The 72,089-nt window shown below is 33.3% G+C and overlaps 2 protein-coding genes and 3 long non-coding RNA genes across 7 annotated transcripts; 4 read left to right on the top strand and 1 right to left on the bottom strand.

The window, feature by feature from the left end:
* Positions 1 to 3,466: 3,466 nt before the first annotated feature.
* Positions 3,467 to 5,763, top strand: LOC103489572 (protein RADIALIS-like 3). The gene is made up of 2 exons (XM_008448801.3): positions 3,467 to 3,869; positions 5,549 to 5,763. Exons 1-2 carry the CDS (start codon positions 3,607 to 3,609, stop codon positions 5,574 to 5,576), a joined length of 291 nt encoding a protein of 96 aa, XP_008447023.1. The 5' UTR covers positions 3,467 to 3,606; the 3' UTR covers positions 5,577 to 5,763.
* Positions 5,764 to 37,432: 31,669 nt separating this feature from the next.
* On the top strand, positions 37,433 to 39,403 carry LOC127149943 (uncharacterized). Of its 2 annotated transcripts, none has more exons than XR_007821819.1 (5): positions 37,433 to 37,721; positions 38,009 to 38,115; positions 38,875 to 38,940; positions 39,078 to 39,128; positions 39,232 to 39,403. It is a non-coding gene; the product is annotated as an uncharacterized LOC127149943 (long non-coding RNA). The 2 variants fall into 2 exon arrangements; XR_007821823.1 differs by having other exon boundaries at positions 38,875 to 38,948.
* A 2,076-nt stretch (positions 39,404 to 41,479) lies between these two features.
* LOC127149873 (uncharacterized) lies at positions 41,480 to 57,364 on the bottom strand. 2 transcript variants are annotated; one of them, XR_007821695.1, is made up of 3 exons: positions 57,334 to 57,364; positions 57,048 to 57,113; positions 41,480 to 41,618 (listed from the first exon to the last, which is right to left on the bottom strand). It is a non-coding gene; the product is annotated as an uncharacterized LOC127149873 (long non-coding RNA). The 2 variants fall into 2 exon arrangements; XR_007821694.1 differs by lacking the exon at positions 41,480 to 41,618 and adding an exon at positions 56,194 to 56,332.
* LOC127149871 (BAG family molecular chaperone regulator 4-like) lies at positions 45,717 to 47,135 on the top strand. Its single transcript, XM_051086189.1, has 3 exons — positions 45,717 to 46,135; positions 46,238 to 46,845; positions 46,952 to 47,135. Exons 2-3 carry the CDS (start codon positions 46,459 to 46,461, stop codon positions 47,108 to 47,110), a joined length of 546 nt encoding a protein of 181 aa, XP_050942146.1. The 5' UTR covers positions 45,717 to 46,135; positions 46,238 to 46,458; the 3' UTR covers positions 47,111 to 47,135.
* On the top strand, positions 47,537 to 48,246 carry LOC127149872 (uncharacterized). The gene is made up of 3 exons (XR_007821693.1): positions 47,537 to 47,693; positions 47,811 to 47,849; positions 48,076 to 48,246. It is a non-coding gene; the product is annotated as an uncharacterized LOC127149872 (long non-coding RNA).
* Positions 57,365 to 72,089: the final 14,725 nt, after the last annotated feature.

Here is a 72,089-nt window from a genome sequence, read left to right as displayed (position 1 = left end):
AAGTTAATGATTTTGGCTGTTAATTCCTCCCTTTTCAAGGGACCCTTTCTTTCTTCTGTGAGTCCCCTCAGACTATAGAACTGCTTACTACTATGCTTGACATGTTTGTTTGTAATAATGGAGATGATAGAAATCATAAGTTATCAGATTAAATGGTTTATTTTGATATTGCTTGTAGAATGATTGAAGTCATCAGATTGAAAGCTAAGCGATTGTGTACATAGCCAGGCAATCGTTAAAGGTTAAAGACTGAGAAGACGTTTAGGATTTCTTATTTAAGTCTTGTATTAGGATCTTGTTTCATGTATTATTGTAGAATGTATATATAAACACAATATTAAGTTTTCATTTGTGTATACAAATTTAAAAGATAAATATTATAGTTTCTAAAATAATATTAATTTTATTAATTTGTTGGAGCGAGAAAAAAATATTTATCTATATGGATTCAATGTTGGTTTATAAAAAATGGACAATAATACAACAATTAAATAAATATAAATTTCTAAAAATGGACAAAAACAAGCCTTTAATGTCGGTTTTAAGCTGACATTATTGACCTCTTTAATGTCAGTTTTAAAACGACATCATAGCCCAGTCGAAATTAAAGGGCTTCAATAACACTATCAAAGATGTCGGTTGAGAACTGACATTAAAGGCCTTTAATGTCGTTTTTAAACCGACATTAAAGAGGCCTTTAATGTCGTTTTTAAACCGACATTAAAGCCCAACCGACATTAAAGGCCTTTAATAACGCTCGCAAAGATGTCGATTGTCAAATGACATTAAAGCCCTTTAATGTCGGTTTTAAACCGTCATTAAAGGTCAGATTTGTTGTAGTGGAACTGAATTTAAGAGACCGCATGTAATTATGATTATGTATTGATGGTAGCTAAAATGCATAACTTGATGTTATTGATAATGATTGTCATTGTATTTATGATTGATGTTGATGACTAATGTTATGTTAATGACCGGTAGTATGTTGTTGACGACTGTTGATGTTTATGTTGATGCATGATATATTAATCACATGATTAAGGATGTTAAGATTAATATTCATGCCATGTTATCATGTTTATGATGATGTTACATGCTTGGATTGTGGTGTGTCTGTTAACTTTGTCTATTAAGCTTTTTACCCACCTGTATTGTGGTTCTATCTATGGGGTCACTCGCACGACTAGGGATATTCCTACGGAATCACTCGCACGATTTAGGAGTGTACCTACGGATCACATGCATGGTTAGAGGACAGTTATATTGTGTATACGGGGTCACTCGCACGACTAGGGGTATTCCGACGGGATCACTCGCACGATTAGGGGTGTACCTACGTATTACATATATGTTCATGGAGTGTATACGAGATCACTCGCATGACTAGGGGTGTTCCGACGGAATCACTCGCACGATTAGGGGTGTACCTACGTATTACATATATGTTTATAAAGTGTGTACCTGCGATCACTCGCACGACTAGGGGTGTTCCTCCGGGATGATTCGCACGATTTAGGGGTGTTCGTAAGGTCTCACTCACTCAGGTGTGCTCCACTGGACACACAACGTTATGATTATGTTTCTAACGAAAAGTTAATAGATCACCTAGCGGGACTAGTAGTGGGTCCCTTACTGAGTATATTTATATACTCACTCTTTCCTATGTTTAATATTTCAGGCTAAGGTAAAGAACTTAAGAAGCTGGCAAGCGACAGCGAGGGATCCGTGGCATGCCATATAGAAATACAGTTTAGCTTCCGCACTCATTTATATGTCTTTTAGTAATTTTAAATTTTAACCACTTTACTTAAAGATTTTATTCTATTTATTTGTTTTAGTTCTTTAAAATTGTTAGAACCCACGGGTCACGTTTTCAAATTATTTTTGTTAATTTTGAAAATCTTATGTTTGTCGTGAACATTTTGATATTAATTTTATAAAGATTTTAGTTATCCTCTTTTCAAAAGGTGTCTTTTGATGTTTTGTTTTTTTAGTAATGACCTTAACTTAGTTTAAAAGTTGGGTCGTTACAGGAGGTCTGCTAGTTGAGTTTCCCTCTCGGATACCGTCCATCAGGGATCAAATACTGAACTCTGCTCTGATACCAATTGAAATATGAACGGTTGTTGAGATATGCAACAAATGTAGTTTCAGTTATGTTAAGAGTAGAGTGCAAAGGAGATAGATATGCAATATAACACAACGAGGTTTGTTAACCCAGTTCGATGAATTTGCATCTACATCTGGGGGGCAGTTTTCCCGGGATAGAGATTTGTATTAATAACAACTACAACGACAGTTGAATGCATAGTTATGTCTGGAGAAACAACACTATAATCCTTTGCTTATGTGTTGTTTTTCGGATTGTCCAATACATAATTAAATTATGAAATATCACAATGATCATAACTATATAATAAACGACATAAAGCTCTCCCTCAATGGTGGCACTGGTTGAGGGTGTTTTCAACGTCGACTTTGTAGAGCTTCTCTATCCCCGTTTCTTTGTTTTCAGAGTTCAACAAAAAAACACGCACGGAAGCTTGGTAAACTTCACTATTTGTACTTGATGATAGTTCCTTAAGAAATAACTAATTTGTAAATAATCTTAACCACTTGGGTCCACTTTATCAGTTCAACAAAATCCTATTTTTAAGGGAAGAATCTTAAGCTGGTTGTTAAGAGAAATAATCACGTGGGACCAGTTTGCTTAACAATATCAATTAAGGATGCAAAAGTTTCTGTAGTTTGCCTTGCGTTTGTAGACCATATTTGTCAACTTTGGCCAATACATCTTCTGTGCTAGCCAAGTTTCTTAAAGGAAATAGATGCCCAAGATCCACCGTCAAATTTAAATCTCTCTTTCTTTTCCTTGGTGTTGAAGGATGGCAATTGATTTCCACTGAAACAAGCAGGTTTCTTCTAACTCTGTAATATTTCTATTGGAAGGATTAATTATGAGGGGTATCTTTTTTGACAGCAACTCCTTCTTCAGTGGCCGTTATTTCCTCAGATTTGCTACTTCTTGAAAATTTTTAGAAACCTAAACATTTTCTAAAGGGTTATCGATTGACATTCAATTTCAAGGTTAAAATTTATGGACTAAACTTGAACCACTAAATTAAAATTCAATGCTAGAAAATATCTATGTTTCTATAAAATATTGTTAAATGACATAATATAATATTAAACTTACCTTCATTTATTAGCATAAACATTTTTTTATGTTATTGATTTAAAAAAAAAAAACATATATATTTTTAAATATATAATTTCTCTTTTATAAAGAAGATGAATGAAAATGGGTGGAATCTTAGTATTAAGAAACCTGCTATTAAGGACCTTAACGAAGCAATCCTATCAAGAGAAAAGGTAATAGAAAAGAAAAATCAAACACCCTTTTCAACTTTAACAATGATTCTTCACTTTATATCTCCACACTTGTGGCTGAAAGGGAAACCAATCGCATTCATATCCTCCTCTCTCTTTCTTCTTTCGCCGACACACATATTCTTCCAACTTGCTTCCTATATTTCATATATAGATCTCTCTCATTTCTTCTTTACATCTCCCAAAAAATAAAAAAAAAAAATCCCTTTTTATCCAATGGCTTCGAGCTCTTTGAAGCAGCAACGACCGGAGACGACGTGGACACCAAAGCAAAACAAGCTGTTCGAGAAAGCATTGGCATTGTACGACAAAGATACGCCTGAGAGATGGCAAAATATTGCCACCGCGGTCGGTGGGAAGTCGGCCGATGAAGTTCAAAGACACTATGAGATACTCTTGGAAGATCTCCGGCAGATCGAGTCCGGTCGTGTTCCTATTCCCAATTACCGAGGCACTAGCAATCGAGATGAAGAGTTGAGGTTAGTGAAGATGATGAATAATAAGAAACATATTTGAACTCAAAAGATGATGTTCTTTTCTTCTTTTCTTTTTCGATTACTGGATGGTGATTCGAAATATATACGTCATTTAATAATTATTAAATACAATTAAGTAAGTTTTCTTTAAACTACGTGTTGAGGAAGTCTCTTTCAATGAAAATATATACTTTAATCAAGTTATTTCATTTTGATACTCTATAGTAATTTGGGCTTGCATGATATTAATTTTTAAACTATATATATATCTCAACCATAGTTTTTAATATTTTAAACTATTGTAGCTGAAGATAGGCATCATAATTTGGTTTTTGGGCACTAGTTCCTTGCTATCTTGTTGAATATTCTTTGGTTGGATTTGGAGATTTTTGTATTTTGGAACCAGTTTAGGTGAGTTTTATGTGCTTGGTTTTGTAGTTTTGTGATTAGGGTTTAGATTTTCTTTATATGGTTAGTGAATATTTGTGAGACTTTGACTAATAATTTGTTGGTTGAGTTTATTGAAATTTATTGGCTAGCTAGTTTGGTGGTCAGAATTAATCTTGTAAGTATATAATTATTAATTAGTTTTGAGTAAGTATAAATTATTTAAGTTTTAAGTTTTTAAATAGATAGAAATTACATGCCTGTGTTTGGAGTACAATTTCAAATGTTTAATTTTCAAATAAGTTATTTTTTAAGAAAATTCCAATTGGATAATAAATTTTACAAAAAAAATTAATAAAACAAGTTTTTTGAAAAAAAAAATTAAGTCAACCCAAATGAACTTGAAGTTTAGATAAAATTTATTCAAGAATAATTAACCCAATTACTTACATTTTCCTATAATTTTCAATCCAACAAAATTAAACATTTTAACTTGATCAACATATAAGTTAATAAACAAACAAGAGTTCAACAATTTTGTTGTTTTTTCTAAATATATTCACAAAACAAGAGAGATGAAGAGATAATCGATGCAATGGAACATCTTGGCGAGATTGACAGCCTCCTAATATCTTTAATAGTTCAACATAACTTGGGGATGGTTATCTTTAACCAACAAAAATTGAAATATATATATAACCCAAAAAATGCATAACCTTATGGGAAAATTCCAACCAAAAAGAAAAAGATAAACATTTAATTATCATACAAAAACGTTAGAGCACTAAATAAATTAAAGATCAAAATATAATCTACTTTCAATTCTAGAATTACAAAAGAAATAAAAGTTCATAATCGTGATAAATTTAATTACATTAACTCCATATAATGCTGAATTAACACAAAATTTATGACTTATTATAATAAAAGTATGTTTAGTTTAATAGTAATTAACACGATTCCTTCCTCTAAACTACTGAATTAAAATGAAAGACATGAAACTAAACTATATAAAGGTTTAAAAAACAGAAGAGCATCGGTTGGAACACATGCAACATCCAACTATGTTTCAATGATTTAACCGTCACTTGCTTTAAGCTTTTTTCCCCATTACTTTAGGTTGTAGGACTAATAATTTGAAGAAAACTACATTTAAATTTGATGAGTTAAATATCTCAAATAGGACAATGAAAGAAAAATCAACATTCAATTTTCTTGAATAAGTCGAAAGTTTTTATGTTGAGATGTGTTCTTCACTTTGCCATGATTGATATCTTTTTTTTTTTTTTTGTTAGGCTGTTAAAGTATCTGAAGCTTCAATGAAGAACTTGCCTACCACTACCACTATTCTCTTTCAATCTCTCATCAAACACAAGTGGCTCACTTGGCCTAGGTGTATTCATAGACATTCTAATGTACAAGTTTTATATCTTTTAAATGAACTTTCTCTCAATAAAAAGTGTACAACCAACAATCTATTTTAATATAATTTCATTTGCATTTAACATAATTTGTTTTGTACAATACGGATTTAAGTATTTGAACTATCACATATACTTCTTTTTTCTTTTTTCTTTTTGTTGAAAAAAGATATGGGTCGATCAGTTGGATGCACCCAGACATCTCCCTTTCATTAATAAAAACAGATAATATTATAGGAAGCCAAGAGCGTAAGGGGTGCTAGAGATAAACCCATAAGAAGTTATACAAAAATGTTAATATTTAAAGCAATCGAGCTAGCACTATAATCGGAAAAAATATTTGATATGCTAGTCCATAAACCCGCGAGAGCGCAAATATCATCCCAAATATTAGTATCATTTATGTCAAGGCTTTTGAAGATCCTATTGCTTCTTTCGAGCCATATGATCCACAAAGTTGTAGCAATAGTGTTGAACTTTATGGTCCCTCTTCGGCTCTCCACATTTAAACTCCACATATTTTTATAGAACAACTTAACGTATGTGAGGGAAGGCTCTAGTTTAGCACAGCACATACCCTGTTCCAGGTCTTCTGAATGTGTTTTGCATAAGTAATACCAACTTGGATTGAGACAGCAATTTGGGAATCTTTTTTGGATCCTCTCAGCAGTATTGAGACAATTTTGTAGAAGTTGCGACTAGATGAAGAACTTGCATTTTTTTCGGAATGCTAGATTGCCAAAGGTTCTTGAAAATAATCTAACTGAAATTTGTTTCATCACTTGGTCTTGCAAATAAGTTTGTCGATTGATCATCATTTGTGGAATTATATTGAAGTGCTTGAGTCTAAGAGAGGTGTATATAAATGAACTGAGATTACATCCAAATAAAAGAGATTTTAAGGATATGAAGTATGACTAAAAAAGACTTACAAAGACCGAAAGTTAGTACTATTACCGATTACAAAGTGCATTTTCTTTCTTTCAATCATAGGAATTTCATAGGGAAACAGGTTAGACATTATATTAAATTGGCTCCACCCATAAGCTTAAGCTAGCTTTTGGGTTGAATTGGTAATTTAAAAAACATACTCAATTTGGAACAATTATATTTTCGATGACCAACTGATCAGAATTTTACTTAAAAAAACATGTGAGTAAAGATAAAACATGAAAGGACTTGTGTTAATTTGTAGAGAATGTTATTCTAAGAGCAGTTTAAGACAATAGATGTCTAATCTAACTTTTCACTATATTTTGAAAAATTAGAAAGTATTATTCTCCAAAAATTCCTTATATGTTCCTTAAATTTAATTAAGAATCTAAAGACATAATTAGGAGAAAAAAAAAGGTTAAAACAACAAAATTTAGGTAATAGAACTTGTGAGGTAAATTTTAGATTCTTGTCGGGGAAAATCACATTAAGCGGAAATGATTTATTATATTTGAACCATATCAAATAAACATCTCAACTCATGATTCTTAAATCACTATGATTTCATTACTTAAAACTCTTAATTATTAAGAGAGATAATATACAATTCTCTTCTAGGGAGAATTTGCAAGAGTTAAATGTAGATTTATAGTATGAAATTCAATTGATCAAATATTAAACCCATTAAGTTATAAAATAAAAAAAAAAAGACAGAAATTAAGAAACAAAGAAAAGAAAATGATTGAACAATATTAATTGTTCGACCTTTCGATAGCTTAACTTTGAGGGCATCTAGTACACATATATTCTTGGTTTACTTTATTCCATTTTTCCCCTTGTTCCAATGTTAAGCTAAATAAAGAGATTTTTTTTTTCAAAAAGAGAAATACATACATATATATATATATATATATATATATTATTGGCGTTCTTTCAAAAATGTTTACATTGTATAAAACAATTGTAAAAACGAAAAAAACTCACAGGCCCACATAGAAAATATACAAAAAATTTCCTACTCAACATGTGATTAATTAATCACACACGCACGTGAGTAATCTTATTCTGAACTATTGTATACTACAGTCATGATATACGATTATGTAGTTCTTTTTTAACAATGGGGGAAAAGGGCATTAAATTTAACAATTGTGTTGACCATGACAAACGATCGTATTAATTATGGAAAACAATTGTGTTGATTATTGTAAGCGGTCGTGTAGTTCAATGTAAATTATCATTAAAAACTTCAAATCCAACGTTCATGTTGACCATGCAAAACAATCGTGTTGACTATGGTAAGCGATCGTTTACATCATATCAACACAATCGTGTAGTTCTTTTTAAACGATGGAAAATGAGATTCATATTTAAATGATCATGTTGACAATGGTAAAGAATCGTTTAGATCATGTCAAAATGATATTTAAACGATCTTGATATTTTTGTATATAATATGATAAAGATGAAGTAACTACAAAGAATCGTGTTGAAAATGGTGAAAGATGAAATATGAGATTTATATAGAAGAATAAATCGTTTGAAAATATAAGAAAGAAAGTCTAGAAGAGGAGATGAAAAAATCTGGAAAATAAGATGAATAAATCGCGAAGAAGGAAAGAGAAGTGGTGATGAATCGTCCACAATATTTAAGGGCAAACTATGAAATTATGAAAATATTTTACCGGCTTCATTGGCTTTTGCTACATTTATGCAAATTATCCTTGATTATTTTTTCGTCGTGGGCCTTAAACCACCAATTCACTTTAAAGTTTAAGCAAGTGTACAAAAGCAAATTTAATTGGGGATAGTTGCAAATATAAAAATTAGATTCAAAATATTAGAATATATAACATTTTAAAAAATTACAAATTTAATAAAGTCTATCAATGTCCTAAACAATAGAAGTCTATCAGTGATAGACTTTACTATATTTGCAATTTTTAAAAATGTTACTATACACTTAATTATTATTCCTAAACTTGGTACCTATTATAATTACTCATTTAAATATAGTTTAAGATAGTTGTAAATATAACAATTAGATTCAAAATACTTAAGTATATATCAAAAAATTTTTAAAAAAATGCAAATATAGCAAAATTTATCAAAGTCTATCAATGATAGGAGCCTCTTTGATAGACCATATAGCAAATATCGGTCTATCACCGATAAACCAAAAGAGTCTATCACCGACTGAAGTCTATCATTTATAGACTTTGCTATATTTGCATTTTTTTAAAAAATGTTGCTATATACTTAATAATTATCTCTAGAATTGTTGTCTATTATAATTGTCCTTATATATTACTAATATTTTCCCTCACTTGTGGGCTTGAAATTTATTTAAATGGCCCAACAAGTAGAATTTAAATTTAATTAGAATTTAAATTTAATTGGAGAGGAAACAATAATATAGAGAACAATTATTGTCTAGGGAACCTCCCTAGACCACATACTTTGATACCATCTGAAATCACTAATTCACCCCAAAAACTTAAGGTACCATTGGAAGACAAATTAAATTTATATATTGCTAACAAGGAATGTTTTTTTTACAAATGAACGGTTGGATTTTGGAAAGTAACACAACTACACTAAAAGTTAATTAGGGTAATTTTAAGAAACCATACCTTCATAGTTCCGTTCACTTGTAATCTTTCCCTCGATCTCAAATCAGACCATCACTAGAGCTGACTCACTATTCTCCACACTTAAAACGAAGTTATGGGACCCGATGGGGAAGGATTTGTCAGAGAGAGAGATGGAAATTTCGAAGAGAAGTAATCAAAATTACTTAAGAGGTGTGGTTTACAATTTCAAATTTTGGTGAAACTTTTAAGAAGTAATAAAAATGCGCCAAAAGTCTTTTTACATTTCAAAAGAAGCCTTTAAATAACCTAATTACATGGAAAAATGCATGTAATTAGTTCACCAAAACTAAACATCTCACATTCCACTAACCATTAGTGGAATTTAGTGGGCTAGTTGTTTATATCTCATGTAGCCATTAATTCCACTAAGAGTTAATGGGATTATCCAAGAAAATGGGATATTTCAATGGACAAAGTGGTCATTTCACCATTCAAGTCAAAAGTCAACATTTTGAATTTTTACCATTTTTCCCTCCTAAACTAATTTTGACCTCTCTAGCATGAATCCACATTATTTTTTTTTTAAATCAAGTCACATTTGAATATATTATCGGTCGGAGTTTGACTTTTCAAAGTCAAAAGTCAACTCATTAACTTTTCTCAACATAGACCATTTCCATAACTTTCAGGCTTTTGAATATGAATTTGTATTCATATAGCTCTATCTCAAAACTGATAACCAACAGTAATATCATATATACTTGTCGGTTCCTCTCTCCTTTGACTAATTTAAACAATTCGAACTAGTCCATCATACTATTATAAGTTTATTTCATATGAGCTAGCAGGGAAACCTAATGGACCTATACATCATGGGCACCAACGATCTGAGATTAACTAGCTAAATCTTTTTAGACCAAGCTAATCAATGTTCGTTAATTAACAATTCATTCTACTAAAGTTCTATAGTTGCACTACCCTCACTATAAATATATTTGTGTCCATCTAATATAATCATGATTAATAACTTAGTTCTTCATAGGTTGTTCGTAGCCTTGGTTAGGTTAAAATACCATTTTACCCTCAAGATTACATCTTGTTCTTTAAGGCCCACGGATCCACTATTGATCAATTTGGTTTAAGGTCCAACCTATAAATCGAATCCCTCTTGAACCAATAAGATGGTGGGGCCCCTTGTTGAAGAGTTGGATTGAGTCCTTAAAGAAACAACCTATGTACTAACCCTATGATGGGTAAGAGTAAATTTTGTCTTGCATCCTATGTCTCTAACTATCCACCTGGTCTTACCTCTGAAATTTGAGGCTTTATAATTGAACCAGAATTGTTGAGCTGCTCTTACCTATTCAGATCTAAGGATAATTTCGTGTGAATAGAAGTTTACAGTTAACTCAAGATTAAAACTAAGTTATCAAGATCATCAATAATCAAAATAGTCAGTTTTATACAATCGACGGTGTTATGACGTAAAAGTGACTATTTCATGATTCCAGTCTTATCTGAACTTTTTACATAGAATGTCCCTACTTTTACGTCTCCTAATAAACGATTTAGGATCACATTATTTGTACTAACTACAAAGCGAGTCACAATCATAATGTCCCTAGAATAAGGTGCCCAACCTTATTCATATACTATATATCATTTAGGTTATATACTCAAACTTAATCCACCTTTATGTATCTACATAAAGTTCAAGTTTTACTCAAGATAGTCTTAGAACCTTCGTTTATTAGATTCAAGATTATAGTATTCACCTTCACTAATAATTCCTCAATAATTACTTTATTTCTCAATAACCACTTTATTGAATAGAATATGATTTTGAACTACAAACTACAAGTTTTAGGACCCAAATTCCAACAAACTCTCACTTGGACTAAAACTCCTAGTGGGATAAAAGAACGTTGAATTTAACCATGAAAGAATAATATATATGAGTACAATAAAGATATGAATACAATAAACTAGGGCATCTACCTAAACATTACATTCTCCTACTTGATCTAGTTAACAAACTTTGTAGACGTAAACTCTTTAGGTGACCTTCAAACATTTTAATCGTGAGGGTCTTTGTAAAAGGATTAGCAATATTCTACTTAAAAGGTATCTGGGTTACTACAACATCATCACGATGTATAATTTCCCATATAAGATAGTACAATTTAACTTTACACTTATTCACACCACTACTCCTCCACAAGAGTGCATAATGATTCCAATGTAGACCTTCTAGCATCTTTATCAATATGGAAATCATATTAAGTGTATCTAGTAAGGATCAGATCCTTAGTACCATACATGAGCACGAAGTCTTTTGTTTTCCTAAAATAATTTAGGATATTCTTAATGGCAATCTATTTCCCTTCTAAGTAGCCAATATCAGGTCTAGTATGCAACATTACGTACATCAAACTCCCAACAGTGGAAATAAAAGTATTATGTCCAATATCCTTAAACTCTTGAGGTGTCTTAAGACATTATTCCTTTGACAATTAAATTTCATATCTTTAATGCAACAAACCCTTTTGGAATTCTGTATTTTATGTATAGACAACATTTTGTCTACATAAGATGCTTAAGACATAGCTAGTGTTCTATTCTTACAGTTTCGAACAATTTGGATTATGAGAACATATTGTGCATTTTCTAAATCTTTTATTTGAAATTGCCTAGCTAGCCATTTCTTGATGTCTGTTAGATAATCTACATCATTCATTGCCTGTTTGTAGGTCAATGGATCCTCTAAACCATCATCAAGTATGACGATTTGACTTTGGATAAAACCGGACAACGATTAGGCTGATGAACAACCTTCCTACTACGTCGAGATACTCTTAACTCTTGAGAAGGATGTGATTGACCAAATTCCCTAGTTTTATCAACTACTTTAGTGGATGATAGGTTTATCTATAGAGTCTTCAGAAATCTTACTCAATACTAAACTGATTCATAATGTGGACACCAAAAATCTTTCACTCTAAACTCTCAGCCAAAGTAGAGAAGAAAAGTATGGATGAAGTTGAACTTATTTTTTACTGGATTCTCACACTTGAACATGAAGGAGATGGATATGTATTTATAGGTGTGGGTCGATAGGACTTATCATGCTCTAAGGCACCACTGATTCTCTGACCTCTAAATCAATGTTGTATAGTGTCGAAGACATCCTTTAGTCCTTTAGCTGATAGTGTCACAAACCACTCTTGTCTTTTAATCATTAGCAACATTTTCTTTTGTTGCCTAGTTAGTTGACTCGAGTCTGGATCACTTGTTTGTTCTCCTTCATTACATCAATCTGCTTATTTTCACTAAAATCCAGCGTTAAAACAATAAAAACAGAGATAAACAAGCATTTTACCTGTTGCTGCTCGCATAACACATTTCAATGACATCCTTTCGTCCTTTAGCTAACAGTCTCATAAACCACTATTGTCTTTTAATCATTCATATCGCCTAGCATCATTTTCTTTCGTTGCTTGGTTGGTTGACTCAAGCCTGGATCACTTGTTTGTACTCCTTCATTTCGTTAATCTGCTTCTTTTCTCTAAAATCCAGCGTTAAAACAATAAAAACAAAGATAAACACGCATTTTACCTGTTGCTACTCACATAACACATCTTTTCTATTTCGACATATTGTGCTACTCGTTATCCTCCTTTACGTGGTATTATTAATGCTCTATTATTCTGCATAAAAGGTGATAATAACTTGTATTTCTACAACTATCACTTATCCTCTAGAATACATTTTGACTTTGTAAACAGATTTCTCATCAATGGTCTTAAGCCATTCAAAAGTGAGACTAGTTCCCCTAAGTTGTTCTTCTTCATCACTTCATCCATAGCACATTTACAATTATGTTTTTCATAGCTCCTTGAAAGTTCACAGGTTCTTGTTAAGTAAAAAAAAAAAAAGGTAAAATATGTTACATTGCTCTAGAACGACTTTATAAAATTCTTGAAACTTCTGGAAGTGTAAAACCTTGTCACCTCAACTTTTTTCTTCTTCAAAGCTTGAAGTCAAGAAGTTGGTCGGGCGGTGGTACTTCTTCTTGTTCTTTTATTATTTCTTTTCTTTATTATTATTATTATTATTATTTTGACAAGAAACTAATCGAAAGGATTTTGTCACCCAAATTTGGATCAAATATTCAACTAAATTTACACACAAAGAACTAGTACTACTGGCAAGCAGGGTCGAACTTAGGGAGCACGTTAGTTTCTCAAGTAAAATCGTTTCTAAACCCGAGGTAACCAGGGGGTTGAGTTTGTTTTAATTACAACGAAAGTAAACTGAAAAATAAACGTAAATTGAACTAAATCTAATGTCAAAAGAATCTACCTTGGGTCTAATAAAATTTCTTATTCAATGTATTCGATCATGCTTTTATCATCACTAAATTCTAAATTGCTTTCATCTAACCAAATCAACTAAAGAAATGCAATTAATATGTCTTAAGTAGTTAATTTATACAAATTGAATCGATGAAGAAAATACAAAATTTAAATTATTATTAATTTTCATGCATCTAGCTAATTATCCGATGGCTCAATTCTAAGTTGATTAAAACAAAGCTCATATAAATTTTCTAGAAAGCTAATCTAACCTATTGTTTCATACAATTATCATGATACACAAAGAAAATTTACATAACAATTAAGCAAACATCATGCAGTTAAAAGCGTCCACAATATGAATTATAATCATTATATTCAAAATTGAAAACCAAAAACCTAGAACCTTAGCTCAAAGATAAGAAATATATGGAATTAAAGCAAATCTTAAACAACCCAAGCTAGAAAAATGTACCTTATATAGTCCATTTACAAAAAATAGAGCAATAGAGAGATGATTAAGTCTATAAATAGAAAACAATAAAGGGGAGAAAACTTTATATAAAACAGTCTTAAGAACGGTTAGGATCGGAGATGATATAACCTACATTATGGAAAAAGGTTTATAAAAAATGTTATTATGTCTGACGCTAAGGACAACACCATGGTCGACACTGATAGACCATTGCGTGAGAACGAAGTTTAGAGTCTAGTCATTGCACTAAAGTAGTCAAGTGTCGCAACACCATGTGCTATTCGCAAAAACCCGTCATTTTGTCTTACAACATCGTGGAGCGTTGGAGCACTGGAAGACAGAAGCTAAATTAACTTATTTAGCCCTCATTTTTATGTTTCGGTTTATGTCGCATGACTTTTACTTTACCCAATTAAGCTTGAAATCAACATCAACTACGAGTTCTACCCTCCAATTGCTCAAAACCTAAAACATAACCAAATAAAATCGTAACATCATAGAACGAGTTCAAATTAAGTGGAGCTAAATAGTACTGTTGAATAATAAATTTTTGAACCAATCACAAATTGTCATGTCATTTAATAAAATAATTGCATCTGGGATTAACTAAAAATTGGCATGTGTCCGAAATTAAATTAAAGACAAATTGACTAATTTTAATAATGTCACATGTCTTTATTATGACAACTAGATCAAATTAATTATTTTGGTTCAATTAAATATTATTTACTTGGGCTAAGATTCAATTGAACAAAAAAAATAAGCTTAATTTAGCCCAAAGTTAAATATGACCCAAATCATGTGATTGAGCCCACAGGTCAGGTCCATGGACCAGGCCAAGCCTAGGTCCATAAAAGCCCACAAGGAAACTCTATAAATAGAGGAATTCTCTCCTAAAAGGTTTTTACTCTAAAAAGCCTAGAGAGAATTCTTCCTAGAGCTAGAAGACTCCCCAACTCCTAACGTCGACCACCCTCGAAGATTGAAGCTCTTTTGAAGATATAAACTTTCTTCCAGGACTCCAACTTTAGAACATCACGTGCTCCGCTTCCTAAAATCAAGTGTAAGCATCCAGCCGAGAGAGAATGAGAGGATTAAATTCTAGAAATCAAACCACATCGCATCAAATCAACATAAATACAATATCAACACAAGTTCAACTCCATAAACTAAATTTCTCCAAAAATCTCATGTGAACAAATTTGTATGCCCAATGGGACATCTCTACTTCTGTACTTCTCATCTCTCTCTCGTCATCCAAATCTACAAAAAATCAATGGTAACAAAGAAGATTGCATTCAAATCTTCTGTTGCAAGTGATGCTTACACAGGACCCATCATCCGCAGTCGTTCTAAGGGAATCACCCAGAAGTAAGATCAAGATTATGTCATCGTGTAAAGCATTCTTAAGCAATTGATGGAGTCTCCTAAAGTTGGGATTGTCATCAAAGACAATCCTTTGTATGATAATTCTGATTTTACCTCCAGCAAATCAAAGAAGAAAGCACACCCTGAGGTGATGTCTGTCCTGATGGCTAAAATAATGGCCGAGGCTACCATGGTAGAGATGGAGAGGAAAATTAACCACCTGATAAAGGTTGTGGAGGAACAAGACCACAAAGTCACAACTTTGAGAGAGTAGATGCGAACTCGTAAAATTGCTGAGTCGAGTCAAACTCTCGTTGTTAAAGCTAGAGATGAAGGGAAGAATATGATGCAAGAAAACTAATCACAACAACAATCTGCTTTTATTACTTATCTCTCAGTTCAGCAACTACAGGATATGATCGCGAATTCATTTAGAGCCCAGTATAGAGGACCGCCCCAAACTTCTTTCATGTACTCTACGCCATACACCAAGAAAATTGACAACTTGAGAATGCTACTTGGGTACCAACCTTTGAAATTCCAGCAGTTCGATGGAAAGGGCAACTCAAAGTAGCACATTGCCCACTTTGTCAAAACATGCGAGAATACAAGATTAAGAGGAAACCAGCTCGTCAGGCAGTTTGTTCGAAGCCTGAAAGAAAATGCTTTCGAATGTACACCGATCTGGAGCCAAAAGTTATTGACAGCTGAGAATAACTAGAAAAGGAGTTCCTCAACCATTTCTACAGAACCAGACGCATCGTAAGCATGATAGATTTTGAGGAGGTAGCTCAAACAAACCATGGTGCAGTGACGATAATGTTAGAGGCTCCTTCGTCAAGATTTATTTTTTAGCAAAGGGAAAGTTTAGTCCAGTTCCGGACCTTTGAGACTATAGTTGTCCAATTCTATAAGAAAGTTTCACCCGAGAATTCTCAAGGAAAAGAAAGATCGGACGAAGAAGAAAATGTAGGGTGAATCATTGTGACCCACCGAAAGAAAAAAAGTTGACTCTGACTCAAACAGAGTCTCGCTTCTACATAAATTATAAAAGAGGGAATAAAGCTTAAAAGAATAAGAAGAAGAAGATGACTCGAAAGCCTAAGCTCGAGCACGAGGAAGACAAGGATTTTTCTTGACCTCCACACTTAGTAACCTTAGCAGATCTCTCTCCAACAAGATTCCTTTGTGATCATCAGGATGAAAACCCAAAAGTCGTTGTGTGTCATGCTCCTAATGCAACAAAGGAAGAAAACATCCCACTAAGATGACTAGAGAAGGAGGGAGTGTCAAAAGACTTATCGAGGTTCAATGTGGATGATCTTTTATCACTTCCTCAAGAAACCAAAACCATCCTTATTAATGCATTGTTAAATTAAGGAGCATCAAGTTCGAGTGCTTTAACTGGGACATACGATAGTACTCCTTATTACATTTCTATAGACTTCTCAAATGAGGATTTACTATTGGGATCTAAACTTCATAATAGACCCTTGTATGTTTCTAGATATGTTTGAGAATAGAAAGTCGACCGAATTTTCATCAATAATGGATCACCTGTCAACATAATGTCGAAGTTGGCTTTGAAGCAATTAGGCATCTTGATGGACGAAATCTCAAACAGAAAGCTATTAATCTAAGGTTTCAACCAAGGCAGCCAAAGAATAATATAGGTATGATACACTTAGAACTCACAGATGGTGACCTAAAGGCTAGTGCATTGTTTCATTTTAGAGACTCAAGGGCCACTTATAAATTGTTACTTGGTCGTCTTTGGATTCATGGAAATTGATTAGTAACTTCGACACTGCATCAGTGCTTTAAATTTTATCAAGATGGCGTAAGAAAGGTTGAAACTGACTTTAACCCATTCTTAGAGGCTAAGTCTCACTTTGTAGATGCCAAGTTTTATTTAAAGAATGACAATAGCCCAGAATTCATGCCTGTAGAAATTCGTCTTGTAAACAGAGAAGATAATTTACATTTGAAATCACTTGCAAGCAGGGAACCACATAAAAGTACATAATTTACATTTGAAAACACTTACAACCTTTAACTCTGGAAAGGGTGAGGAATCCATGAGCATCACAAAAAGTATGAGCTTGATGGACGAAAAGACTCCAAACCCACTAATTTTGTGCTATGTCCCTCTGTCGAGATGCAAGAAAGGCAAGTCACCATTCGTAGAGTCCCCAAAAGGCTTAAAGGTTGGTGACATCGAAGTTTTAAAAGAAAGCTTCACTACATCGCTTACCAAAATAACAAAGCAAGAAATAAAGGTAGACCTGACAGAAGCAAACTTGCCCCAAAGACGAACGAAAGATGGATTCGACCCTCAGGCTTAAAAATTGATGGCAAAAGCAGATTATGACTTCACAGCTCACACTAAAAGCTTGAAAATAGACGAACAACCTGAGCTCTCCTCAACCCAAAAGAAGCTGTTACATAAAGGACATGTTATACCTGTATCAAGAAAAGAACTCGAATACAAGTTGCCAGAGCCAATCCATATACCTAGAAAAGGGAAGGAAAAAGTGGTTGATAGCAATCATATAACTATAGAGGACATTGATAGTATGGAAGAAAAAAGAAGGTGACAGTAAGAGAACCTCAACATTTGATCGAATTAGACCGCATGTTTCACATGTCCAAGTATTTGAAAGACTAAGCATGATAAAGACAAAAAGAAAATGTTACAAGTCAATATCTAGCTTTGACTAACAATCGGCCTTTCAAAGACTAACTACGACCTTTAGAAAAGAGAAAATCACATGTTAGGCTCAACGACTACAAGACCATCAGCCTTTGAAAGGCTAAACGTGGCTAAAATGAAAAATATCCAAACACCCTGTGCTCTAATTTTTAATCGTCTTAGGGATGGAAGCCCACATGTCAAGACTGGTTCTAGCATAGATACAAAGAAGAAGGAATCAACATCTCACGCGTTAGTTTGGAGTAAAATTAAGAATATAGATGTCGAGAAATACCATGATAAGGAGTTTCCTTGTGAGGCAAAGAGAGAGGGAGAAATTCGTAGCGATGTTCTTTTCCGAATGAAAAGAAAAACTTTTGTTACTGTTAATACAGGTCAAGGTTCATTGAAGGTAAAAAAGCATGATGTTATACTAACAAATCCTAAGAAGGAAGTCTTAGAACAAGGAGAAGGTGAACCCTCATGTCATCACATCACCGTTATCGAGAAATCGGAGATTATAACTCCTAAAGAAGACGCGAAAGATGACCCATAGAGTTTAGAAGATGGTGGCCAGTCTACCGTAGATGAGCTAAAAGAGGTAAACCTTGCTACAATTGAGGAACCACACCAAACTTTCATTAATGCATCTCTCTCTAATGAAGAGGAGGGTAAGTACATGAGTTTGCTCACAGAGTACAATGGACATTTTTGCTTGGTCATACAAGAAGATGCCAGGACTTGATCCAAAAGTAGCAGTCCATCATCTCGCAACCAAACCAGGGTATCGATCGATTAAGCAAGCGCAACGATGTTTTCAACGAAAGCTTATTCCCTAAATCGAGGTTAAAGTCAACAAGTTAATTGAATCAGGATTCATTCGCGAGGTCAAATATCCAACATGGATAGTAAATGTTGTCCCTGTTAGAAAAAGGAACAAGAAGCTTCGCATTTGTGTAGACTTTCGCGAGGTCATATATCCAACATTTTCGTTTGCCCATCACATAAATCATGGATGATGCAACTACTGAACATGAGGCGTTGTCCTTTATGGATGGGTCGTCTGGATATAACCAAATATGAATGGCCCTTTCAGATGAAGAAATGACAGCTTTAAAGACTCCAAAGGGAACATATTGTTACAAGGTGATACCCTTTGGATTGAAAAATATTGGTGCCACTTATCAACGTGTTATGCAAAAAGTGTTTGACGATATTATACATAAGTATATCGAATGCTATGTTGATGATCTTATGGTCAAATCCAAGAGTCGACAAGACCATTTGAAGGATCTAAAAGTTTTGTTCGACTGCTTGCAAAAATATTAGCTAAGGATGAACCTTCTCAAGTGCGCGTTCAGTGTGACTTCAAGAAAGTTTCTTGGTTTCATTGTAAGGCACCAAGGGATTGAGATAGACTAGTCCAATATTGATGTCATTTAGAAGATGCCAAGGCCAGAGAGTTGCATAACCTTAGAAGTCTTTAGGGATGATTGGCTTACATTTGAAGGTTCATCTCCAACTTGGTCGGTCGATGCCAACCTTTTCAAAAGTTGATGAGAATAGGAGAAAATTTTGTATGGGATGAGGCTTGTCCAAATGCTTTTGATAGCATAAAGAAATACTTATTTAATCCCCTAGTATTAGGAGCTTCAGTATCTGGCAAGCCATTAATATTGTACATTGCTGCACAGGAAAGGTCTCTAAGCACATTGTTGACGAAAGAAAAGGAGAAGGGAAATGAACGTGCTCTCTACTATCTAAGAAAACCCTTAGTGGGGGCTGAAGTTAACTTTTCTCTCATCGATAAAATGTGCCTTGCACTTTTTTTAGCCATCGATAAGTTGAGGCATTATATGCACAGGCCTTCACGGTTCATCTTGTAGCAAAGACGGACCCTATAAAGTATGTTTTATCTAGGTCGATTATCTCTAAACTCTTAGCCAAATGGGCGGTTGTACTCCAGATATATGACATTGTCTATATTCCCCAAAAGCTGATAAAAGGACAAGCATTGATAGACTTTCTAGCATACCACCCAATTCCTTCAAATTGAAAGTTATGCGAAAACTTGTCAAACAATGAAGTTTTCTTCACGGAATTTATGGGACCTTGGACTATGTATTTTGATGGCACAGCACGGAGAAGTGGTGTAGGGGCATGCATAATCCTCATTTCTCCTGAAAAAAAATATGTTGTCTTATAGCTTTGCGCTTGTTGAACTGTGCTCAAACAATGTGGCTAAATATCAGGCCTTGATGATTGGCCGTTAAATGGCATTAGAGATCGAAGTATCATTCATAGAAATTTACGGTGATTCAAAGTTGATAATCAATTAGCTCTCACTTTTGTATGATGTGAAACATGAAGACTTGGAGCCATACTTCGCATATGCTAAACAATTAATGGAAAAATTCGACAGTGTGATGTTGGAGCATGTCCCTAGAACAAAAAACAAAAGAGTAGACGCATTAGCAAATTTGATTCAAGATTCAATAAACTATGTATAAAAGTGTGAGGCTTGTTAATACCATGCAAACTTCATATATCAACCTCTACAGCCTCTACACTCAACTGTGGCTTCCTGGCCATTCGAGGATTTAGGACTTGATCTAGTTGGCCTTATTACACCAAAATCATCTGTAGGACATTCTTATATCCTTACAGCAACAGATTATTTCTCAAAGTGGCCTGAGTCCATTCCCTTGAGAGAGGTCAAGAAAGAGAACGTGGCGGACTTTATTTGTACCCTCATCATCTATTGATACGGTATTCCTCATCAGATCGTGACAGATAATGGAAGGCAATTCTCCAATAGCATGATAGACAAATTATATGAAAAATTCAAGTTCAAGCAATACAAGTCGTCCATGTACAATGCAGCTGCGAATGGTCTAGCAGAAGCATTCAATAAAACATTGTGCAATCTTCTGAAGAAAATTGTCTCCAAGTCGAAGAGGGATTGACAAGAAAGGATCGGTGAAGCATTGTAGGCTTATCAAACCACTCATCACACTCCTACAGTGGTTACACCATATTCGCTTGTTTATGGTGTAGAGGTTGTCTTTTCCCTCAAAAAAGAAATCTCATCACTAAGAATGGCAGTGCAAGAGGGCATGACTATTCAAAACAATGTCAAGTTACATCTTCAAGAGTCAGAAGCACTTAATGAAAAGCGATTAAAAGCTCAGCTAGCATTGTAATGTTACCAAGCGAGAATGTCTAAAGCTTTTAATAAGCACGTCAAACCTCGCTCCTTTCAAGTTCGTAATCTAGTGCTTGTTATAAGAAGACTGATCATCACAACAAGGCATACAAGAAATAAGTTCACACCTAAATAGGATGGACCCTACATTATCAAAGAAGTTTACACAAATGGGGCATACAAGATTGTTAATCGAGGTGGATTAAAAATTGGCCCAATCAACGACAAGTTTCTCAAGAAATTTTATGCTTAACGTCATTGTCCAGTAAAAAAAAATCAGTTGAACTACGTTATGACTTGATCCCTATATTATAAAGCGTACGTACGCTGCTTAAGAAAAACTTTAAGTTCAGTCCAGTAAAATAGAATCAATCGAGCCACGTTATGACTTGATTCCTATATTATAAAGGGTACATAGGCAGCTTAAGGGAAACTTTAAGTTCAGTCCAGTAAAAAAAAATCAGTTGAGAAGAATGGACAACAAGGGTAGTGTCATGATCACATAAAGCATGACACTAGCAATGGATGGTTTTCATTCTCATTAAAATATCAACTTAAAGTTAAAGATGCCCTGCTTGAGGCAATATAACAAATCAAAAAAGGTATTACACTAGGAGCAAGATGCTGCAAAGTTAGATGCTTATAAGGTGGCATCACTCCTCTAGAGTTCAACACTCCATCGTCAAGTTTAAAAGTTCTTGAGAATCAAATTCTGAGGCTTTGTTAATGTTTCTTAAAATTTAAGTTCACACAAGTTTAAAAGTTCCTCAAAATAAAATTCTGAGGCTTTGTTGATGTTTCTTCATATTCGAGTTCAAAATTTTCATGAAGGCTCATTCAAATGCAAGACTGAAGACTTCACGAATGCTCCACCAACTTTGAGGATTGCACTGTTACTTTTCCGTGTACAAGATCGAAGGTTTCATCGATGCATCCTCATATTCAAGCTCAAAGGCTTCATCAACACTTCCTCATATTCAAGCTTGAATATGCTTCATCGATGCCTTCTCATATTCAAGCTCGAAGGCTTCATCGACACTTTCTCATATTTAAATTCAAAAGTTTTGTCTTCTTCAAGCCAAAAAAAAAACTTTCATCGTTGCTTCTCAAGCAAATTTGAAGACTTTAGGCTTCATCGATACAGATGCGGCTCTGCCTTCTCTAAAAAAACGTCGATGCAAAAACAACTCTACCTCATCTCCAATATGTTGTAGCCTTGAGAGGACGACGATGGCGCAGTTCTGCCTTTGCCTCTCGAAGATGACGTCGAAGGTGCAACTTTCCCTCCCTCTCTACAAGATGACGATGATGGTGCAGGTTTGCCTCCCTTTCTCTAAGATGACGATGATACAACTTTGCCTCTATTTCTCCAAATGATGATGGCGATGCAGCTTTGCCTCTATTTCTCCAAATGATGATGACGATGCAGCTTTGCCTCTCTCTATCCAAGACGTCCGATTGTTCTACTAGAAAGTTGGATCCGACGGCAAATGCCCGATCATCCCCCAATAAAAGTTGGATCGCTGATAGTGAAGCACAACAAAGATGTTCGATCGCTCCTACTAGGGCGGTGGATCTGACGAAAAATACTTGATCGTCCCCCAATGGAAGTTGAATTCCTCACAGTGAAGCATGGGAAAGATGTCTAATCGCTCCTACTAGGATGGTGAATCTGACGGTAAATTCTCGATCATCCCCTAGTAAAAGTTGGATCACTGATGGTGAAGCAAGGCAAAGATGTCTGATCGCTCCTACCAAGGTGGTGGATCTAACCACAAATGTCCAACATTCCCTAGTAGAAGTTAGATCGTTGACGGCGAAGCATAATAAAAATGTTTGACCGTTCCTACTAGGACGGTGGATCTGATAGTAAACGCCCGATCATCCTTTAATAGTAGTTGGATCATTGACTGTAAATCACGACGAAGATGTCTGATCGCTCCTACTAGGGCGATGGATCTGATGGCAAATGCTTGATCGTCTTTCAGTCGAAGTTGAACTGCTGACAGTGAAGCACAACAAAGATGTCCAATCGCTTCTACTAAAACGGTGGATCTGACATCAATACTCGATTGTCCTCTAGTAGAAGTTGGATCATTGACGGTAAAGCACGACTTAGATGTCCGATCGCTCCTACTAGGGCGTGGATCTGACGGCAATATCTGATCATCCCTAAGTAGTAGTTGATCGCTAACGGCGATGCAGGACAAAGATGTTTGATCGCTCCTACTAGGGCGGTGGATCTGACAGCAAGTACTCGGTTGTCCTTAATAGAAGTTGAATTGCTTACGACGAAGCTCGACTTAGATGTTCCATCGCTCTTACCAGGGTGGTGGATCTGACGGCAAATGCTTGATCGTCCCCTAGTAGAAGTTGGATCACAAACATCGAACCACAACAAAGATGCCCGATTGCTCCTACTGGGGCGGTGGATCTGACAACAAATGCCCGATAGTCTTCGAGTAGAAGTTAGATCGTTAACGGCGGAGTCACATTTACAAACGATTGCGAAAAGAAAAAGAAGAAGACGAATAAAAATAAAAAGGAAGAAAAACACCTCACTTTTTAAAGACGCATTTCAAAGCAAAGAGAGGCACAATAACTTTAGTTCCTATAAAAAGAAAAAAATAGGACAGAAAGTTAAAAAAAAAAAAAAAAGTTTTTTCTCTCATACCTTTGTTTTGCTTGATGACGAAAGAATTATCAAGGTATGGGTCTATTTACAAGGCTACCATGTTCAATTCCTAATAGGGTTTGGAATGATATTAAAATTTTTAAATAATAAAATAAAATTAAAATTTAATTATCTTATGTTATTTTATTTTAGAATAAAATCTCAAATTCCACTTTTTGAGATAATTAAGCATATTTAAATATTTCAAAATTTAGATTTTACCCCAAATTAAAATTAAAATTTAGATTTTACCTCCATTTTTATCTCAAATTTAAATTGGAGCCATAAAATTTATCCCAAAATTAAGGTCTTGTATTTATCTCAGAATTAAATTTGGTCATTTTATCCTGAAATTAAAATTGGTTATTCCAAATTCTTGTGCATCCTTAAGACAAATTAGGGTATGGTAGAAACCTCATTCTTATCTCAAATTAAAATATGGTTTCAAATTTTATCCAAAAAAAATCATCAAATTTAAATTTTTATCCTCAAATCAAAGTAAATATTATTTACTTGGGATAAAATTCAATTGAACCAAAAAAAATAAGATTAATTTAACCCAAAGTTAAATATGACCCAAATCCATGTGATTGAGCACATGGGTCTGGTCCATGGACTAGACTAGACCCAAGTCCATAAAAGCTCACGAGGAAACTCTATAAATAGATGAGTTTATCTCCTGAAAAGTTTTTAGAAGACTTCCCAACTTCCCAAGTCAACTGCCCTCGAAGATTAAAGCTCTTTTGAAGATACAAGCTTTCTTCCAAGACTCCAACTTCAAGAACATCACGTGCTCTACTTCCTCAAATCAAGCATAAGCATCCAATCGTGAGAGAATTAGATGATCAAATTCTAAAGATCGAACCCCATCACATCAAATCAACATAAATACAACATCAACACAAGTTCAACTCCACAACCAAATTTCTCCAAAAATCTCGTGTGAACAAGTACATTTTTGGTGCTATAAAAAATTGATATTTATATTCAAGAGAACAAAAGAAAGACAACCTAAGGATAAGGGTCGAGATGACCCTCCATAAGAAAGACTAGTAAATAAAGATCTTCCAATTGATAAAAATCATAGAAATGCGGTAATAATTACAAAAATGTTTAGTATAATTGATGCTCTATTAGGAAGTTATGCATTGAACCACGGTCAAAGAATAGTGCCTAAGTGCATCAAATATATAACGTAAGCAATAAAGGATCAGTCTCATTCCCCACGTTGAAGGACAAAATTAATTCATATTACTCATTTTTCTATATATTTCATCTCACATACACAGTTTCAGGTTTTAGCAAAAATCTTAGAAGTACATTTGTCTCCCATCACAAAAGTTTAAAAAAATCATGGACTCCAAGCACTATAAAATAATCTTAGTTAGAAACACTTTAGGTTTATATGTGTTAGTTTTACTTATATTTTCTGTTGTACTGTATAATTTAAGAGGAGGAAGTTTTTAGTACTACAGTAATATGAAAAATTCTCATATATACTACAATCATTCATTGTTGTATGTGCAACCATAGAACTAGAAATTTTTCCAATTTAAGAATGGAAAAACTGGTGCGGCCGAGAATTATTCTATAATGATATATGAAAATTTTTCACCTCATGAATTTTTATTTTATCTGTCTGGTTTGTTGTGTTTCGGTCTTTTATTTGTTTTCTTTTAATTTCTACGTTTTATGTTTGTTCTCTTAAATTTCTAGAAATGGATTATTTTTGTGACAGGTAAATTTTATATAGCATGAGCCAATTAATTATAAAATTCACTCAAGCAAGTGTATTTTAAGCAAAGTGGGGACTATTTATTCTTAAGAATCAGACATGGGTATCAACAATTAGTTCTCCATGAGCATCAAACATATAGTAGTTGTTGAGTTGAGGAATGAGTTGAGGGGTGGGTTGTTTGTGTGTTTGGTGTGGAAGGTTAGATGACTGACAATGTAGTGAGGGACTTAATGAGTTAACCATTACTTGTCTTTTAGTTTCATATGATTTTTTATTTTTGTTTGGTCTTAAGCTAGTGCTTTTCTACTCGTCTTTTAGTCTTGATTGGGTTGTCCATATGTTTTGTTGAACTTTATTCATTTGATTTAAGTTTTTTCCTTTTTGTTGTGTATAGAGGTGTGAGTTTTATCTTTGTTTAACTTGTTTTAGAAAGTTGAATGAGGTTTTTATTTGTTTAGTTGGAATGTTAGACGTTTTCAATGTTATAACAATGTGCTTTATTTGATGTTATTGAAAGCAATAAACACGAAACCGGCTTACGTGGAAACCTGAGAACCAGGAGAAAAACCACGATGGTTTTAGTTTTATTATTTTCTTATGAATGAATACAATAGGTACAAAGGGAGAGAATAAATAGAGTACAATAGAAGTAAGAAAGAAAAAGATTTAGGAAAAATTTAGGAAATAAAATCGTTTATATTATTCTTTCCAAAAATAATTTAAGGGCAAAGCCCTACTAATTCTAACACTCCCCCTCAAGTTGGGACGTAAATATCAATGAGTCCCAACTTGCTAACACAAAGGTCGAAGTGTGGTCTGAGAAGCCCCTTGGTGAGAACATCAACAACCTGTTGGCTTGAAGGAATGTAGGGAATGCACATACTTCCACTGTCAAGTCTTTCTTTGATGAAATGCCTATCAATCTCAACATGTTTAGTTCTATCATGTTGAATGGGTTGTTAGCAATACTAATAGCGGCTTCATTGAAAAAAAAAAGCTTCAATGGTGTCTCACATTCCTGATGAAGGTCTGACAAGACTTTCTGGAGCCAAATTTCCTCTCATATTCCCAAACTCATAGCTCTGTATACAGCCTTTGCACTGCTCTTGGCCACACCGCTTTGCTTCTTACTCCATCAAATTACAATATTACCCCAAACAAAGGTACAATAACCAGAGGTATACTTTCTGTCAACAACAGATCCTGCCCAATCCGAGTCAGTATATGCCTCAATGGTCTTTTTATATGTTTTCCTAAACATCAACCCTTTGTCAGGGGTATTTTTCAAGTATCTCAAAATTCTATTAATAGCTTCCATATGTTTCTTATAGGGAGCCTGCATAAACTGGCTGACAACACTCACGGCAAAGGAAATATCATGACGAGTATGAGATAGGTAAATTAATTTACCTACAAGGCGCTGATATTGTTCTTTATCAACTAAAACTTGATCATCAGAGTTTCCTAGTTTACAGTTGAATTCAATAGGAGTATCAACAGGACGACATCCCAACATACCTGTCTCTGTTAGCAAATCAATGATGTATTTTCTCTGAGACACGGAGATACCTTCTTTAGATCTGAACACTTCCATTCCAAGGAAATATTTCAAATTTCCCAAATCCTTGATTTCATATTCATCACCCATTCTCTGCTTTAGTTGACTGATTTCTGTTTGATTGTCTCTAGTCAAAACAATGTCATCCACATAAACTATTAGAATAGCAATCTTCCTTGTATTGGAAACCTTTGTAAATAAAGTATGGTCAGAGTGCCCTTGACTGTACCCTTGGGACTTGACAAAGGTAGTGAATCTGTCAAACCATGCTCTCAGAGACTATTTCATATCATATAGGAATTTCTAGAGTTTACACATCTGCTGATCAAATTGGGCTTCAAATCCTGGCGGGGGGCTCATGTAGACTTCCTCCACAAGGTCTCCATTCAAAAAAGCATTTTTAATATCCAGGTGATATAGAGGCCAATCTTTGTTCACAGCAATAGATAGCAAGACTCTAACAGTATTCAACTTAGAAATTGGAGAGAAGGTTTCTGAATAGTCAATACCATAGGTCTGAGTAAATCCCTTTGCAACTAACCTTGCCTTGTGTCTATTTAGTGTACCATATGCTTTGTATTTGAGAGAGAACACCCATTTGTATCCTACAATTTTATGTCCCTTGGGTAGAGCACAGATCTCCCAAGTTCTATTCTTTTCAAGAGCCTTCATCTCTTCCATAACAGCATTTTTCCATTCATGACACTCTAGAGCAGTGTAGATATTTTTCGGTATTATGGTAGAGTCAAGGCTTGCTATAAACGCTCTAAACTGTGGAGAGAGATTATCATAAGACACATAGTTGCAAATGGAATGTTTAGTGCAGGATCTAGTACCTTTTCTCAAATCAATGGGAATTTCAAGAGAGGGATCATGCTCATTAAATTTTCTTGTATGACCCTGTTCAGCTTCATTGTTACTTATTTCTATTCTAACCTCAATTCATCACCACAGTTCTTTTCTTCCATATTTTCAAGAACAGCAACATCAGACCTGTCATTCTCACCCATCATATTATTAATACAAGGTTATATAGGGTTTTCCATACCTTGGTTTCGAGGAGGTTCGAAGTCTTGGACTGGAGCCGACGATTAGCTAGTATGGGACCCAACTTTCTTTCTGAGATTCCTCTTGTAATATGTTTTCCAGGGAACTTGGTTTGTGGGTAAGATAATGGAATGAGGATCAACGTCAGATACAATACTAGGAGTAGGTTCGATAAATTCAAAGGTGTTGTTAGACTCTTCACTCACACTCTCCCCCTGAAGATGGCTAACAAGAAGGTAGGGTCAGTTCTCACAGAAAGTAACATCCATAGTAACAAAGTATTTTCTAGATGGCGGGTGAAAACATTTATAACCGCGCTGTTGAAGGGGATACCTAACAAACACACAAGCCTGAGCCCGATGGGTAAATTTGGTATGATTAAGGCCAAAATTATGGACATAAGCGGTACATCCAAACACACGAAAAGGACCCTTAGAAACAAGACGAGTAGAGGGGTAAGACTCCTTAAGACAATCTAAGGGAGTCTGAAGGTGGAGGATACGAGAAGGATTTCTATTAATTAAATGAGTGGCTGTAAGAACAGCATCTTTCCATAGGTATGATGGAAGGAAAGTGAAAAGAATAAGGGAACGGGCTACTTCCACAAGGCGACGGTTTTTTCGTTCGGCTGCTCCATTTTATTGAGGAGTGTAGACACACAAGGTTTGATGAACAATCCCCTTGGAGGCTAGAAATTCACTAACGTTATGGTTTTGGAATTCCCGACTATTATCACTCTGAAGAATTGCAATTTTTGTATGGAATTGTGTTGTAATAGTATGATAGAAGATTTGGAAAATGGATGAAACCTCGGATTTATCTGTGATAAGGTAGACCCAGGTAAGACAAGTATGGTCATCGATGAAAGTTACAAACCACCGCTTTCCCGATAAGGCGATGACCTTGGAAGGACGTCAAACGTCACTATGGATAAGGGTAAACGGTTATGTGGGTTTATATGGTTGTGAGGAAAAAGAAACACAATGTTGTTTTGCCCAAATGCACACATCACAAGATAATGATGAGGAATCTAGTTTAGGAAAGAGATAGGAAAACAAATATTTTATATACGTAAAGTTCGGGTGACCTAACCGAAACTACTACAACATAAAGTCATGTTCAGAGGTGCTAAAATAGGAAGACAGTAAACTAGTCGTAGAGATACTACTACCGAAGGTATCATCATTAAGGATGTAAAGTCCCCCCCCCCCCCCGATGTCGGGCAGTGTCAATTGTCCTCCCCAAATTCAAGTCTTGAAAGCAAACAAACTCAGGTAAGAAAGTAGCTTTACAATGTAGCTCACGAGTGATCTTACTGATAGATAACAAGTTGTAAGAAAGCTTAGGGACATGCAAAACATTCTGGAGGGAGAAACCGTCAAAGAGGACTATTTGTCCTTTCCTAGCAATCAGGGCTAAAGAGCATTGGCTATCTGGATTTTGTCATTACTCGCACAGGGGGCATAAGAGATAAAGTGCTCCAAGAAACCTGTCAAGTGATATGTGGCCCCCGAGTCCAAAATCTAGGGATTCATCCCATCAACACTCATAAGACCAAGGGACTGAGACATACCTGATTGAGCAATGATGCATAGAGTAGAAGAGTTGGTCTGACTAGCAGTAGGGTCAATGGGCTGAGAGGTTCTGGTAGTCTCCCTAACATCGGTACACCCTGAGTTCTGTTGCTCCTTGGAGGAGCGCTTGTTACCTCTTAGGGGCCAACCGTGGAGTTTCCAACACTGATCCTTGGTATGGCGTTGTTTCTTGCAGTGCTCACAAACGAGTATTGTTTTCCCATTATCATGGGTCAAGGATCGAGCACTAAAGGCAACAGAGTTAGTTATATAATTTGAAGGCACGTTAGGAAGTGAAATTACCAGGTTCTTGAAATACATCAGTAGATCAGTCTGCGCCAAGGATGTACTAACTTCAAAAATAGCTCTCATGTAGGTTTGATTAATCCCGAGACCACGAACATATGGTTGTCCATAATCGAAGGGTGCCGATTACTTGCCCACTTCAATCCTCAATCTGTTATGGTATTGGTCAACCCCGTTCTATAGAAGAAAGGTTGCTGTAAAAGGTCGACGGACAGATTTGCACCGCTGTACAGATTTGATAGTTTTGAAGGTTGCTGTCTGACGACGATGGGCAGCGCGTGCGGCGGTGGATGACCGACCGGAAGGGTGAAACAATTGAACAAGCAACGATGCATAGAAGCAGATGGGATGGGCAGTGAGATTAACAGATGGCAGCCCGTGGGCCCATGCGTCAGATAGAGGTGGCGCGTGAAATGGTTTCGGGCCGAAAAGTTACGCGGACGGCGGCGAGGGTTGGCCCATTGGATAAATTGACAGCGTCTGAATCCGTTGGAGTAGTTTTTCCATGGTGGTGTCTACAACGGCGACGGCGGTAGTGGCAGCGGAGGCAATGACAGCTCTTTTGGTCCGGGTGATTCCTAAAATTTTTTTTAAGGTTTCGTTGTTGCTTCGCTCTGATACCATATTGAAAGCAATAAACACGAAACCGACTTACGTGGAAACCCGAGAACCAGGAGAAAAACCACGATGTTTTTAGTTTTATTATTTTCTTATGAAAGAATACAATAGGTACAAAGGGAGAGAATAAATAGAGTACAATAGGAGTAAGAAAGGGAAAGATTTAGGAAAGATTTAGAAAATAAAATCTTCTATATTATTCTTTCCAAAAATACTCTAAGGGCAAAGCCCTACTAATTCTAACAGATGCGATTATTGGTAAACTAGTACTATTGTTTGGAGATGACATTTGGAAATGGTTATTGGAGATATCATTCTTCTCTTATGTATATCTCTATTCAAAAGCACTTTGTATACCATTATGAAAACTTTTTTTTAGTTATGTTGTATACTTTTCATAACAAAATTAAATGTAAATCAACTTTGTTTATGAACTTTGCTATTTATGTGTTATCATTTTATTTGATTGATATTGTTCTAAATTTTAGGTTAGTCAAGTGAGTATTAAAAAATAATGATAAATAAATAACAAAAAGAATTTAAAGAAAAATATCTCAACATAACTCTTGACAGCTAATGCCCTCTGAAGATTGGTTAAGAAACGTTGTGATGCAAGGAACACCCAACGACTTTTGTAGGCCTTTGGGAGAGATTATATCCCAAAGACATATAAAGGTCGTCGGAAGTTTCTTCTACGAACGACTTCCTTTCACCCATTGGGAGATTCTTCTAACAGGCTTTTTCTGGCTAAACTACCAACGACCTATTATTCATTAAGAGTACATTCATCTCAAGACGCGTTTTCAATTATTTTCTGATGACTTTTTATTTTTCTAGATTACATTCACCTCCAAACCTGTTATTTATTTTTAGTTGTAAGACCCAAGTCTGGAATACAAGGGCTTTTATAAGAAAACATTTTTAAGAAGGTGTTTGGAAGGATAGATAGCGTTGAAGCTAAACGACGTGATGAAGGAAGTTGCTTTCAAGAGGAAGTAGGTGTTTTCATGTTGTAATGCAAGAAGAATAAGCGTTGAGAGTTAGGAAAGTTTGGAGAAAATTTCTAATCTTAATTAGACAATTGATGAAGTGTCGAGATTAAGTTAACCATGGTTAGAAAATCTAATAAGCCTACACGTGTAAAGTATCGAGTAGGAGCTAACGAGTTAAGGGAAGCTTAAATAGTGACTAATCCAACTTATAATTAGTATGAATAGGACTGAACGATTTGAAGAAAGTGTTGTTACCTTGGAATTTCTGAGAAAAGGTTTTTAAGTGTTGATTTGCTAAGGAAGTCATTAAGGTCAGTAGAAGAAGATCTGGAGTAAACGTTCAGAGGAAAGAACTTAATGTTTTGTAAGTGATTTTCTAAAAGAAAGAACAATGTTTTAAAGCATTTTTTATGAGTCTTGTGTTGTTTGTATATGTTTAATGCATGTTGTAGTGTTCTTGATGTTATCTGATAGCTTGTTTAATTGAAAAGAAAGTTTCTAAACTAAAGTTTCTATTTGATGATCGCATGTATGCGAGTAAGTCATTAGCTTTATTCCTATCATAAGCTAGCTATTATGTACACATAATGAATCAAGGAAACCATGGGATGAAAGAACCACATAGAAAAGCGTTGAAAGAAGTGTATTGAGTCAACAACCTGAGCAACGAAAAATAAACTAGGAAATTCTCCAGGAGATGTTGATGCGAGAAATCACAATAGTCTATGCGTGGGAATGATTCACGTTCTTGGCGAAATAAGTAGGTAGAGGCTAATGTGTGGTTTATATTTTGAATGAGGCATTGAAGCCTATTTATGAAAATGAATTTAATTGATTGTATTGTATGTCCTAAAAGGATTTATAAAACCTCACTCACTAAGTATTTGGCTTATGTTTAAGTTTTTCCTTCCCTAGGTAACAAGGCGTTGAGGCCAAGTTAGGAAGTATAAGGCGAGTAGTCAAGTGTTGAGGCACTAAGCTAGGCGTTAAAGGCCTCAAGTCTTTGTTTTAGTTGTTGTTTGTAAGGAAAGTTTTGTAGTTTGTATTCTTCGCATGACTAAGTTAATAAAAGGAGTTCTTTCAATTATCATGTATTATGAAAGTTGTTTATTGCCTAGTAGTTAAGCGTCAAGGACATGCTAAGCATTCAGCATTAAGACTAAGTATTTAAAGTTTATAGCTGAGCGTTCTGGCAATTCGCTTAAAGGCGTTACGGCTGTTTAAGTCGTATTTGCATTCCACAACGCAAGGGTCATGAGCGTTGTAGAGCAAGGCATGACAAGTGGGTATCAGAGCAATACGCTCCTCGAGAATGGAACTTTGCAAGTTTGCAGTAAGTTTGTCATTTTTAGAAAAGTTAAACTAACTTTTAAGTTTTCCTTGTAGAAAACATTGAACGACATCATACTAAGAGGAAGAGGACAAGGACGAGTGGATTAGATTGCATATCACAACTAAGCCCACTATGGACTCAAAAGCTCATTTGGCTAATCCAAGTGCTAGGGAGGGAGATGGAAGAAAACTTGTATGATAGAGATGCACGGAGATTGATAGATGGACTAACGATGGAATCGGGAAAAAAAATTTAGCAATGAAAGATTGAAGGCATTAGGTGCAACGACTTTCGATGGAAAAACCAACCTGGCTAATGCGTTAAAGTGGCTAATTTGGTACAAAAGTGTTTTGGGGTGATGGACTGCCCTAATGAATGAAGAGGTAAATTAGCAACATTTATGTTGCAATGAGGTGCTAAAGATTGGTGGATTCTCCATGCAGCAAGAGCGAGAGAAGTAGACTCTGTCCCATGGGAAGAATTTAGAAAAGTATTTTTAAATAAATTTTATCCTCGTTCGTTCTTTGACACAAAGAGGAATGAGTTTATGAGCTTAATACAAGGCAATATGACTATCACGGAGTACGAGAAGAAGTTTATTGAGTTGGCTAAGTATAATAGATGATACATACAAGTGAAAGCGTTTTGAGGATGGTATAAGGACAGAAATTCAATTTTTAGTAATGGTTAATGCCTATTGGTTAAATTATTCTAAAATATGATTGAATCAACTATGCGAGTTGAAAGGTGTTCGACTAAAGAAGATAAAAGTTTAGGAGGAAAGAGATTGAGCATATCTATATATATATATGGATAGTGGAGAAGAAGAAAAGAAGAGTATTGAAGGATCAAGTAGGCGAGCTAAGTCTAATTTTGTTTTAGTTATTGTTTGTAATGAAAGTTTTATAGTCTGTATTATTTGCATAACTAATTTAATAAAAGAAGTTGTTCCAATTATCATGCTTAGTGAAAGTTGTTTATCGCCTCATAGTTAATCTTCAAGGACAAGCTAATCATTAAGCATTAAGACCAAGTATTTAAAGTTTATGGTTGAGCATTCTAGAGATTCGCTTAAAGGCATCAGGGCTGCTCAAATTCGTTGGCGTACTGCAATGCGAGAGTCAGGACACATTGTGGGATGGGCCGTGACATTATTCTTCTGTTTAAATCTCCTATTTCTTCTTTATTATTTTTGACAAGATTCTTTGAAGCTATTTCACGATTGATTCAATATTCTTCTTCATCTTCCTCATATTCAAGAATATCAAAATCGTTTAAACATCATTTGAAATTATCAACACAATCGTTTATCATTATCAACACGATGGTTTACCATGGTCAACACAATCGTTTAAATTTGAAACTTTTTTTCCTCATCATTTAAAACGAATTACACGATCGTGTTAACATGATCTAAATGTTCGCTTACCATAGTCAACACGATCGTTTAGCATGACTGACATGATCGTTTAACATGCTAGATCAACACAATCGTTAGATTTGAAATTTTTAACAATCATTTACATTGGTATACACGATCGTGTTGACATGATCTAAACGATCACTTACCATAGTCAACATGATCGTTTAACATGATTAACACGATCGTTTAGCATGGTCAACATGAACATTAGATTTGAAGTTTTAACTATCATTTACATTCGAATACACTATTGTTTATCATAACCAACACGATCATTTGCAATGGTCAACACGATCGTTTAAATTTAAAGCCTTTTACCCCATCGTTAAAAAGAACTGCACGATCGTGTATACCTAAACAATCATAGATTATTCATTTAGACTATAGTACACAATCATTTAGAAGAACATTACTCGTGCGCCTATGGCCAATTAATTGGGCGTTGACTGAGGTATTTTTGGTATTTTCCATTGTGAGCCTATGAGCTTTTTCCGCTTTCGAAATTGTTCTATATAATATAATGTAAATATTTTACCGATTTTTTATATTTTTTAAAAAATCCCATTTATTTATGTGTTATATTTTATTTATTTTAATACTATATTTTTCGATATCCGTGTTTTCGTTGTTCCTCTTTTATACAAAATATGGTTTGTATCTTGATAGTCTTGTTTATCGATGAGTATATCTGAAGTATAAAGAATATACCCAATGCTTTTTATATTGGTCATTTGACATATTTTAAATTTTTTTATATCAGTAGAGTGATATATATTTACATTTATATATACAAGTGATTGTAATGGTGTTATGACGCAAGTTGCTTTTTAATATAACAAAGCCGCAAAATGGAAAAATCCCACCAGCCTACAATGTAAAATGTCAAAATTACCCAAGTCAACACGTGAGAAATCGACCAAGCGAGTGCGATACACAATCGTGTAGATTTTGATACACGATCTCAGGCATACCATGCCCCGAGATGCCTTGAAATGGAATAATTTTGCCTTTATTCATTCGATCTCGGTCATACAATGCACCGAGATGGCTCAAGATGAAAAACATAAATATAGATCTACACGATCCTATACTTCATTTTAAACGATGACTTTCAAATTTAAACGATCGTGTATATCATGATACATGATCTTGAGCCTTGCTACATCGAGATGTCTCGGGATGAAAGAATTCCTCCTTTAATTCATTTGATCTCAAGTATATAATGTCTCGAGATGTCCCGGGATGAAAGAATTCTTCCTTTAGATATTGGATCTTGGGCCATAGTGGCACCGAGATGGCCTGGATGAAAAAATTATGTCTTTATTTTATTTGATCTCGGGCATATTACCCCAAGAGGGTCAGGGATGAAAGACTTCTACCTTTAGCTATTCGATTTCTGGCCTTAGTGGCATCGAGATAGCCCAAAGATGAAAGTATTCTAGTTTTTTTTTATTCAATCTCGGGCATACATTGCCCCCGAGATGCCCTGAGATGAAAAACTACTGCCTTTGATTATTCGATCTTAAGTCTTAATTGTAGCAAGATGGCCTAGGATTAATAAATCATAAAGAAGATATAAATTGCAAGAACATATATGGAATTTATGAAAAAATGATTGCGTGTCATGGATTTTTCTTATCATATATATATATATAGTTGTTTTTTTTTCAATTAAATTCAATTATGATTGTTTGATTAAAATATATTTTGGCATTAATCTTTTATCTCGTTTTGATGGCAGAATGTATCAACTACGTAATTTGTTCTATTTTGAAAATTTTATATGATTATTTGATATATTAGTTATAGTTTAAATAATATAAAGTATGTTATTTAAAATGATATACTTAATGCATAACATTAATTACTTGAGATCAACAATAATAAAAGCTTCCCAATCACATGGACTGATCCACTTGTGTTTCTCATAACAAATACAAGATAAATGACGTCAACAATCTTCAAAACGACAATTCTAAATCTTTAACAAAAAGTATATATCCGTATAAACCCACAACATAAAAAGATAAATAATTCTAAAATTGATAAATTGTAAGAAGAAGAAAACAAAATCTTTCAAGAATAACCCACTAGAATTTTGTAGTTAACAAAAATATAACGTTCAAGAAGTAACAATTCGAAAGTAATCCTAAGGTAAAATTCAAAAAACAGATCAAACAATATTTCAAATGACATCTGTTACGACAATCTTAAAAAGATAGGAAAATATCCTATATTTCATTTCAAATAACATCTATTATGATAGCCTTAGAAAGATAGAAAAATATCTTATATAGTGTAAATATGGAAAAAATATGAAAAGATTGCATAGTACCTCCACTTTTATTATGTGCCACGTATTTTAAAAATATGTGAAATCCATTGTTCATAAATATTAATGAAATCTAATTTGTAGCGTTAAGATAGGTGTATTAGACAATTTTCCCCATTCTCTAACATTTTTTTCTTCTTAAATTAAACATGCAATACAGTTGGAAAGGAGGAAAATGTAGTTCATTACACCCTCTTTTCTCCCTCTTTCATCTATGGCTGCCAACATTGCACTTTCCGATTCTTTTTTTATGATTTCTTCGTTCACGGTTAGAAAAAGGAACTTTTTCTTTACAGGTGTTGTTTTTCTTTCTTGACATTTTTTAAAAGAAAAACGTCAAAAAAAAAAATAAGTAATTTCAAAGATAAAACATTTAGAATTTTTAATTTTCAGATTTCTTAACGTTTTTTAAACGTCAAATAATATGTTTTATCTATTAAATTTTTGACGTTTTTAAAACGTCAAGAATATTTATAAATTTGACATTCTTGACATTTTTTAAACGTCAAGTATCATTCTTCCTGTCTATTCTTTTCGTTCATTCTTCTGTCCACCATCGAAACACCCAAAATCGTTCTTCCGGTCTGCCATTCTTCTCTTTGTCCATTCTTCCCGTCCACCGTTCTTCCCTTCGCCCATTCTTACCGTTCGAAAACCCAAGCTCTTTTGCCGTTTGAGAAGTAGCCGTCCCTTGCATTTTCGCCGTCCTACGTCCATTGTGTACGAGCCTAAACCGCCATTCGAAAAGAAGAAGACAGAAAACTTCAAGTTTCTTCACCGAAAATGTCAGTCCTTTGGCCGACTTTTATACCGGAAAACTCAGTCCTTAGGTAAGTATGTTTTGTCATTTTTATTGGGTCTATTTCGGATTGATACTAACATATAGATATTTGTATCTTCTTTCCGTTTTTGAAAAATTCTTGATTTAAAAACCAAAAGTAACGATGATTACTCTACTTCTTTTCATTTCTTATCTCTTTAATTTTTGTGAACTTTTTAAAACCATATCTAAATTTTAGAAACAATAAAATCATATTCTTGTTCTTTGTACGGTTTTGTTTCTTACATTGTCAAATTTTGCATTTTTACACCTTCATCTTGCTTCTTCTCATTACAGTTTCAGCAATTACATTCAAGATACATCAAGATAAATCACCATTTTCAGTGAAACCCTTACTCTTCTTGAATAGGCATCAAACGGAGAAGTGAAAAGGATGGATGCAGGTCAGTGACTCGTACACCATATTTTATTAGCCTTTTCTTCATTTCCCTCCATGAAAGCACAGTTTTTTCACCAATATACGTGTATGTTTGAGATAAGTTTCAACGAATTTTCGTCCATTTGATAGGTAGTGGTTTATATGTTAGTTGTTGACTCACATTTGAATTTGGTAAAGTATGTTTCGTATTTATGTTTTGTTTTATTTTCTTCTCTAATCTTACTGGTTTTAATGTGAAGTTGCTTACAAAGTTACAAGTGGTAACTTCATTTTTTTTTTCTGATGTAGCATTACTCTAATGCAAGAGAAATTTACAATGTGGGTTGTGTACATGTTGTTGCCTACGTATGGATGACTGGATTTGGGTATTTTTCATACTACTATGTTCGTAAAGATTTTAGCCTCTCTAGATTTGCTCAGGCATGTTCTCCTTTTGATTCTTCAATTTCTTGTCAGTAAATTTTGAAAGAAACAATCTTTGTAATCAAAATTATTATTTCATTGACCTTTTACGTCATTTTTTTGAGCAGATGATGTGGCTATGGTATTTGAGAGAGTGAAGACAGGGGGAGAGAGGTTGAAAAAGCTTAATTAATTGTGATATTGGCTTGAGTATTAAGAACAAGTATAAGAGCAGATTATTATTTAATTAATGTTGTATGAAAATGTTATAATTGATTGCGTGCTTTGATTTGCTCATTTTATTATTTGAGTTATGTTTGTTCGCCTAGTTAATACACATGTTCTTGGCCTAACTTTACAGGCTCATCACTACTACTCAAGGTCATATTTATCTACCTTTCTTCCTCTTGCTTCTCTTCCATTCCAAGTAAAGTTGTAAATTTCTTCACGTTATGCTGTTATGCTTCTATTGGAACCAAAGTACAATAAATTATTTTACATTAGTTTTGTAATGAATTTTATATCGGTTACAATTGATTGTTGGTTCAATCACTTTTTTCTCAGTTTTCTTGTGACTAATGTCTACGAGTTCGTTCAAGCAAGAGGATGATTTTGGTATATTTTTTAGCTTTCTATGGAATTCTGTATTTTTATAATCTCTTTTTCAAATCAAAATCATATATGTTTTTGTTCTTTTTTTTTTTTTTTTTTTTTGTAGAAAAGAGACATACTAAGGCAGCCCGGATTAGTGAAAAATACCCCGACAAAATTCCGATAAGATTCTTTTCTTGTTGGTTATTATTCTGTATCCAATTTAGATTTTCTTGATTTTTGTGTACTGAGTTTGGAGTTGGTTGACCTTAACTGCGTAATAGTATATATGATTGTATACGTGAGTGCTTATGTGAATGCGTACTATGTCAAATGGGATTTTTCTCAACAGAACAAATAATTTCACGATTGCTATTAGTGGCTTATGCTTATTGATTCTCATTCCTTATTTATTTTCTTTAGTTTTCTAGTTCTCAAGCTTCACTTTGGTCATTTTAATCTCTTACAAAGTGTTGAACCTACTTTGTAACTATTGAAAACTATAGTGTTTTTATTAGGTCTTGCACCAATATCCAATCGATCTACTGTAGTGATGAAGCTACCATGAAAGTGATTGATGTTTGGTTAGGGACAAGACTTGTTGTAATTTCATTATTCACAATAATACCTTGTTGTATTTAGTTTCTTTGTAAAAATATATTACCAAGATTTAGTTTCTATTTTGCTTGTATTTGTCCTTTTACAAAAATTTGATAGATTTCATGTACTTAGTTTCTTTGTAAAAATGTTATCTATGTTATTGTTATATATGAAAGTTTTTATTTATGTGTATTAGTTTTGTTAAAATATGAGAGCACGATGCAAGAACAAAATTATAAATGAATTACAATTTGTTTTTTAAAAAAATTTTGAAACATGCTTGATGGTTTTAAATGTCTTAAAACATACATTCTTGACGGCTATTAAATGTCATGAACACAGCTCATATACTTGACGGTTTTAAACTATCGTGAATACTCATACTCTTGACGGTTTTAAACTGTCATGAACACTCATACTCTTGACGCTGGCTTCAATGACAGTTTTAAAACTATCAAGAATAATGATTCTTGATAGTTTAAAAACGTTGAGAGAGTATGTTTTTGTAGTGAGGATTGTTCCATCTCTCTCTTCCCGTTTGTTTTTTCCCATTTTCCCTTCATTTATGAAAAATAACAATAATAATAAACTTTTCGATGTCCAAGCTCAATAGGGTATATGAATAAATTGTGACCATGTTTGAATAAGAAAGATACTAAGAATATAAGAAAAATACGGTTAAAAAAGATAGAAATAAATGATAGCTATTACCTGATAGTGCTTAAAATATGTTATCATATTCTACTTAAATCGAGATTTTTACTGTATTTCATATATGTTTATATCATTATTTTATAGGTCTCGAGCATAGCAGAGGTAGAATCAGGTATTAACGAGGAAATGTAGGATATGCTGATTATAGGCTAAGGTACCTATTTCTAGTTTGAGTTCTAGGATTTTTCTCTAGTTTGATGTACTTGTGAGAATTTGAATAAAAAAAGTTATGTATTAACTTGATTAAGCTATGTCTTTTAATAGACTTACAGATTATATTATTGAACTCTTAGAGATTTTGTAGTTGATGTTTTTCATCGATATTTGATGCATGACATACAATCTTAGGTTGAACACTGGAAGTGATAGGTTAGGTTCTTTTGTGGATTGTATTTGTTTAACCAATCTATGATTGAATTGATTAGATATTTAATCATGATTTTTTCTGTTAAATATTCAACTTAACATTGTCTTAGGTCTTAACAAGACTAAGACTACTTGATTGCATATATGATCTTATTCATGAGAGAGGAGCGCATCGCACATTTTCGTGAGATAGAAGTAGGCACTTTTCGTGAGAGAGATTGGGAAGAAAGGAAGAGATAGAGGGAAAAGAGGGAGATTGAATTAGATGTGGGCATATTTACTGATGAAAAGTGTTTTTAAGAACAATTGACAACACTAAGGTTGCGTTTGGCATTGCATTAGAAGTGTAAAAAAGCCAATTCAAAAAATGTTCACCGTTTCGTACATTTGGTAATTTAGATTTATTACAAAACTCTTTACGATCACTTTTTCAATCTTTGAATTTTTAAAAGCACGTGATCATGAGTAGCTTTTTCATTTTAGATTCTTAAATAATCTAAGCACCTTTTAAAACGATATATTTTTAAATGAAAAAAGAAATTTCTCTAATAATCAATTCAGTTTGATTTACTCTTTTTTACTTTCTTTTGTTCAATCTTCTTTTTCTTCAATTATCATTGTAACGACCCAACTCTTTATACTAAGCTGAGGTCGTTACTAAAACGGAACAATGACAAGAGACACTTTTTTTGAAACGAGGGAAGAACAAATTTTCATTTAAAACGGAATATTAAAACACTGAAACATAAACGCGGAAGCAAAACTGAGTCCCCATATGGCATGTCACGGATCCTTCTTTGTCGCTCGCCAGCTTTCCTCTACCTTTACCTTCGCCTGAAATGTTAAACATAGAAAGAGTGAGTATAAACATATACTCAGTAAGGGACCTACTACTAGTCCCGCTAGGTGTCTGTTAACTTCCCATTAGAGTCCTGAAAATGGTACCCAATCTCTGGCACGTTCCCGAACACGTGCAACATGCGCTCCCGTAGGAACGAAAATCTGGTCTTCGGTGTCCCGAGGGAGCACCTAGGACATGCTGGTCTGTAGTGAACCCGGGGGTAACACTAAGACAATCGGGATGCGAGGACCCCGTCGAATCACTCGAATCATATCTATATCCATGCTAGACTGGCGTCCCGTCGGACCACACAGTCCTAAATAGGTGGTGATCCCGAAGGACACCCATGCAGGTACGACTCTAATAGACAAAGTTAACAGAACACCATATCCATAGCATGTAGCATAACATAACATCATAACATGGCATGAGTATTAATCTTAACGTCCTTAATCATGTGATTAATATATCATGCATTAACAATCATCAACAGTCATCAACAACATACTACCGGTCATTAACATAACATCAGTCATCATCAATCATCAACATAATAATCTCAGTCATCATCATCAACATCAACTATCATCATAATCTCAGTATAATCATTATCATCAAATTATGCATTTTAGCTACCATCAATGCATAATCATAATTACATGCGGTCTCTTGAATTCAGTTCGAAGGTCTAGTAGGAGAATCTCTTACCTGGAGATTTTAGCCAAACAAAGGTAGTTCCTAGTTGACAGTAAAAATTCTCCAATTAACTTGATCCTAATCATAAAAGGAAAACTTAGTATCTTAATTAATGAAATTAGCAATTGGCTAACATCCAAAAATTCTCCCAAATTAATTAACTTTCTAAAAAAAAGGGTTGAAACCAATTCAACCTTGATTGGGAAAAATCCAAGATTTAAATCTTAAAAAGTTTAGCCAATTGAACCTTTAAAGAAACCTCAAATAGATCCAAAATTAAATTAATAAAATATTAATTTAATTTTATTTGCTTACCAAGGTTACTCAAATGGAGGTTGAAAAATCCTCTTATCCTTGATGAAAAATTCATCACTTTAAATCCTCAAGCTTCCAAAGAGACCAATCTTAACTTCAACTGAGGCGGCGACAGCAGAGGGTTATCTTAGAGAAGAAGATGAAGAACCTTTTTCTTTTTCCTTTATTTTCCAACTTAAGCATTCCAATCTATTTATAGACCCAAATAATAACAATAATAATAATAATTATTATTTCCTTTTCCTTTTCCTTTTAGGATATATATAATAACAATAATATTTATTATTATTATTTTCTTTTCCTTTTCCTTTTAGGATATATATATAATACCAAAAAATATACATATATCTTTATTCCCATTATCTTTCCTAAATCAATGCCTTAATCTTAGGCATTTATAACTATTAGTAATAATAATAATAATTACAATTCCACCAAAACTAACTTTTCCCTCCAAAATCTCAAATTAACTTAAGTCCTCAATTAATTTAATCAATCAAATCTTTTCCAATAAATCACTTATAACTTCCACAACATGAATTGTCTTAAACCAACCATAACAACTTCACTCCATAATCAAGATTTATCTTTCTGCAGAATAATTAATTATCATCCACAATAATTAATTATTATTTACCTTTCTTCCAAAATAATTAATTATCTTCTACAATAATTTATCTTTCTCCAAAATAATTAATTATCTTCCACAAAAAAAAATAATTATTATTTATCTTTCTCCAAAATAATTAATTATCTTTCACCATAATTAATTATTATTTATCTTTCTCCAAAATAATTAATTATCTTCCACAATAATTAATTATTGTTTACCTTTCTCCAAAGTAATTATCCTTTTACAAATAATTAATTATTGTTTATCTTTCTCCAAAGTAATTATCCTTTTACAAATAATTAATTATTGTTTATCTTTCTCCAAAGTAATTAATTATCCTTTTACAAATAATTATATTTTCCCAAAATATAATTATTTTACTTTTTCTCCTTTAATAAATATCCTTTGTAACGACCCAACTCTTTATACTAAGCTGAGGTCGTTACTAAAACGGAACAATGACAAGAGACACTTTTTTTTGAAACGAGGGAAGAATAAATTTTCATTAAAAATGGAATATTAAAACACTGAAACATAAACGCGGAAGCAAAACTGAGTCCCCATATGGCATGCCACGGATCCTTCTCTGTCGCTCGCCAGCTTTCCTCTACCTTTACCTTCGCCTGAAATGTTAAACATAGAAAGAGTGAGTATAAACATATACTCAGTAAGGGACCTACTACTAGTCCAACTAGGTGTCTGTTAACTTCCCATTAGAGTCCTGAAAATGGTACCCAATCTCTGGCACGTTCCCGAACACGTGCAACATGCGCTCCCGTAGGAACGAAAATCTGGTCTTCGGTGTCCCGGGGGAGCACCTAGGACATGCTGGTCTGTAGTGAACCCGGGGGTAACACTAAGACAATCGGGATGCGAGGACCCCGTCGAATCACTCGAATCATATCTATATACATGCTAGACTGGCGTCCCGTCGAACCACACAGTCCTAAATAGGTGGTGATCCCGAAGGACACCCATGCAGGTACGACTCTAATAGACAAAGTTAACAGAACACCCTATCCATAGCATGTAGCATAACATAACATCATAACATGGCATGAGTATTAATCTTAACGTCCTTAATCATGTGATTAATATATCATGCATTAACAATCATCAACATCAATCTATCAGTCCTTAACATAACATCAGTCATCATCATCAACCATCAACATAATAATCTCAGTCATCATCATCAACATCAACTATCATCATCAATCATCAACATAATAATCTCAGTCATCATCATCAACATCAACTATCATCATAATCTCAGTATAATCATTATCATCAAATTGTGCATCTTAGCTACCATCAATGCATAATCATAATTACATGCGGTCTCTTAAATTCAGTTCGAAGGTCTAGTAGGAGAATCTCTTACCTCACTAGAAGAAATCTAGTCTTTAATGTCGGGTGAAAAAAGTGAAAAATGGGCTTTAATGTCGTTTTTCAAAAGGCGGATGTTTAATGTCGGTTTTAAACCGACATTAAAGATAGAGCTTTAATGTCGGTTTAAAACCGACATTAAACACCCTGCTTTTTTTGAACTGACATTAAAGCCCATTTTTATTTTATTTTTATTTTTTAAATTTGTAAAAATTCAACTTTCTCTCTCTTACTTTACTCTTTTCTCAAACCCTCCTACACACTATTTTTCATCTTTCTCAAATTTCTTTCACCCTTCTCAATCATCTTTCTCAAATTTCTTTCACCTTTCTCAATCTCATCACTTTCTTCCCTCTCTTCTTCGACAGCTGCCGCCACCACCACCAGCATACATCAGATTCTTCCATCCCTGTCATCGTCGTCAGTTTCTTCCATCCCTTTTTGAATATGTAATGTGTTTGTTTGTGTTTCTTTTGCTTTGGATCTATTTGTCGTCCGCATCCCTAACCTCTTTTTAATGGGAAAACTGAAGTGCTCACAAACCAAGGGGTAAAACCAAGTGCTCACAATATTTTACAATGTCGTCCGCATCCCTAACCCCTTTCTCAATCTCATCCAAGTGCTCACAAACCCGAGTCAGAGTACGTCAACCTCAAAGTGAATGGCCAGGTTCTGATTCCATCTTCCATTTTGCAGTTTTTTTTTTTTTTTTTTTTTTTTATTCCTTGAAACCAAACTGGAAATGTAATGTTTGATTGGGTTTGTGTTGTGCTTGACTTCATTGTTAGGATGGGAGCGAAGTGTATTTCAGGATTTCTAAGAAATCCGAACTCAGCAAACTCATGTATTCTTACTGTAAAAGACAAGAGTTAGAGTTCAGTACCATTGCTTTTCTCGTGGACGGCCATCCCATTGCTGGAACCCAAACCGCGGAAGAGGTTTTTCCAAGCTTTTTCTAAAAGGGGTTCTTTTTTTTTTTTTTTTTTTTAATTTAAATTTATTTTGATTTCAGTTTTTGTGTGGTCATGTTGGTTGATTTGGGTGTGATTCTCAGCTGGGGTTGGAAGATGGAGATGAAATTGATGCCATGAAACACCACTACGGCGGCGGCGGCGGCGGCGGAGCAATCTGAGTTTTTCGTTTCTGTGGAAAAACGGTGATCAAGCGATATCTGTCTTTTGGTAACGGTGACGTTTGGTCTTAGTGTTAAATCTCATGTTTGCATTCGATTAATTTAGCTTGGCGCCCTTATTTTACAAGGGGTAAAACACAATATTTTCTAAATTAATGGTGCTTTTTGATTTCCTTCCTTTGCCTTTCACAATATGCTATAATTTTGGATTTTGGTTCCCATGATGTTAATGCCATGTTGATTTGGCACAGGGAAAATATGAGCAACAGTATGAGAGTACAGAAGAATTCAAGCAAGAGCTAAAATTGAAGGTTCGAGAAATATTAACAGAACAAGAATGGAGGAGGAGAAAGATGCAGATGAGGGTATGCAGGATGCTCAGATAATTTTATTTTCCTCTGGATTCTTTCGAATTCTAATATTTGGGAAGGATTGTTCATAATCTTTATTGCTTTTCTTGCATATAGATTTCTGAGGAAGAAGGCAGATTGAAGAAAGATTTCTGAGGAACAATATTCTCGCTTACTTCTTGGTTTGTTTGTATGTTTGTTTGTATATGTTTGTTTGTATGAATATTGACTTTCTCAATGTCTTCTTTCATTTGTCTGGAACTGGGATTGGGGAGTTGGAAACTAACTTGTTTTGTTTGACATTGTTGTTTCGTTCTGTTTATGTGGATTGATGGTAAATGAACTTTCCCCATTCATGGTATCTGGCACATGCTGACGTGCGTACTTATAATGGAGTTTGGACTAGTTCCCATGTTGGTGATTTTGTGTGTGTTACTTCTTTTGCAGGCGATATGAAAAAGCATCTGGTGGCAATAACCGGTTTGCAGCTTGAAGAGCAGAGACTACTATTTCGAGGTAAGGAGAAGGATGATGATGAGCATTTGCATACCGCAGGGGTGAAGAATTTGTCAAAGATTTTACTCTTGGAGAACAAGACAAACAAGCAGAGGAAGGTCGTGGAAGATGTTAAGGTGGTAGAAGAGGTCGAGAGAAGTGGTGAGCTTTCGAAGGCATCAGCAGCCATTGCTGATGTTCGGTCTGAGGTTGATAAGCTTGCAGATAGGGTAAGTTTCCCTTGGAGTTTTTCAAAATACTTGATTTTGCTCTGTAATGGGATTCAATGCTGGTTTATATTTTGGGAGCATGTTCATTATATTGTTATCTCTACAGGTTGCTGCCTTGCAAGTAGCTGTTAATGGTGGCACAAATGTTGAAGATAAAGAATTCGTAGTATCAACGGAGCTGCTGATGAGACAACTGTTGAAATTAGATAGCATTGATGCTGAAGGGGAAGCAAAGTTGCAGAGAAAAGCCGAGGTTAGTATTTAAACATTGATGGTGACACACAATTATACTGTCTTGTGTATTGTATGAGTAAGACACATTCATCTGACATCGAATAATCTCATATTGAGTAAAAGAAAACAATTCTTAGGGGGACTTGAATCACTGTGCTGATATTCGTATGTGACCAACCAATTTTCGTGTGTGAGAGTATAGTTCTTCATCTTCTTTTAGCAATTTAAGTTACTGGATTTAGTTGTCTGATATCTTTTTTAAGGATGTCTGCTTTTGTGATATGTTCCATTGGTTTTTCAACTATGGCCTTGAGATTTTTGAGGCTATGTTATCGATTGGATACTGAGATCTTTTACATGATATTCTAGTGTTGCTTTTCTGTATCTACCTTTAGGGAGAATTTCTACCTATTAAAATTGAATTGGCAACCTGGAGTCTCCTAATATTAAATTTATACAACACAGTTACAATGCTTGTATGATAAAAGGAATTTTGGAAAAGATCTTCTTGCTGACTGGAGGAGAAGAATCAAGGGAGAGGGCTTTCTGTTTTTCCGAGACAAAGCTATTCGTAACGGTCTCTCTCTCTGCCTTTCTCTAATATTTTCTTCCTAGTACGTTTCTCTTTCAGCTGCCTTTTATTTTTCCATAAAGTTTAATATTGGTAAGTTACAACAAACCCACCATATTTCTAATCCCAAAAGAATCTGGTACTGTATTGTCATTATCAGGTTTCAAGCTGGAGAGATTTTATGAAGGGTGGAAAGAAGGTAAGTTTATTATATTTTTGTTAAATAAGTTGGTTTCTATTTTTTACATTTTTGTTTTGTTTTTAACCCTTGAAAATTTTAATCATAAACACATTTCATTAAATACTCTCTAGCTTCTGAACTCTGGTTTTTCAGTTTTTTACCCTTGAATACTCTTTGGCAAGCTCAAAGCCTTTTGTCTGTTGGATGATATTTTAGTTACCGATAATGTGTATTTTGCTTGCAGGGTGGTCAGATTACGTAGAATGCGTGAAGTGAATCAAGAAGTTGTCCAAAAACAAGGCTTTTGTTAAATAAGATTACGTAGAATGTGTATTTTGTTAAATAAGATTTCATTTTGTGTATGCAAATGTAAAAGACAAATATTAAAGTTTCTAAATAATATTAATTTTATTGATTTGTTGGCCTGAGAAAAAATATTTATTTACACGGATCGACTGTCAATTTATAAAAAATGGAAAATAATGCAGCAATTAAATAAAAATAAATTTGTAAAAATGGATCCAAAAACAAGGCTTTAATGTCGTTTTTAAACTGACATTATTGGGGATCTATAATGTCGGTTATAAACCGACATTGTTGGCCTCTTTAATGTCGGTTTTAAACCGACATCAAAGCCCAACTGACATTAAAAGGCTTCAATAACACTATGAAAGATGTCGGTTGAAAACCGACATTAAAGGCCTTTAATGTCGGTTTAAAAGCGACATTAAAGATGCCTTTAATGTCGCTTTTAAACCGACATTAAAGCCCAACCGACATTAAAGGCCTTTAATAACGCTCGCAAAGATGTCGGTCGCCAAGTGACATTAAAGGCCTTTAATGTCGGTTTTAAACCGACATTAAAGGCCAGATTTCTTGTAGTGCCTGGAGATTTTAGCCAAACAAAGGTAGTTCCTAGTTGACAGTAAAAATTCTCCAATTAACTTGATCCTAATCATAAAAGGAAAACTTAGTATCTTAATTAATGAAATTAGCAATTGGCTAACATCCAAAAATTCTCCCAAATTAATTAACTTTCTAAAAAAAAGGGTTGAAACCAATTCAACCTTGATTGGGAAAAATCCAAGATTTAAATCTTAAAAGTTTAGCCAATTGAACCTTTAAAGAAACCTCAAATAGATCCAAAATTAAATTAATAAAATATTAATTTAATTTTATTTGCTTACCAAGGTTACTCAAATGGAGGTTGAAAAATCCTCTTATCCTTGATGAAAAATTCATCACTTTAAATCCTCAAGCTTCCAAAGAGACCAATCTTAACTTCAACTGAGGCGGCGACAGCAGAGGGTTATCTTAGAGAAAAAGATGAAGAACCTTTTTCTTTTTCCTTTATTTTCCAACTTAAGCATTCCAATCTATTTATAGACCCAAATAATAACAATAATAATAATTATTATTTCCTTTTCCTTTTCCTTTTAGGATATATATAATAACAATAATATTTATTATTATTATTTTCTTTTCCTTTTCCTTTTAGGATATATATATAATACCAAAAAATATACATATATCTTTATTCCCATTATCTTTCCTAAATCAATGCCTTAATCTTAGGCATTTATAACTATTAGTAATAATAATAATACTTCTTTATTATTATTATTTTTCTCTCACCAAAATTTACAATAAATATATATTTATTTAAACCATTATTCTCTCTTGCAAATAAATATATATCTTTTTTGTCCAATCAAATCAACCATCTCTCTCCTTATGGATTATCTTCTTTTCCAAACAAATATAATTATATTCCATCATATAATTAACTTCACTTTTCCATATTATTAATTAAATATATATATCCATATATATATACTCAATTAATTACAATTCCACAAAAACTAACTTTTCCCTCCAAAATCTCAAATTAACTTAAGTCCTCAATTAATTTAATCAATCAAATCTTTTCCAATAAATCACTTATAACTTCCACAACATGAATTGTCTTAAACCAACCATAACAACTTCACTCCATAATCAAGATTTATCTTTCTGCAGAATAATTAATTATCATCCACAATAATTAATTATTATTTACCTTTCTTCCAAAATAATTAATTATCTTCTACAATAATTAATTATTATTTATCTTTCTCCAAAATAATTAATTATCTTCCACAAAAAAAATTAATTATTGTTTATCTTTCTCCAAAGTAATTATCCTTTTACAAATAATTAATTATTGTTTATCTTTCTCCAAAGTAATTAATTATCCTTTTACAAATAATTATATTTTCCCAAAATATAATTATTTTACTTTTTCTCCTTTAATAAATATCCTTTCTCCAAAACACAACTATTTTTTCCTTAAATAATTATATTTCAACAAATATAATTATCGTTTCCTTTAACATAATAATTATATATATATTTCCACATATACATATAATTATTCAATCTCCAACAAACTTTCCACCCCACAATTTAATTAAATAACATCCATAATTATTTAATTAAATTCAACTTCAACAACACTAAAAATCCACAACTTTACTTAATTCTCTTAACCTACCATTTAAACAAAAACTTAACAAACACCACGTGCCAAAACCTCTAATTAATTAAATATTCATCCAAGAAATATTTAATTAATTTCAATTCCCACCTAAAACAAATAATTCTCATTAAATGGATTCAAAATAACGCCCAATAAATTATCTTAATTTTTGGGGCGTTACAATCTTCCCTCCTTTAACAACTTTCGTCCTCGAAAGTTCAAATCTTTGAACAGCTTGGGATACTTGGCTCTCACGTCTTAATTAATAACAAATTCTACCAAATTCCAAAATCTTTAATTAAATATACACACCCATGTATATATATTTAATTAATCTAACACAAAACACCAAATACATTCCTTAACTTCTAATTCCACTTAATGTAACACCCATAATAAGTTCCTTAAATTTATGGGGTGTTACAATCTTCCCTCGCTAAGAAACTTTCGTCCTCGAAAGTTTTAGTCCTTGAACAATTTCGAGTATCGAGCTCTCTTGTCATACTCTTGTTCCTAAGTAGCCTTGTCAACTTGGTAACTCTCCCATAATATTTTCCTAAGTGCAACTCTCATGTTGCGCAAAGCTTCGCTTCTCTTGACAAAATGTTACTTTTCTCAAATACTTTTCTTCTCTTTACACTTATTCAAGTAAAACTTAATTCATAAACCTTCAAAAACTACGTTCTATTTTCCAACTTCAAACTTCGACCAAAAAGGTATTCTCCACCATTTAGCAATCTTTAGAAGTCATTAATTTCTCTTTTCTTGTTTGATAAAGTTCAAACTCATGTCCAACTATTGCTTTCTTTAATGACATCAACTTAACTAGTTATTCTAAGGAAATTCGTTATTTCATCACTTGTACTTTAAACTAGATGTAACTTATCCTTCATGGTAAACTCAAAACAATTTCTTGAAATCTCACCAAAATAACTATGCACTAAAGTTTACTTTGTTCCTTCTCCAGCAACTCAATTCTAAACACCGTCAAATGTGTTTGATATACTTGAACTTAACCATGCCTTTAGTTTCCTTTAAAACCACCAACATAACTAATGTCTTAGATATCCAGCCACAAAGCAGTTCATCACGCTGAACACGTCCAACTCTTTTGCCTACTTAATCACCCCTTTGAGCACCTCTACGTGGCAACATTTTTCTTAAAACTTTACCACCAAAGCCATCACCATTTAAATCATATCTATGCAGTTCTAGTTTAATAGAGGCAAGGTCACGTGCATATTCATAATCATGTATCATAAAATACATACCTGGCGAGTGACGAAAGACCGTAATAGCCATAGGGACAAAAATCAAAGACTCACATCGTAAGTTAGTCTACAGAACCTAAAAGCTGACGCTCTGATACCAACTGTAACGACCCAACTCTTTATACTAAGCTGAGGTCGTTACTAAAACGGAACAATGACAAGAGACACTTTTTTTTGAAACGAGGGAAGAATAAATTTTCATTAAAAATGGAATATTAAAACACTGAAACATAAACGCGGAAGCAAAACTGAGTCCCCATATGGCATGCCACGGATCCTTCTCTGTCGCTCGCCAGCTTTCCTCTACCTTTACCTTCGCCTGAAATGTTAAACATAGAAAGAGTGAGTATAAACATATACTCAGTAAGGGACCTACTACTAGTCCCACTAGGTGTCTGTTAACTTCCCATTAGAGTCCTGAAAATGGTACCCAATCTCTGGCACGTTCCCGAACACGTGCAACATGCGCTCCCGTAGGAACGAAAATCTGGTCTTCGGTGTCCCGGGGGAGCACCTAGGACATGCTGGTCTGTAGTGAACCCGGGGGTAACACTAAGACAATCGGGATGCGAGGACCCCGTCGAATCACTCGAATCATATCTATATACATGCTAGACTGGCGTCCCGTCGAACCACACAGTCCTAAATAGGTGGTGATCCCGAAGGACACCCATGCAGGTACGACTCTAATAGACAAAGTTAACAGAACACCCTATCCATAGCATGTAGCATAACATAACATCATAACATGGCATGAGTATTAATCTTAACGTCCTTAATCATGTGATTAATATATCATGCATTAACAATCATCAACATCAATCTATCAGTCCTTAACATAACATCAGTCATCATCATCAACCATCAACATAATAATCTCAGTCATCATCATCAACATCAACTATCATCATCAATCATCAACATAATAATCTCAGTCATCATCATCAACATCAACTATCATCATAATCTCAGTATAATCATTATCATCAAATTGTGCATCTTAGCTACCATCAATGCATAATCATAATTACATGCGGTCTCTTAAATTCAGTTCGAAGGTCTAGTAGGAGAATCTCTTACCTGGAGATTTTAGCCAAACAAAGGTAGTTCCTAGTTGACAGTAAAAATTCTCCAATTAACTTGATCCTAATCATAAAAGGAAAACTTAGTATCTTAATTAATGAAATTAGCAATTGGCTAACATCCAAAAATTCTCCCAAATTAATTAACTTTCTAAAAAAAAGGGTTGAAACCAATTCAACCTTGATTGGGCAAAATCCAAGATTTAAATCTTAAAAGTTTAGCCAATTGAACCTTTAAAGAAACCTCAAATAGATCCAAAATTAAATTAATAAAATATTAATTTAATTTTATTTGCTTACCAAGGTTACTCAAATGGAGGTTGAAAAATCCTCTTATCCTTGATGAAAAATTCATCACTTTAAATCCTCAAGCTTCCAAAGACACCAATCTTAACTTCAACTGAGGCGGCGACAGCAGAGGGTTATCTTAGAGAAAAAGATGAAGAACCTTTTTCTTTTTCCTTTATTTTCCAACTTAAGCATTCCAATCTATTTATAGACCCAAATAATAACAATAATAATAATTATTATTTCCTTTTCCTTTTCCTTTTAGGATATATATAATAACAATAATATTTATTATTATTATTTTCTTTTCCTTTTCCTTTTAGGATATATATATAATACCAAAAAATATACATATATCTTTATTCCCATTATCTTTCCTAAATCAATGCCTTAATCTTAGGCATTTATAACTATTAGTAATAATAATAATACTTCTTTATTATTATTATTTTTCTCTCACCAAAATTTACAATAAATATATATTTATTTAAACCATTATTCTCTCTTGCAAATAAATATATATCTTTTTTGTCCAATCAAATCAACCATCTCTCTCCTTATGGATTATCTTCTTTTCCAAACAAATATAATTATATTCCATCATATAATTAACTTCACTTTTCCATATTATTAATTAAATATATATATCCATATATATATACTCAATTAATTACAATTCCACAAAAACTAACTTTTCCCTCCAAAATCTCAAATTAACTTAAGTCCTCAATTAATTTAATCAATCAAATCTTTTCCAATAAATCACTTATAACTTCCACAACATGAATTGTCTTAAACCAACCATAACAACTTCACTCCATAATCAAGATTTATCTTTCTGCAGAATAATTAATTATCATCCACAATAATTAATTATTATTTACCTTTCTTCCAAAATAATTAATTATCTTCTACAATAATTAATTATTATTTATCTTTCTCCAAAATAATTAATTATCTTCCACAAAAAAAATTAATTATTGTTTATCTTTCTCCAAAGTAATTATCCTTTTACAAATAATTAATTATTGTTTATCTTTCTCCAAAGTAATTAATTATCCTTTTACAAATAATTATATTTTCCCAAAATATAATTATTTTACTTTTTCTCCTTTAATAAATATCCTTTCTCCAAAACACAACTATTTTTTCCTTAAATAATTATATTTCAACAAATATAATTATCGTTTCCTTTAACATAATAATTATATATATATTTCCACATATACATATAATTATTCAATCTCCAACAAACTTTCCACCCCACAATTTAATTAAATAACATCCATAATTATTTAATTAAATTCAACTTCAACAACACTAAAAATCCACAACTTTACTTAATTCTCTTAACCTACCATTTAAACAAAAACTTAACAAACACCACGTGCCAAAACCTCTAATTAATTAAATATTCATCCAAGAAATATTTAATTAATTTCAATTCCCACCTAAAACAAATAATTCTCATTAAATGGATTCAAAATAACGCCCAATAAATTATCTTAATTTTTGGGGCGTTACATCCTTTCTCCAAAACACAACTATTTTTTCCTTAAATAATTATATTTCAACAAATATAATTATCGTTTCCTTTAACATAATAATTATATATATATTTCCACATATACATATAATTATTCAATCTCCAACAAACTTTCCACCCCACAATTTAATTAAATAACATCCATAATTATTTAATTAAATTCAACTTCAACAACACTAAAAATCCACAACTTTACTTAATTCTCTTAACCTACCATTTAAACAAAAACTTAACAAACACCACGTGCCAAAACCTCTAATTAATTAAATATTCATCCAAGAAATATTTAATTAATTTCGATTCCCACCTAAAACAAATAATTCTCATTAAATGGATTCAAAATAACGCCCAATAAATTATCTTAATTTTTGGGGCGTTACAATCTTCCCTCCTTTAACAACTTTCGTCCTCGAAAGTTCTAATCTTTGAACAGCTTGGGATACTTGGCTCTCACGTCTTAATTAATAACAAATTCTACCAAATTCCAAAATCTTTAATTAAATATACACACCCATGTATATATATTTAATTAATCTAACACAAACACCAAATACATTCCTTAACTTCTAATTCCACTTAATGTAACACCCATAATAAGTTCCTTAAATTTATGGGGTGTTACAATCTTCCCTCGCTAAGAAACTTTCGTCCTCGAAAGTTTTAGTCCTTGAACAATTTCGAGTATCGAGCTCCCTTGTCATACTCTTGTTCCTAAGTAGCCTTCTCAACTTGGTAACTCTGCCATAAACTTTTCTTAAGTGCAACACTCATGTTGCGCAATGCTCTACCTCACTTGACAAAATATTACTTTTCTCAAATACTTTTCTTCTCTTTACACTTATCCAAGTAAAACTTAATTCATAACTCTTCAAAAACTACATTCTATTTTCCAACTTCGGACTTCCACCCTTAATATGGCATTCTCCACCATTTAGCAATCTTTAGAAGTCACTAATTTCTCTTTTCTTGTTTGATAAAGTTCAAACTCTTGTCCAACTATTGGCTTTCTTTACTGACATCAACTTAGCTAGTTATTCTAAAGGAATTCGTTATTTCATCACTTGTACTTTAAACTAGCTGTAACTTATCCTTCATGGTAAACTCAAAAACAGTTTCTCGAAGTCTCCCCAAAATAACTATGCACTAAAGTTTACTTTGTTCCTTCTCCAGCAACTCAATTCTAAACACCGTCAAATGTGTTTGATATACTTGAACTTAACCATGCCTTTAGTTTCCTTTAAAACCACCAACATAACTAATGTCTTAGATATCCAGCCACAAAGCAGTTCATCACGCTGAACACGTCCAACTCTTTTGCCTACTTAATCACCCCTTTGAGCACCTCTACGTGGCAACATTTTTCTTAAAACTTTACCACCAAAGCCATCACCATTTAAATCATAACATCCATGCAGTTCTAGTTTAATACAGGCAAGGTCACGTGCATATTCATAATCATGTATCATAAAATACATACCTGGCGAGTGACGAAGGACCGTAATAGCCATAGGGACAAAAATCAAAGACTCACATCGTAAGTTAGTCTACAGAACCTAAAAGCTGACGCTCTGATACCAACTGTAACGACCCAACTCTTTATACTAAGCTGAGGTCGTTACTAAAAGGGAAACAATGACAAGAGACACTTTTTTTGAAACGAGGGAAGAACAAATTTTCATTTAAAACGGAATATTAAAACACTGAAACATAAACGCGGAAGCAAAACTGAGTCCCCATATGGCATGTCACGGATCCTTCTTTGTCGCTCGCCAGCTTTCCTCTACCTTTACCTTCGCCTGAAATGTTAAACATAGAAAGAGTGAGTATAAACATATACTCAGTAAGGGACCTACTACTAGTCCCGCTAGGTGTCTGTTAACTTCCCATTAGAGTCCTGAAAATGGTACCCAATCTCTGGCACGTTCCCGAACACGTGCAACATGCGCTCCCGTAGGAACGAAAATCTGGTCTTCGGTGTCCCGAGGGAGCACCTAGGACATGCTGGTCTGTAGTGAACCCGGGGGTAACACTAAGACAATCGGGATGCGAGGACCCCGTCGAATCACTCGAATCATATCTATATCCATGCTAGACTGGCGTCCCGTCGGACCACACAGTCCTAAATAGGTGGTGATCCCGAAGGACACCCATGCAGGTACGACTCTAATAGACAAAGTTAACAGAACACCATATCCATAGCATGTAGCATAACATAACATCATAACATGGCATGAGTATTAATCTTAACGTCCTTAATCATGTGATTAATATATCATGCATTAACAATCATCAACAGTCATCAACAACATACTACCGGTCATTAACATAACATCAGTCATCATCAATCATCAACATAATAATCTCAGTCATCATCATCAACATCAACTATCATCATAATCTCAGTATAATCATTATCATCAAATTATGCATTTTAGCTACCATCAATGCATAATCATAATTACATGCGGTCTCTTGAATTCAGTTCGAAGGTCTAGTAGGAGAATCTCTTACCTGGAGATTTTAGCCAAACAAAGGTAGTTCCTAGTTGACAGTAAAAATTCTCCAATTAACTTGATCCTAATCATAAAAGGAAAACTTAGTATCTTAATTAATGAAATTAGCAATTGGCTAACATCCAAAAATTCTCCCAAATTAATTAACTTTCTAAAAAAAAGGGTTGAAACCAATTCAACCTTGATTGGGAAAAATCCAAGATTTAAATCTTAAAAAGTTTAGCCAATTGAACCTTTAAAGAAACCTCAAATAGATCCATATTAATTTAATTTTGTTTGCTTACCAAGGTTACTCAAATGGAGGTTGAAAAATCCTCTTATCCTTGATGAAAAATTCATCACTTTAAATCCTCAAGCTTCCAAAGAGACCAATCTTAACTTCAACTGAGGCGGCGACAGCAGAGGGTTATCTTAGAGAAGAAGATGAAGAACCTTTTTCTTTTTCCTTTATTTTCCAACTTAAGCATTCCAATCTATTTATAGACTCAAATAATAACAATAATAATAATAATTATTATTTCCTTTTCCTTTTCCTTTTAGGATATATATAATAACAATAATATTTATTATTATTATTTTCTTTTCCTTTTCCTTTTAGGATATATATATAATACCAAAAAATATACATATATCTTTATTCCCATTATCTTTCCTAAATCAATGCCTTAATCTTAGGCATTTATAACTATTAGTAATAATAATAATAATTACAATTCCACCAAAACTAACTTTTCCCTCCAAAATCTCAAATTAACTTAAGTCCTCAATTAATTTAATCAATCAAATCTTTTCCAATAAATCACTTATAACTTCCACAACATGAATTGTCTTAAACCAACCATAACAACTTCACTCCATAATCAAGATTTATCTTTCTGCAGAATAATTAATTATCATCCACAATAATTAATTATTATTTACCTTTCTTCCAAAATAATTAATTATCTTCTACAATAATTTATCTTTCTCCAAAATAATTAATTATCTTCCACAAAAAAAAAAAATAATTATTATTTATCTTTCTCCAAAATAATTAATTATCTTTCACCATAATTAATTATTATTTATCTTTCTCCAAAATAATTAATTATCTTCCACAATAATTAATTATTGTTTACCTTTCTCCAAAGTAATTATCCTTTTACAAATAATTAATTATTGTTTATCTTTCTCCAAAGTAATTATCCTTTTACAAATAATTAATTATTGTTTATCTTTCTCCAAAGTAATTATCCTTTTACAAATAATTAATTATTGTTTATCTTTCTCCAAAGTAATTAATTATCCTTTTACAAATAATTATATTTTCCCAAAATATAATTATTTTACTTTTTCTCCTTTAATAAATATCCTTTCTCCAAAACACAACTATTTTTTCCTTAAATAATTATATTTCAACAAATATAATTATCGTTTCCTTTAACATAATAATTATATATATATTTCCACATATACATATAATTATTCAATCTCCAACAAACTTTCCACCCCACAATTTAATTAAATAACATCCATAATTATTTAATTAAATTCAACTTCAACAACACTAAAAATCCACAACTTTACTTAATTCTCTTAACCTACCATTTAAACAAAAACTTAACAAACACCACGTGCCAAAACCTCTAATTAATTAAATATTCATCCAAGAAATATTTAATTAATTTCGATTCCCACCTAAAACAAATAATTCTCATTAAATGGATTCAAAATAACGCCCAATAAATTATCTTAATTTTTGGGGCGTTACAATCATTTTCTTTTTCCTTTCTCTCATTATTTCCTCCAAATAGTTAATGGGTGATTTTTGTATTATTTATTTAGAATTATCTCAAATACAATGAATTAAATTTATTTAGAATAATTCACTACAAGAAATCTGGCCTTTAATGTCGGTTTAAAACCGACATTAAAGGCCTTTAATGTCACTTGGCGACCGACATCTTTGCGAGCGTTATTAAAGGGCTTTAATGTCGGTTGGCCTTTAATGTCGGTTTATAACCGACATTAAAGACATCTTTAATGTCGGTTATAAACCGACATTAAAGGCCTTCAATGTCGGTTATAAACCGACATCTTTGAAGGTGTTATTGAAGGCCTTTAATGTCGGTTCATCTTTAATGTCGGTGGATAACCGACATTAAAGATGTCTTTAATGTCGCTTATGATACATCTTTAATGTCGTTTTTCCACCGACATTAAAGAGGTCTTTAATTTTTTTTAACCGACATTAAAGTTGTCTTTAATGTGGTTTTGAAACCGACATTAACGATGTCTTTAATGTCGTTTTTTGAAATTTATTTTTATTAAATCCTTGCATTATTGTCCATTTTGTATGACGCCAAATAGTTAAAAATGAAATCTTTTACAGCTTGTACATATACAAAATGAAATCTTAATAATGTGTACATTTATATACAACTTGGATCCAAACACAGAAATTATGAAGCTTAATTATTACGTTGATCATCCTTTGAAAAAAAAAAAGAAAGAAAAAGAATATATTGAGAGAGCAATAACTAAAACTGCAACTAATAGCAAACTAGAACGCTTCACAAATGACTAACTTCAAGATCTTGTCACAAAGATGAGGGTCTGGCTAATTGTACTCACTTGCAACCATTTCGTCTATTGCAGTCATTTGTTTAGTGATAACTCCCTGTAAAAGACATCAAGATGGTTGAATTGATAAGTAACAATGTTAAGACCTAGTTGTTAGTAGAAATATCAAAATATCAAAATGAGGATGATATGATAGTTCCAAACAAAGGCAAGATTTTGTTAACTTCCCATGAACAAATTGTTATCAACTTTCTATTCATGTTTTTGAAAAACCAAGTCAAATTTTGAGAAATAGTCACCACCACAATAGTCTTTTCATTGCCAAACAAAAGAAATGAGACTCTAGCTATACTATTTAAATGAAAAAGGTTGGTCAGCCATGCAAGGTGCAACAATAGTTATAAGTTATAAATTTCTGCAAAGACTGCAATCAAAAACAAGTTAGCCTCTCACTCTAACAAACAATTATTTATGTACACACTAACTGGAAAACAGCCCCCAACTCTCTCTCCCAAATGGTCCCCACAAATACTCTCTCATCTCACTCAACACTTCCCTCCCCAGCAGCACCGGTTTCACCTCCACTGACCTTTTTGCCCCTTCTTTGATATGTAACTTGAATTGGTAGCCAAACATATTCTACCCGTGGTATATGAATTAATGTAACTATCAAGTAACTACAACTCTACAAGAAACTATAATTGGGAATTGAACTCAGACTCAACAACTTCATTGACTTAGAATAAAACATAACAGTAGCAGAAAAAGGGGCCAAGAACATATTGACATACACATCTATAAACATTATATATACTGAAAATATTAAAATATCACTGGAGGCTACAATCAAAGGTTTTTTATAAGATAAAGGAATAGATCCAGCCAATTCATGACAAAATATACAGAGAATTCAAACGCAGATGTAAAATAACTTACTTGAGGATAAAGATCACAAGTTCCCATCTCCTTAACAGCTAAAAGCAATCTCTCTCCATCAGTAACCTATGAAGCAAAAAAAGCACACAACTAAGGCCACACCAGAAACAATTTAATGATCAATAAAAGGTTACAAATAAAACCATTCCAAACCTCAAAGTCTGCTCCCACACTTTTGATGTTTACTGTTTGAATTTCATTATGCTTAGCCCATGTTATCTTTCCACTATTGTCCATACTTGCAATAGGTACTTTCCGGCCAAGTTTTACCATAATAGTTCCTTCATTATAACCAATCACAACCCTGTAGGGAGTAGTAGAATTTCAGGCAGGTTCAGGTCATTGTAAATTTTAAGAATTATAGAAATTTTGGGTTGAAACCCCACTAGAATTCTTCTTGATCATAACATCATGCTAATTTAACCAATACCATAGGAGGATGGGTATGGGTAGGGATCTCAAGTTAATGTTTTAAAAAAATAGAAATAAAGGTATAGTATTCAAAAATCCTACACCAGGACATGAAAGAAATGTAACAAAGATTTTAACGTAAGCAAGGAAGTCGAAAATTGATCAACTTACCGGCGTGAGCTCTTCATGTATCCAATTGCCCAAACTCGTTCAAGGCCATAATTTAATGTATTTGCAAGCCTGTAAATCAGAAATAATTACAACTAGTGGAAATGCCAATGAAGCAGACAGAATTCCACAAAATATAGATACAAAAAGTAACAAAATATATTAACGAAAAGCAACTGACAGCCCATAACAGACCAAGTCGTCTGTCTCAAAAAGAAAAACAAGCAGACCTGCGTAGTGGCAGGTGCTGTTTTGGATTCTTCCTTTGCGGATTTATTCATCTCACTGCCACCCATGATTCTATATCAAGCAGATGCCACCTTCCAACAAAAGTTCAAAACATCCTACATTAAGAAGAAATACATCATATCAGTAGTTTTTATCCCTCACTTCACACTAACCAAACTATTGAAGTCTTACTTCCTTTGATGTATGAAAGTATGATAATTCTTTACATCGGAATATTATATTTAACCCAACAAAGAGAGGGAAGTAGAAGCACCAACTTCACTGCCAGAGGAACTTAAAAGAAGCTACACAAGTTGGCTTGAATCAATCATACCTAGTTCGAGCCATCTTTCAAAGGCAAAATTTATACACTTTGGCAACAACCTTCCTTCAAAGAGTAAAAGTTGTCTGATTTCATTGGCTGTGCTAGATTAGCCAATGAAATCAGGAAAATTTCTCAATATTTGACCACTTTGATTCAGATCATGGATATATCCACAAAATAGGTTTTAAAAAATTACGCCTCAAGAGAAATCCATAGGTTTACTGCCAGGGACATGTTTGGGAGTGATTTTGAAATGATTAAAATCAATTTGTCATGTTTAAAATCACTATGAAACTCACCTACTCAAAATCAATTCAATATTCAATTTTACACTTTCAAACAGAATTCCATACTATTTAAAATTGATTTGAATTTTGGAATGATTAAAAGAACTTTTCAACTGATTTTGAAAATGACAAGAGTAATTTTAATCATTTCATAATCACTCTCAAACATGTGATAATTAAATGAAATAAAAGATAATACAAATACAAGTAGTCGTAGAGTTATGCACTTAAACATTACACACTAGTATGCTTTTGTATTCCTTTTTCATCTGGAGAAACAAGACTACTCACATTGGAAAGTCGGAAAGGACAAAACTTTGGCTTCCCCCTTCTTCCATACTTGAGCAAGTAGGCTCCTTTCTTCAAAGCAGTAATGGCCTTTAAGAATAATATAGAGGCAAAAATACTGTACTTAGCATCATTACAGAATTAACTTTAAGTCAAAACATTATCATAAAGCAAGGGGAATATATCACAAAATTCTTGTGTGCTAGTCTGCATAGAAATTTTATAAAAGGGAAACCAGATTTAGATTAATCAAGGACAGAAATGAGCTTTAGCAATAATATGGAAAATCTATATCTTATAAAGGAAACAACATTTCTCATTAATTAAGAAATGAGTACAAGATAAGAGTAAAAACAGGCTAACAAGGTGACTGAAAAGAGACAATAAAAAGCAAAAATGTACACAAGATAAAGGAACAAAACACAAATTTACCAAAAAAAACCCAATTGTTGGAAATATCTAGGAAAGAATAGCCCGCAATAGCTTTTGGGAGGGAACACCAGCAGGAAGCTTTGATCTTGATTAGCTCAGAGCTATATGACCATGAATTATTGATAGCAATAGATTGTTCTTTATTCAATTGGTAAAAGGAAACTCAGTACACTATCAGATTGATGAAACATCAGTCTGGTTGGAAAACTACAGTAACAAGAAGAAGAACAAGAAAAGTAAAATTCTCTCTGTCAATCCTCATTAGAAAATATATGGTTTTGTCCCTAATTATCCAACACACTATTGCCAGAGTCAAAGGCAATATGCAATAAAAAAACAATCATGATGGGCTAGAGACTCACAAGTCATTTCACGTAGTACAGCACACGTCTAAGAGAATGTAACAAAAGTCAAATGATATTCCTTCACAACCGTGGTATCCTTAGCGAAGTAAAATTATCATCCGCCCAATGGCCAATATCCTGAAGAAATTTGAATGTCAAATGGAGAAGGAAAAAAATGAATTAAAAGGATTCAAGAGAACAAGTAAATAACCTCATTGAATGGCTGCAGATATATGAAAACTGGTCAATCTGAGACGATGTTTTCGAGCTCATGTTCCCCCCATTGATTGACAACGGTAACAGTGTACAATATATTGAAATTAGACCGAAGGAACTATTTCTCATAATGCTACAATTCCTAATATTTTAGTACACAGAAGTAGGCCATACTTGTATTATCTGGAATAAACATCAATTTAAAAAGTTAGGAGATCAGAATTGCAACAGTATGCATTTATATTCCGCTGCATTCAAAGAAAACATAAAGTTGGAGAGAAGAACTTTTTTGGGTACCTTCATTGATTGTATTATTTGGCAACAATAACTACAGGAGATATTTGCACACTCTGGGATAATTATATTCAACGCAGAGTATGTACATGCTTTCCGTAAGATCAGACCTCAATTTCCATGAGTTATCTATTTATCAGAAATATGCAATGAACAGGTTCCTTATGGATGCCCGATGTCGTCACGTACAGTTTCCTATACTGTTGAGATTTGCCCAGAATCCGACGAGGTCTTGCCAGTATGGAAGGTACGAACGTCTCCTATCTCCTTCCTTCAACATTCTGTTCCTCATGTAAAATAATTCATGCGCTGATGATGCTTTTTCCAATAGGAAAGTTGGAAAAACAATAGTAAAACGTTGGAAAAACGTTCGTAAAACAATCCATACGAACGTCTCCAATAGGAAAGCTCAGCAGTTGCGTTCAGTTCCATAAAAGAATAAACCTAAAAGAAAGCTCAGCAATTTCCAGAGTTAAGGGAACATATGTATATATTAAACCTAAAAGGATAAAACCACACTCAAGTGCTTTAACATAAAAGAAAATCCCTAACCTGGGATGAAACTATGTTCTCCAATTTTGTACGGAAGAAAAAAAAAGGATTGAAGTATTGAAAATGAGATTTCACAGCAAGAACGAGAAGAAAGAACATCGATGAAGTCGTGAAAGAGTGGGAAAAGCTTTTTAGCAGCTAGTGGTCGACGAAAGGGCTAGGAACGGTGGTAGCGAGGGCTGGGCACGAACGCGCAAACGTGAGGAATGAGGACTGTGAACAGACAACGAACGAGCACAATAGTAACAGACGCAGCGATGGCTGGACACGAGGGACGACGATTGTGTGCGCGGTGACTATTCGTCGGAGAAGAGGTTGAAAATGAGATTGAGAAGAGATGGAAGAAATTGATAAGGAGAGGGAAGAAATCGTGTGGCGAGGGATCGTGAGAAATAAAAGAGTAAAGTAAGAGAGAAGGTACTTAAGTTTTTTAAAAATAAAAAAAAAATTAACTATACCTTTAATGTCGGTTTTAAACCGACATTAAAGCTCTCTCTTTAATGTCGGTTTTAAACCGACATTAAACATCCGCATTTCAAAAAGCGACATTAAAGCTCCATTTTCATTTTTTCCAACCGACATTAAAGGGCATATTTCTTCTAGTGATTTGAGAAAAAGATATTAGATAGGGAGGTACTACAATTGTAACAACCCAACTTTGGGGTCATTACTTTAAAGTTCAACCCAAAACAAATTGTTAAGACACAAAAAATTACAAAAATCTGTTTCAAAAATAAATATCAAAGATAAGTTTAATTCAAGCCCTATTTCAAATAAGATAAAAGTACAAAAGTCTTTGTGTTTTAAGATACAACAAAACATAAGTTATTCTAAACATAAAACTCATTTCAAGCATCAAAATTTAATAATAGTAAAAACCTTAAATGGAAGCATTTTAAAAGATTCCCATATGACATTCATGAGTTCTTCTTGTCCCTCGTCGGTTTACCTCTCGTATTACCTTTGCCTAAAAAAGATAAACATGGAAAGGGTGTGTATAAAAATATATACCTAGTAAGAGACCCACCACGGGTTCCGTTAGGGGTAAAAATTGTTAACTTCCTATTAGGAGCTACCCTGCATCATAACAGTCTTGTGATCTCGTAGGATTACGCATCAACCAATCCAGTGAACCAGAAGGATGCACATAATTAGTCTAGTGCTCTAGAAGGATGCACATATGTGGTGATCCCGTAAGACACTGTGCTTGCAAGGTACACTACCCCATAACTAAAGCTAACAGTTTCCCCTCAGTCCAGATAAATTAAATCCAGTCTAAACACAGTTCAAGACAGTCACATTAAAACATAATTAAATCTATCAACAGTACTCCAGTTCAACACATAACCAGTCAAATTAAGCATGCTAGTACACATCTTAATCCAGTCAACAATGTAACAAGTCATCAATACATCCAAACCTATGCATAAACAAACAAGATACAAAAGTTTACATATATGTCGATTTCAGACATTCCACCGCATAATTCAGTCGAAACCTCTCAATTCTACACGTTTTATCGTTACGAATGATTTACTATCATAACCATTTAGGTCATGGTACATGATCATGTAGTTCTTTTTAAAGATGGAGAAAAAGACTTCAAATTTAAATGATCGTGTTGATCGTGATAAAAGATAGTGTTGATCACAGCAAAAGATCTTGTTGATCATGGAAAATGGTCGTGTTGATTATGAGTGATCGTATAGTCTAGTATAAATGATCGTTATGTTATGACTGGTAGTATGTTGATGATGATGACTGAGATTATTATGTTGATGATTGTTGATGCATGATATATTAATCACATGATTAAGGACGTTAAGATTAATATTCATGTCATGTTTATGATGTTATGTTGTGCTATATGCTATGGATAGGGTGTTTTGTTAACTTTATCTATTAGAGTCATACCCACATGGGTGTCCTTCGGGATCACCACCTTTTTAGGACTGCGTAGTCTGACGGGACCACCAGTCTGGCATTGACATTGACACAGACATGATTTGAGAGATCCGATGGGATCGCTCACACTTATGACTCCGTAGTCCGACAGGACCGCCAGTCTGACATTGACATTGACATAGACATGATTTGAGTGATTCGACGGGATCACTCACAGCCCGATCGTCTTAGGTGTTCCCTTGGGTTCACCAGAGACCAGCTTGTTCCTACGGGATCACGGATTGCACGTGTTCGGGAATGTGCCAGTTCAGGAGTACTTCTTTACAGGACTCTAATGGGAAGTTAATAGACACCTAGCGGGACTAGTAGTAGGTCCCTTACTGAGTATATGTTTATACTCACTCTTTCTATGTTTAATATTTCAGGCGAAGGTAACGGTAGAGGAAAGTTGGCGAGCGACAGAGAAGTATCCGTGACATGCCATATGAGGACTCAGTTTTGCTTCCACGTTTATGTTTCAGTGTTTTAGCATTCCGTTTTTAATGAAAATTTAGTCTTCCCTTGTTTCAAGAAAGTGTCGATCGTTATTGTTTCCTTTTTGTAGTGACCTCAGCTTAGTATAAAGAGTTGGGTCGTTACAGGTAATTTCCTGGTAAGTCCAGGGTCGAACATACGAAATTAATGTTTCTAGTGAATCTCTCGCGCAACTAAACCTATGTGGTATATTCTATACAATGTGACTATAAACAGTATATTGTATCCTACTTATACACACTAAGGTGCAATTGTTGGTCCAAGTGATCATTGTGATGCAGTGAGATGAAAGATGAACTCAAATTATAGGCATGGTATAAAGGAATGTTTAATTAACTAATCGCAATTGGATTGTGTATTAATAGTTTGAGGCGATACAAGGCATTTATTAACTTCAAAATTAAGGCGAGCATCCTCTGAGTGCCTTAGCCATACTTGCTCGTCTCTCGAAATTCAAATACTTAAAGTTAAGCTATGATTTGTATGTAGTCAGTTTGTATACATTACAAGTAATTTATCATATTTTAAGGCAAGCAACCTTTCAGTGTTTTCACCGCACACGTTAATATTTCGACAACTTATGCGAATGATGAATTCGGTGATGAGATTCTATTGCTACAATAATCTCTTTGCCACTCGTTTAGTTAAATACGTGCTCTCACTTGTCAGACAACTGCTATCAATGTGATTGTCTTTTCTCTCAAATAGACATTACATTGACATCCGTGTTTAGCTAAACACTACTTATAAGACATACATTTGGATTCTCTATTATCAATAACACATTGCATTACTCATGAACTAATTAAACAGATTGAAAATGGATATCAAGGAAAAGATGGCAGAGTGGTAGAAGAAATACATTAATATCTTAAAAATAACTTTAGGAGTACATTTTACACTAGAAGAAATATGACCTTTGGTGTCGGTTGAAAAAAATGAAAATGAATGTTTAATGTCGGTTTTCAAAATGCGGATGTTTAATGTCGGTTTAAAACCGACATCAAAGAGAAAGGATTAATGTTGGTTTAAAACCGACATTAAAGCTACTTTTTATTTTATTTTTATTTTTTTAATTAATATTTCCCTTTTACACTAGGGTTTTAATGCTTTTTCCTTTAACCCATTAGCAGTCGCCTCCATCCCTTCCCTCTATCCCTCTCGTCTCCCCTTCTTGCATTTAATCCTCGTCCATCTTTCATCTCTTTTTCTTCCCTTTCTTCAATCTCCACTGTCGCAAAGTTCCATCTTCCTTCTCTCTCTCATTTCTCTCATCTTCCTCGTCAGCTTTAACTCCTTTCATCGTCGACCATCGCAACCGTGTACTTCCATCACCGACCATTGCAACTGTGTATTTTCCTTTACCAGTCTGTGCAGTTATCAAAGTGGTATTTAGCTTGTTCTATTCGCAAGTCTTCACGATTCTTCTTGACATCAAAGTGGTGAGTTTTTTTGTGTTTTGTTTCCCTCTCAGATCTTATTCCCACATTTCTCACTCTTTTATCTTCGACCTTTGAACAAATCTTTCAAATCCAATCAAGTTTCTCTCACTGTTCTTTGAGTTTCTCCCTTCTGACTATAGCGTGATTAGGTTCATAAACCCATAGTTTGCGGCTGTAGAGGATCGTTCTTGGTAGGTATATTCTGCTGGGATTTGCAAGGTTGTCTGACATACTCCATAGACCGTTTTTTCTTAGTTTGAGTTTAAGAATAGATCATTTTCCTCCATAGTTCTAATTTTTTCTTGATGCACCTTTTTAAATATGACCAGTTTTATGTTTATATTCTTGAACTTTGAAGTATCAAATAAATGTCAAATTTTTATTCGTCAAGAGCATACTAGCTTAGAGACCTCTAAAGATGTGGAAAAGAAGGGGGGTTGTGGGAAAAGAAATATTTAAAGTTCAGCAACTCAGTGGCTTTAAGATCTGTTTTGTAAGTTCAGCAACTGATTTAGGCATGTCAAATGTGAGTTCCTGTCGAGTTTTAGGAAAATTTAATTTGTATAAATTTCATGAACTTCAATAGTAACTTTATAGCCTATAACTTGAAGCAAAGTGAATGGAAATGTAAATGAATGATATACAATGAATGGAAATGAATGATATGCCTATATTGCTGTGAATAGAAATGAATGATATGCCAATATTGCTTAAGTTCTGTTTTGGATGTTAAAGCTGAATGTATTATTGTGAAAGGAAATGAATGATATGCCATCCTTTTAAACTTTTGGATGTTAAAAGTTGAAACTTAATTATTCATTTAGTTTTTGTTCATAATTTTTTTGTAGGTTCATGAAAAAGCAATTGTACAAAGACTAAGAATTGTACAAGGTTGATCATCGTGTTGGATTATTGAATGATATATAAGTGACTATCTTTTATGAGAATACTTAACCATATAAATAGCATTTTTGTGTAGGGTATTATAAATCTTTTGAGTTGTATTTTGTGCAGGGCAATATGTAAAGATCATTTTTTGTTACTTAACTTTTTATGTATGAGACATGAACAGTAGCATTTGAATATATTTTCTTCACATAAGTGGGATGATTTTATATAAATGTACACACTATTAAAATTTCATTTTGTATATGTACAAGTAAAAGATTTCATTTTTAACTAGTTGGTGTCATACAAAATGGACAATAATGCAAGATTTAATAAAAATAAATTTGAAAAACGACATTAAAGACAGCTTTAATGTCGGTGGAAAAACGACATTAAAGATGTATCATAACCGACATTAAAGACATATTTAATGTCGGTTATCCACCGACATTAAAGATGAACCGACATTAAAGGCCTTCAATAACACCTTCAAAGATGTCGGTTTATAACCGACATTGAAGGCCTTTAATGTCGGTTTATAACCGAACCGACATTAAAGATGGCTTCATAGAATCTTGTCGAAAATGATGAAGATGAAATAGGAGATATAAATAAAATTAGAATAAATTGTTTAAAAATAGAAATGAGAAAGTCTGGAAGAGGAGATGAAAAAATCTAAAAAAGGAAATGAATAAATCACAAATAAGAAGAAGAAAGAGAAGTGATGAATCGTCCATAATATTCAAAAGCAAATCTAAAAATTATAAAACTATTTTACTGGCTTAATGTACTTTTATTTTTTGTTGTACTGGTCGTATAGATTTTAGGTTTTGTCACATTTATGTAAATTAATCTTGATTTTTTGGTTTTTTTTTCCTTTTTTGTTAATTTATTTTTCATTAATGTCTTGTTGTCATATGAGATTATTATTGATTTAGAAATCTACCATAATTTATGATATTTTTTGTTAATATTTTTTATTTGCTAAGCAATGTCCTTGTACAATTTTTAATTGATCTTTTTAACTTGCCATTAATATCTTATCATACAAGTCTTTTATTGATTTTGAAATCTATTATTTATTTGAAGTAAAACTTGTTACTAATATTTTTGTCTATTTGCTATGAATACTTTGTCAATAGTAGATCTTTACTAATTTATCATAATGTATTTTATGTATGTGTGTATATGTATATTTAATATATAAAATTTTATATAAATAATTAAATAATATCTATTCAATCATTATAGTTAAGTAACAGCAAATTTGGTTGGAATATATGAAATACTATTAACGAAATTTTTATGCTTAAAGCTAAATTTTACCAAATATACTAATTTGCTTCGAATAATAGTCGGAAACCATAATTGCCGGCAATTATTTTAAAAGTTATACAATTCCAAACAGATCCTGGACCTTGTTTTCTATCCATGGTCAACATAATTCCTAAACCTAGTTTTTATCTATATTTAGGCAATTTATTATTAAATATATTCCAAAGAAAGAAAGAAAAAAAGGAACATTATTGGTGGGCATATATATATAATGGAAGTGTAATAATGGAAGTGTAATATATTTAAATAATAATATTACATAATAGATTGGATTCCCTACTTAAAATGTGGTAGGCCATATATTCTTCTCTCTCATTCTTATTTATTTTTACCCATCAAGACAAGAAAAAACAAAAGCAAATAAAATCTATGGAAGTGTGAAGAAATTAGGGATGCCCATTTTGTATTATCATTACAAATAATTGTAGCAAGTGGAATATATGAGGAGAAAAACCCATCTCTCTCTAAACTAACAACTAAGATACTTTATACACATAGGATCTCTGATGCTCCTCTTTTCTTTCAATGCAGCCCTCCTAACCCTAACCCTTTTTATTATTATTATTTTTCTATTCTACCCTTATCCATTATAAGATAAGATAAAGAAAAAAAAAAAAAAAAAAAAAAAAAAAAAAAAAGCAAAAAGGGCCTTGTTTATTATATTATATTTTACACTAGCTAAAGCCATATCAACCAACTTAGCCTTTCTTTGAGTTTATAGATGTAAGGACCATGCATGCAACTACATTTCTTTTGACCCACCAAATCTCTTTCTTTTTGTTGAACTCAATAAATATATATATATATATATATAGAACTTTCTCTCTGTCCTCAACATTGTTTGAGTTGTTGGATGAGATATGCATGTTTGAAAATGTCATTCTATGATGCATTCTAATAGTTAAATATAGTAGCTAGGTTCCTCTCTTTTGACCACATTTATCAACTTCTCGAATGTACTAAAATAATTGTTCTTTCAATTTGTCATGGTAACGATCATTTTTATGATAATTACTAAGAAGGATTAAAATATTGATGGTAATAGTGATGTTGAAAATTATATTTTAAATAAATATATCGATAAAATATCTACCGTGGTGAATATTTTTATTAATAAAAAAATTAGTTAAATTTATATATATATAAATTTTTATGAATAGATTGATAAAAAGATATATGTCGAAGGTATGACATTTAATTAATATACTGGTAAATAATGTATCCACGTTTCTATCAATGCATAGTTATAAAAATGTCAATTTTCTTTCTGATTTCAAAGTGAACTATAAAAATATATCCAATTTATTCTTTGAATACAAGTATGCATTTTTTTTTTCTTCAAGTTTTTAGCCATAAAAGAAACAGAGATAGCTAGGCAGCTAACTTATTGCTATCCAATGGAAATGGCCATAATGGACCACAGAGGGCCATAGGGCATAAGAGCAACAAAATATTTGTTGGTTGGGTCTTATTCAAAATCTTGTTTCTTTAATTTGTTGCCTTGTTTTCCCTTTCACTTACTAACCATCTCTCCTTCAGTTTCATCCACTTGTTTGTTCTTCTTCTTCTTCTTCTTCTTTTTCTCTTTACTTTTCTTTCATTAATGCTTGCATTTCATTCTAAATGTTCCTCCCAAGTATTGTTATATTATACATGCGTCCTATATATAATTGGTCACCTATTTTATCATGCTAAATTGGTCCTCTTATAAAATAATTGTGGAATCGAAAGAAATCGCATCCAAATAAGAAACAAGATAATTTATGTGAAAAATTCATTCATAGCTTTGAAAATATGTCATCTTATTTTGCTTAAGTCATGATTGTTCTAGTGTTTTACGCCTCTATTCCATGATTTTGTAGGTATCGACCTTAATTCAGTATTTCTTGACCT

This window comes from Cucumis melo, chromosome 1 (genome assembly GCF_025177605.1).
Source record: "Cucumis melo cultivar AY chromosome 1, USDA_Cmelo_AY_1.0, whole genome shotgun sequence".
Classification (NCBI taxonomy): Eukaryota; Viridiplantae; Streptophyta; class Magnoliopsida; order Cucurbitales; family Cucurbitaceae; genus Cucumis; species Cucumis melo.
The sequence above is the reverse complement of the archived record's forward strand: the minus strand, read 5'-3'. Positions and strand labels throughout refer to the sequence as shown.

Excerpts from the sequence above, each read along its gene's own strand:
- LOC103489572 (XM_008448801.3), top strand. The coding sequence starts at position 3,607 with ATGGCTTCGAGCTCTTTGAAGCAGCAACGACCGGAGACGACGTGGACA. Across the intron at positions 3,870-5,548 it reads AATCGAGATGAAGAGTTGAG|GCTGTTAAAGTATCTGAAGC; the intron begins GTTAGTGAAGAT and ends TTTTTTTGTTAG.
- LOC127149871 (XM_051086189.1), top strand. The coding sequence starts at position 46,459 with ATGAACTTTCCCCATTCATGGTATCTGGCACATGCTGACGTGCGTACT. Across the intron at positions 46,846-46,951 it reads TTGATAAGCTTGCAGATAGG|GTTGCTGCCTTGCAAGTAGC; the intron begins GTAAGTTTCCCT and ends TTATCTCTACAG.